Genomic DNA, 69,962 nt, shown 5'->3' on the forward strand with positions numbered 1-69,962 from the left:
TGTGTTTCACATATATAAGCTCATTTAATCTTTATTTTATAGTTGAGGAAACTGAGGCTTAGATTGCCCAAGGTCATATAGACACAAAGTGACAGAAAACAGATGCAAATCCAGGCTTCAGAGCCAGCACTTGAAAAGTTACTCAACCTTACTAGTTATCAGAGAATGCATATTAAAACAGGGAGGCAACTTTACCTTCTTATTACATGGGCAAAAGTTAGTATCTGATAAAATGAAATTTTAGTGAGCACTTGAGGAGAGAGGAACTCTTGCACATTGCTAGTGGAAACAATGTTTTTTGTACCCTCTTTTGGATAGCAATTTCGCCATACCTCATACATTTGAAGAATGTACGTACCTCATGCCCAGACATTCCAAATTCTAGACTAGAGAAATTCCGTATACAGCTAAACAGGGAGAAAATATATTAATATAAACACCCATATTCATTATAACCCACATTGCAAACAAGTGGGAACAGGTGGAAACAACTTCAGTATCCCTCATAAGGAAGTTAGATAAACAAATTTGGCTTATTTATAAAAAGTGTACTCTATAAAGCAATTCAAATGAATGAAGCAGATCCACTGAAGAAACGTCAAAATGATCTTTTTTTTTTTTTTTTTTTTTTTTTTGAGACGGAGTCTTGCTCTGTCGCCCAGGCTGGAGTGCAGTGGCGCGATCTCGGCTCACTGCAAGCTCCGCCTCCCGGGTTCACGCCATTCTCCTGCCTCAGCCTCTCCGAGTAGCTGGGACTACAGGCGCCCGCCACCACGCCCGGCTAATTTTTTGTATTTTTAATAGAGACGGGGTTTCACCGTGGTCTCGATCTCCTGACCTCGTGATCCGCCCGCCTCGGCCTCCCAAAGTGCTGGGATTACAAGCGTGAGCCACCGATCTTGAGTGTAAAGTTTCATACGACAAAGTACAGTTTGACACCACCTCTTTAAATCTTAAAAGTGTACAAGGGTATGTTTTATTTGTAAATGTATACATATATTCTAAAAGTATCAGAAAAATATGTAAATAGCCTACATTGACTTTAGGGGGCAAATAAGGGGTATTTTCATCCTACCTGTAACATTGTGTTTATATTTTTAAAAAGAGATTTGAAGCAAATATGGCAAAATTTTAACAACTGTGGCATATTGATAATGACATGTAGACATGTTATTTTATGTATATTTGAACTTTTTATAATTCAAATATTTAAAAATCTAGCATACTGAATTTTTATCTGATATCTGATATGAGGCACAATTTGCTCATTACTAAAAAACAAACAAAAAAGAGGGCCAGGTGCAGTGGCTCATGCCTGTAATCCCAGCACTTTGGGACACCGAGACAGGAGGATCACTTGAGGCCAGGAGTTCTAGGCTGCAGTAAGCAATGATCGCACCACTATACTCCAGCCTGGGTGACAGAAAGAGACACTCTCAAAAAAAAAACCCAAAAAATCAAAAACAAACAAACAAAAAGACTGAAGGCTACATTGAAGTGTGGTAACTTTGAGGGGATCCAGAAACAGAAAAGGGTCATTAGTGGAATATTGGTGAAATCCAAATACAGTCCTTAGTTAAACTATTGCTGTACTGTTAATTTCTTGGTTTTGAAAAATGTACCATGGATATAATAAGATGTTGTTGATATTAGGGGAAGTGGAGTAAAGGATATACAGGAACTTTCTATGCTATCTTTGCAACCTTTCTGAAACGTAAGTTTATTTGAAAATGAGGAAGGTATAAAATCAAATTCCATTTTGTTTACTTATTTTGAGAGAGTCTCACTTTGTGACCCAGGCTGCAGTGCAGTAGTGTGATCTCAGCTCACTGCAGCCTTGATCTCCCAAGCGATCCTTCCACTTCAGCCTCCCAAGTAGCTGGGACTACAAGCATGAGCCACCACATTTGGCTAAGTTTTTTATTTTTTATAGAGTTGGGGTCTCACTACATTGCCCAGACTGGTCTCAAACTCCTGGGCTTGAGCAATCCTCCCACCTTGGCTCCCAAAGTGCTGGGATTAAAGGCATAAGCCACTACATCCAGTCCAAATTCCATATATTTTCTCTAAACATTTTTCTATTTTCTTTTAATGGGAATTCAACTTTTCAAGGACAAGTTTTAATAGCCTATATATTTGCCAAGTGCCTTTTTCATGTCCAGGGTGGCATTACCTGTAGGTACAATCACCGCACTTCCTAGTGATGGCAACTTTGATGTAAGGTAACAAAAGGGGTGTCAAAGGAGCATCTAAAGCAGGGCTAACTAGTGTGGAAGAGTAATCTTTGAGACCAATAGGCTCTCAACCGGCTACATGCAAAACATTTTTTAGCGGAAGCTACATAGCAGAATATGATGCATAGTCCTATACATTTTGAGAAGTCATTTGGAAGGTAAAACTTTGGAAAGGCAAAAGTAAAATTTGAGATCTACAAATAGCTAGTGATCCTAGGATGGTAGGTGACTTTCAGCCCAGCCAAATATCAATATGAAGGCTATGATTTCTTTTTGTTTTCAGTCAGGAAGGTCCTTCACCCTATCAAAGCTCTACTGGTTTTGCAGCTCACAAAGTCAGCGGTATCTTATTTGCATCAAGTATTTCTAATTTTTCAAAGTAATTTTACCATCATTAGACTTCACTGTATGAGGCAGGTGGGTGTTTCGTTTTCCTCAAGTGAAATGAATGAAGCTGAAGGAGGTTTTGGGATGCAAGACTATGCAACTAGTTAGTGCCAAAGCTGCAACCAGAACTCAGGGCCCTTTTCAATACTTCTTAGAGTTTTGTTTGCAAATAGATCACCTGAGGATCCTGTGAAAATGCAGATTCTGATTCAGTGGGCCTTTGGTGGGGTGTCTATCAGGCTTCCAGGTTACTGCTGGTCCCCAACCTACACTCTGAGTAGCAGATTAGATCAGGCTGAGTTTTTGTTTTTGTTTGAGTTTTGTTGTTGTTGTTGTTTTGTTTTTGACAGGTTCTGGCTCCACTGCCCAAGGTGGAGTGTAGTGGTGTGATCTGAGCTCATTGCAATCTCTGCCTCCAGGGCTCAAGCAATCCTCCCGTCTCAGCCTCCCAAGTAGCTGGGACCACAGGCACATGCTACCAAGCCCAGCTAATTTTTGTATTTTTTGTCGAGACAGGGTTTCATCATATTGCCCAGGCTGGTCTTGAACTCCTGAGCTCAAGCAACCCACCTGCCTTGGCCTCCCCAAGTGCTGGGAGTATATAGGCTTGAGCCACCGCACCTGGACAAAACCAGGCTGAGTATTAAACTCTGCTGGGTGAGCTTTCCCTGTGTGTATTTGGCAACATAGATGAATTTTAGTGGGATGTTTACAAAAAGAATCTGGCCTTGAAAAACATCTTTATACTATTCTCAAGAAAGAACAAATGACTTTCTGGATGACGTTCATTGTCTGTGGTACCTTTCTTCTCCACTTAATCCACGAGTAATTAACAGGCAGACTGTGCACCAGTAACTAGGGCTGGAGCTAGGCAGAAACATGCTTGGATACTCCCACTGTAAAATCACCTTTATGATTTAGGCTTTATCTGCAATTACAATCTATCTCAATCCCGAATGTATTTGTGCTTTACGATCTGCAGTTGTGCGTTTATTGGTGCTGCACATGTCAAACAGAAAACAAAGTTGCAGCGTCTTGGTGGTTTACCCTGGTCTCATGGCACTTCTGGGTGCCAGAAGCTAAATATGCTGAGTAGGGTGCTCTGTGTGGCTCCATGGATGACATTTTCCCAAAAGGGTGCTGGAAGTCTCCTTTGCCCAATGTGAGACTTGGTTTGGCAACCACACCACATCCTAAATGATAGTCAAAATGGTGTGGACTTACAGTGGGGAATTCCTTTGTGAGGAGAACAAGCTATCTCTACTCAGGAACTGGATTTGGTTTAGAGTATACTCACCTGGTTTGCATGGGTCTGGCACAGAGAAGGGTGCACTGGTGTGATGTCCTTGTACCGTCCTATACCCTAGGATGGGGCTGAGACAGAAGGCAGCTGACAGCCCACAAGCACCTGCTCTAACAGCAAGCATGGCTGTTTGACTCTTTCCTTATAACCGGACTGACCAGTGTGGTAAAGTGTCAGCTTTCTTTGATAAAGTGCTTTTTTGTTTTCTCAATGACACATTATGAACCATTCTCAAATATGACTGAAAGACAAATATCGCACTGTTGAAGTACTTCCAAATATCAAGCCTATCCTGGAGGAGTTTGTTTAAAGGGTAAAGAAACTGAATTCTGGTGCTGAGCCCAGTCATCAACCAGAGGTCACCAGGCTTGGAAGTAGTTGGGATGACTGTTATACCAGGGTTAGGGGATTTTACAAAAAGACCTGCTTCTTAAAGATTATTCTGATATAAGGCATTCATCGATCTTTTTCACTTCATCACTCAACTAATATGTTGAACTCCCACTGTATGTGTAAAGCTCTGTACTAGCCAAGGGAGCGATGACAGTAGATGAAGAAATAAAGAAAAGATACGGCCTTTGTACTTGAGGATTCCATGTCTGAGAAACTAAGAAACAAAAATAATAAACATGGGAACATAATAAAGCTAACTGGTCCAGAGCTGTAGGTCCCAAAGAGAGTCTTCCTGAATCCCACGGCAAGAGAAAGCTTTACAGGAGAGGTGAAATTAAAGCTGGAAAGGGTAGGTAGTATTGTAATGCAGGAAAAGTGGGCAAAACCACCTAAAGTACAAGGTATCTGAAAAATCAGGGCTAGAACAGTTCTATGGAGGGAAGCTGTGGGGGACAAGGCTGATAGGTAGGTTGTGAAGCCTCTTGAAAACCAAGGCAAAAAGAGTTATTTCTTCCCAATGGCAGTGGAAAGCCATTTGAGGTTAATAAATGTTCAGATTTTACCACCATGGCGAACTCACTGAGTTTCATTAGATTAATACGCAATCTTCAAAGGTAAAAGGAAAACATTACATTCTTAATATAAAAGTGTTTTAAATTGCTAAAAAAAAAAAAGAGGAGACATGCTTAAAGCATCATAATTCCTTGACATTCCACATACTGACTGCCAATTTCATCATTACAAAACCAGTTTTCTAATCCTTGCTCTGCCATTGCTTTATTGGTGTTAGGAAGGACAGTATCTCTAGGCCATATGTCCTCAAATGTAAAATAAAAGGGCCAATCAAGATCATTTCTAAAGCTTCTAAATCAATTATTTCAGTTCAAAATAAATTGTTCTCATTCTCCGTTTGGCAGGCTTTCTCCATAACACACTGTGTTAGAAAATAAAAATTTGTTATTAGTCCATGTAATGATACTGTAATCAGTTTTAACAAATACACAGATTTATTCTATCTGCATTGCAAAGTAGAAATTTGCACACTGGAAAATATTCATTAAACCCTTTGTTATAAAAAGTATCTCTGGGGAGCACATTGCTTCATTTTTCGTACTGGACTATTAAAAATTTTTTTTTTGGCCAGGCATGGTGCCTCTTGCCTGTCATCTCAGCACTTTGGGAGGCTGAGACAGGAGGATCACTTGAGCCCAGGAGTTTAAGAGCAGCCTGGGCAACATAGCGAGACCCCACCTCTATTTTTTTTTTTTAATTAAAAACAAAATAGTTTTACACTTTTCAACAACACAGATGAAATTTTTTTTTTTTTTGAGATGGAGTTTCTACTCTTGTTGCCCGGGCTGGACGGAGAGCAATGGTGCAATCTTGGCTCACTGCAACCACCACCTCCCAGGTTCAAGACATTCTCCTGCCTCAGCCTCCCAAGTAGCTGGGATCACAGGCATGTGCCATCACACCCGGCTAATTTTGTATTTTTAGTAGAGATTGGGTTTTGCCATGTTGGCCAGGCTGGTCTCGAACTCCTGACTTGAGGTGTTCCACCCGCCTCAGCCTCCCAAAGTGCTGGGATTACAGGTGTGAGCCACCGCACCTGGCCCAGATGAAAAATTATTAAACAAGTGTTCTAAGTGTAAGTTTTGCGATCATTCCTATTACCATAAAGTACAAGAAACTTTGGTTCGTTTCTGCTCTCCCCCAATTAACTCTGTGATGGAAAAAAATAAAAAACAACAAAAAAAAATTTATCTGGTTTTACTTGTCTTTTGAAATACTTATTACAATTGTGGTTATGCTTTCATTTTTTTTTTTTTTTTTTTTTTTTTTTTTTTGAGACGGAGTCTCGCTGTCGCCCAGGCTGGAGTGCAGTGGCGCAATCTCGGCTCACTGCAAGCTCCGCCTCCCGGGTTCACGCCATTCTCCTGCCTCAGCCTCCAAGTAGCTGGGACTACAGGCGCCCGCCACCACGCCCGGCTATTTTTTTTTTTTGTATTTTTAGTAGAGACGGGGTTTCACCGTGGTCTCGATCTCCTGACCTCGTGATCCGCCCGCCTCGGCCTCCCAAAGTGCTGGGATTACAAGCATGAGCCACCGCACCCGGCCGGTTATGCTTTCATTTTGTCTGTTCCTTCTCTACTGGTCTGAAAGATAGTTCAGTGTCAGGGCTATGTATTCACAGTTCCATACCTGGCATATAAGTTATTCATTGACTAAAATGCATGTTTTTGTTAATCTGTGAATTGAAGCAGTTGGATTAAATTTTCCATGTCCCTTCTATCTTTATGTTTCTGTGATATATATTTACTTTGAATTACCTAAGCCTAGGCAGTTAATTTTTTCCCTTAATTTCTAGCCTTTTATTGCTCATTAATCCTCTAAGGACATGTGTCCTAATTCAATTTGAGAATAAAGTAGTACAAGTAGCTACTGTGGTACTAAGTTTAGACAGGAAATGCTTCTCTGAGGGAGTGCCATAGTTTGCTGTTGAAGCCAACCAACTCCTACCTCTTGAAGTTAGGGTTTGCATCTAAAAAATAAATTTAAAAACTAAAAAGGCAAGTAAAGGCAAATCAAACTTGAGAACAATTTCTAAACGGAGAATCTGATGCTCTAAGTTTTACAAATAAAGCACAATAAAGTTTTGCTGGTGAACCTGCTACTAAGCCCAGGAACATAATCCAGCTCTACATGGTTGTCCTTTGTACCAATAGAACTCCAGTAACCTCAGTGAGAAGAGTCATGGCCCTGCAGTTGACTATCCACATTTCTTTAATGTAAGTCAAAGCCCATTACAATGCATCCTGTTACAATGGAAATCTTATTTTTGGAAGTCCACTTAATTATTCTGAGCAACACTATACACAACCCAACAGATACAATAATTGACAACTTGTTGAAATGTTAGAGCTAAACCACAAAGAGTAACTGAGTAATGTTGACAACCCCAGTATTTATTCTCATACTATGCTCAACATTAGATGATCTATAAAATTCAACTGGCAAAGGGAGAGCAAAGAATTGTGCTTTATCTTGAGCTTGAATTAGATGACAAGGAGATTAGGAAATCCTAAGTGGAAAAATATTCAAATCATTGTGCTTTCTATATATTTTTCTTACTACCTATTTCCAGTTATAAATCTCACATCTGTGCCTCTGCATACCATTTAAGTACAATACTAAACATTCTTTAAAATCATTTTCTACTAACTATAAAAGGTACACTCAGATAACTGTAAAATCATTTCCTTTTAGAAGAAAAGCATCAAATATTCAGGGAACTTTATTTTTAAAGAATAAATCAAATAAGACACAGCTTTCATTTACCTAAACATGCATAATCCAACCTGAATATAAAATGCACTTAACTGGTAAATTACACATGAAATACAAAGGGAATGCAATTTTACATATGTAAAATGATTGCTAGCTATAGCAATTTAACAGTCAAATTTATCAGAACATTACACATTAAAAAACACAAACAACAACTTAAAGCCAAATATCTATAGTAAACCAAGGAAAATTCTGATATGGAATGGTTTGACTCAAAGCAAAGAATAAGGCACCTGCTATGAATTTAGCGCAACCATAAAACAGAATTAGTTAACCAAGACACTTGTTTCAAAAAGGGAAACAAGTACAGAGATTAACTGGGTGAGAAAGGCAAGTAACAATTTAGTTAAAAACCTGCTGGCCCAAGGTCAGTTGATTCATTTCTTACGCCAGAACAGTTAAGTTCCTGAAAGTCCTTAACCACTCCGCTCCCTTACTGTTCTCCTTGTTTGAGGGTATCAGAAGCCCCCTATGAGGTTCACACTGTGTATAGACTAGGTAGCAGATTTCCCTTCTGTTCCTCTTAAAACAGCTTATTTTAAAAGAAATATCCTGAGGCAATTAACAAAGCAAACACAAGCAGCTTTCTTTCCAACGCATTAATACATAGACACTGCTCAGGTTTTTTTTTCACCAAGTTATGGCTAAGTATACAAATAGCCAATACTTGCAGTTTTCAACAGTACTAGAAAACCCAAAACCTGCCCTATGATCCTCACCCTCACCATTAGTAAAACGTAAATTTGATCAATCATAACCTACAAAGTCATATAACAAAGGGAAGACTAAAGACTGATCATCATCAGTAAATCCATTCAATTCCAGATGCCACTTTAGGCTGATGTGTCTAGTACCCTAATGATTAGGTACTACCTAATGATTGAAAAATCATTAATCTAGAAAAAGCATTTCCAAACTAAGGATAACTTTGTAGTTGATGTGCCTTTTTTTGCTATTAAAAGTGCTATTTAACATGCTAAAATGTCTTATGGCACATTGGACTCAACAGCATGTTCCGATGAGGCATCCATTTTTAGCAGTATTTTTCCCTAGAATTTTGTTTGGCATTGTAAACCCCTTTGATATATTAAAATAGTTCTGGTGGAATCAATGTAACATAAACAAACCTTCCCTGATTGACTTCACTCCACCACGGTAGCTTTTAGTGAAACCACAGTAACTGATTAAGTCAGAAAATGATCAAGTTTTTTTTATGGCATCTTGGGTTACTATACTCACTCATGCAAAATCCAAGGTAGTGTAATGGAAACAATATTGGTAAAACAGATGTTGTGGCTATAAACATCTCCCTTTATATTAGACATTTAGAAGCTTTTAAAAATTTTTAGATGCTAAAGGCTGTGGCAAAACTAGGCTGTGTAGTTGTTCCATTTATAAGCACCTTACTACAGGACAGTTACATGAACCTATAAGGGAGTGTGCTTTCAGTTCAAAAGAGTAATAAAGTGCCTAGCTATATAAAAACCACAAGATTTCAAATTGTAATTTAAGCTAACTGCATTTATACATTAGGGTTAACAAAATCTAGATCCTGTCTATGCAGAGTTAGACTAATTTTTCATACTGTTTTAATAACCACATAAAAAAACTTAATTGACTGAATAAGTAGGGTCCACTACTGTATCTTAACAATCAAATTTTATTGCTTTATTCATGTGGTGTTTTTTGCAAGGCACTGTGGTATGGACTAGAAAACTTGGAATGACTCATGAAGAAACCTTGGAATGACACATGAAGCATGATAGGAAAGTCATTCTGAGGCAGGATGCTTTACTGAATTGTTTTCAACCAGGGTATCAAACATCAGGAATGAGTTCAAGTTAAAATTCACAGGAGAATGGAAACATCTTAAGGTCAGTCACTTCACATGCCCATCCTGATACTTTGAATAATCTGGAAAATTGCTGTAAAAAGAAAGAGCAAATATTAAAATAAGCTTTGAATAAAACAGGTCTGGTGACTAACAAATATTTATTAAGGTAGCTGAAGAATCCAAAGGTACTCTTACATTTGCAAATGGTACATAACTTCAGTGTAATAAGAAGACAGGACTATCTGAATAAATAAAACAATGAAATATCCCTGAGTTATTTTTTTATCTTAGCTTCGCTGAATTTTATGTCTAAGTATCCAAGAGAACTTGCAGATAAGTAATCATTTTACAAAGAACTTAAAGCACCAAAGCAAACAGGTTTTTCCAGCATAGAATTATTTTGGTTTATAAGCATCCTTTTAAGGCCTGGCCTATAACATATGCATGTTTCCTCATTCTCACAAAGCTGAAATTCAATCATCTTCAAGTTATATAAACTGCTTGGCTCTCATCCATTTATCAGGAAAGCTTCCAATTGGTAAGTGCAGAAGGCAAAGTGAAACGTTAAACAGAAATCTCAGTAACTTTAGAATGTGGAAAACAAACATCTACTTCAATATTAACAGCTTGCATATTAAGATGATAAATGAAGAAAGATCTTTTTTTTGTAATCTATTTGCAAAGGCAAGTGTCTGTTACTCTTACAGCAGGCTGCCCCGACACTTTTTTTTTTTTAAACCATGTATCAAACGTTTCTTTTATTAACCTAAAAACATTTGACTCACACATTAAAATGCCAATCAGGTACATTTCCTCTATAGTGAATCAATTCTTTGCACAAGCTTTACTTTATAAAATATACTCAATTTTGACATTAAGACATTAGATTCTGGTATATGTTAAATCAAGTTCTAACATCTATATGTACATATTTATAAGTTTCTTTGCAAAGACTGATAATGGAGTTACAAAACATTCTAAATTCTCATTCCGTTAGGTTTTGTCCGGTCTTACATTTATTCCAACTCGAACATTACAAAGACCTGACCTCCTTTCTGATCTCCTGTGAGTACAAATTAAGCTGGGAGAAGTTTCTGGAGCACCACCCTCTGTGCATATGTGGAACAAGTAATTTGGCTCAGATGAAACAAAATTATGTGGAGTCCTCGGCAGGTGGGTTGAGAACTACGCAGGTAGGACTCACTATTGACCGATCACCACGTCATCCCAAATCCTTTCAACCCAAGAGTCTACCTGATGGGAGCCCCCAAGCCACTTACCAGAACCACAGACAACAAAAATGAAGAGAGCCAATAACCAGGGTCCTACAGACGCCTTCTCTTCTGGGGCATTTCTCTGCAAAAGCGAAAATCCACCATTTCAGATGCAGAGAAACCACTCGGACCCCAGGCTCCCACAGCCTGCACGCCGGTCGCCGACCCCCTCACCTCACAGGTCTCCCCTTCCGTTTCCGAGCCCCCACACTCTGGCGGCTCGCAGACTAGGGCCCCTGCCCCTCCACGGCACCAGCCCACGGTCGGCTGGATCCGGGAGAAAACGCGACGCGGCCCCAGGGACCAGGACTCCGCTCCGGCTGCGGAACGCAGAGGGGCGCCCGCTCTTTCCTTACCGAGGTCTTGGCGACGTTGCCGCGCTGGGTGATGTTCTTGCTGTGCTTCTCGTTGGCCATGCGAATCCTCTGCTTGGCGACCATCTTCGCGGCGCCACCACCTGCCCCAGCCACCCCTCGGACTCGCTCACTCTCCTGCCTCCTCTGGAACCGCTGCGAGGCTCGGCTCGTGGTGCCCGCGCCGCCGGAGCGCCGAGGTTCTCAGGCCAGACGCTAGCTACGGCCGCTGGGCCTGGGCGCGGCAAGCGCGGGGGCTGAGCACAAGCCGGGCGCCGGCCGCCGGCCGCCGACTGACTGACCGAGCGGGGCGGGTGCGCAGGAGGAAGAGAATTGGCCGCCGGGTCGTTCTCGCGCCGCCGTCACCGTCGCCGCCGCCGCCGCCGGGAGCGCGGAGTGAAAGAGGAAGGAAACGCAACGCAACAACGGGAATGCGCAGCCCGCCGCCTCGATCTACTTTGGGTTCGGCTGCCAACGTCAGCACTAGGCGGGCTCCGCCCCGCGGAAGTGCGCGCCCCTCCCGCTGGAGAAGGAGGGCGAAAGCAAGCGCACCCTCCCAAGCTCTGTCAAGCGTCGCCCTAGATCTGCGCGTGCGCGTTCGGGCGCCTTTTCGCGACACTCCGTAACCGGAAGTGAATTGGCCCCGAGGCTGATGGCTCCGGAAACACCAATTCGCTGTCTCCACGCATGAGGAGGCGTGTAGGGGCCGGGTTCGGCCCTCGTGAACTCTCACCCGAGCGGTTTCTTTTTCCGGGACAACATGGCGCCGTCCACGCCGCTCTTGACAGGTGAGTTCTGAAGAAGCGAGGGACTCAGACTAGTTTCTTATTTTTGTCTTTGCCTTTGAGAACTACCCGAGGAGCCGGGGAGTCTGATCTGCCTTTTCTTGTGGCTTGCGGAAAGGCCAGACTGTTGGCTTTCTTGATATAGCGTGGCAATCGGAAGTGAAGTCTCCGCCTCTGGGCTTTCGTATTCCCCCTCCCTTTCACCCATCCATCATTCTTGCCTGCGGATTCATCTTCTACAGAAATAGAAGAAGGGGGAGAAAAACAGAATGTGCTAGTTGAATTTGTGACACATGGGTCTGCAATACTAGTGTTACACGGGCCCTTGTGAAGTCATTTAGGTCTACAATAAGGACAAAGACAAACATATGAGTTAGTCCTCTAGAATGATCACGCACGTTAAATACACCTGGACTTAAGTAATTCCAGATTCTGGGTTTCCGGCCTTAATGAGGTTTGTAGGACTGAATAGGGAGAGTGGAGCTGTAATGCAGGTTTCAAATGATGAAGGTATGGTTGGGAGAGGGTGTAGCAGTGAGCATGACAGAGATATTCTAGCAACATTTGATTTTGAAATGGTTATGAGCATATTAGAAGTAGAACATTAGAGGACTCTTGAAATTTTGAAGCTAAAGACAGAGTGTGTAGTGTTGGAGAAGATAATAAACTTAGATTGGAAAATGCTGGGGAAGTTGCTTTACTAGGGTGTGGCTAAGAGTCTTTGCATATGAGTATTACGTAAGGAAAAGAGAGTCGGGAAGGAAAAGAAGGCTTTGCTTAAGTTCTGATAACTACACAGAAGGAAAAAGTCATTAAGAGAAAGGTTGTCTGCATTTAAGGAGGGAGGCTATTCCCTCCCTTTCTCCCCACCCCTTGAAAGGAACCTTAAAACATTTTTGCTCTTTTTGCCAGTCTACATTTCTATTTTTACATTTTAAAATCTTTGTTATTAAGCACCATGCCCACCGATACTCAGTCTGTCTTCTGCAGTTTAGTCATCATTTATCAAACGCCGACTATAATCTGCTAGATAATATGCTAGGCAAAGACTGTTTAAAAGGCAAAGTTACATAATAAATTTTTTTTTAGGTTCGTAAAGGTAGCTTGTTATTCACAATTTTTAATACTAAATGCTTATTTGAACTCTAATAAAAATACCACGTTTTAAAATCTGATATAACTCCTCCTTCAAAAATACCTACAGTAGTTAGTTCCTCTCTGCTTACAGGGTAGATTCCATCCTATGTAGCATAGTTATGTAACCATTTATAATCCTTGAATTGCTCTTGAGACTCATTTATTTCCTTGCCATCCCATCTTATTTTGTGCTCCATCAATACTGGACTGCTTCTGAGTCCCTTTGAACAACCTGTTTCTTCAGTCTAGTACTATCCTATGCCTCTTGTTGATTTGGCAAACTCTTTTTCATCTGTTGAAATTAAAATTCATTTTAGATATCATTGCTCTGTGAAGCCTTTCGTCACTCTACCCAACAGAGTCAGTCACTTCCTGGGCTATTTTTGTACCTTAAGTATATTTGAAATTTTATTTCACTTACTAAGTAGGATAATTAGCCATTCACTTACCTTTCTCCCCTGCTAGATTGTGATTCCTTCAATGTCAGCGACAAGGTCTTATTCATATCTGTCTTCTCAGTACTAGTGCAGTGCCTGGTAGACAATAGATACTCTAAATCAGGGGTCCCCAACCCCCGGGCCGGACTGGTACGGGGCAAGTATTACCACTTGAGCTTCCCCTCCTGTCAGATCAGTGGGGGCATTAGAGCCTCATAAGAGCGCAAACCCTATTTTGAACTGTGCATACAAGAGATCTAGATTAGATTTATCTGTTTGGACTATCCTTTTAAATTAATGAAGGATAGCCACTTTATAGTAAATTAACCAAGGATGACAGTTGTCTTACAGTGCTTAAAATCAGGGACTTTGTAAGAGCTTAAATGTTGTCTGTTCAGTCTACTCTTCATATTCTTTTTTTTTTTTTTTTTTTTTTTTTGATACGGAGTCTCGCTCTGTCGCCCAGGCTGGAGTGCAGTGGCGCAATCTCGGCTCACTGCAAGCTCCGCCTCCCGGGTTCACACCATTCTCCTGCCTCAGCCTCTCCGAGTAGCTGGGACTACAGGCGCCCGCCACCACGCCCGGCTAATTTTTTTGTATTTTTAGTAGAGACGGGGTTTCACCGTGGTCTCGATCTCCTGACCTCGTGATCCGCCCGCCTCGGCCTCCCAAAGTGCATATTCTTATATTCTTAGAGGCCCAGAGAGATTAAGTGGTCAGATTCACACTGCAAATTGGCAGGATTAGGATTATACTTATGCAGATTGTTCAACTCCATGGTCCATTTTTCTTTCACTAGAACAAACTGTTTAATCTTTTAAACATTCTCAATGTACATATTTCATTCAACAATAGATTATTTTACTTCCAAAATCTTTTGTTAAATTTAGACTCATGGGATTTTAGAGCTGTGAATAATTTGCAGATTAGCCAGTAAATTTTATTAACCCCAAATATTAATTGGGAATGACAAGCCAAAGCAGGTGAAAAAGGGATTTTTTTTTTAAACTCATATAACCTAAAAGCCTCAGTACTGCTAGATCCAGATACTCACATGGCTTCAGAAATCTGCTTTTCTTTCTTTTTTTTCTTTTTTTTTTTTTTTTTGAGACAGTTTCGCTCTTGTTGCCCAGGCTGGAGTGCAATGGCACGATCTTGGCTCACTGCAACCTCCACCTCCCAAGTTCAAGCAATTCTTCTGCCTCAGCCTCCTGAGTAGCTGGGATTACAGGCGTGCACCACCATGCCCAGCTAATTTTGTATTTTTAGTAGAGATGGGGTTTCACCATGTTGGTCAGGTTGGTCTTGAACTCCTGTCCTTGGGTGATCCACACGCCTCTGCCTCCCAAAGTGCTGGGATTACAGGTTTGAGCCACCATGCCTGGCCAGAAATCTGTTTTTCTTCATCTGTAGGCTCTTGCTTTCCTCCAGATTAAATTCATCTTTAAATTGACATTCAGCCAAATGCCCAGCTCCAAAGGAAAGAACACATTTTTGCCAGTAGTCTCAGCAAAAATCTCAAGGCTGGCTGCCTTTGACTTTGCTTGGCTCACCTTTGTATCAGTCAACTTTTAATCATGTAGTCAGGACTAAATTATATTCCCACTCCTGGATACTCCTCAGAAGAAAATGAGCGCCTCCTAAAGAAGAGGAGCTGGGTGCTAGGCACATAAAACAGCAATGTCCATTATGTGAAATTCACGTTGTCTAATCTGCTTGACCAGTTGAAGTCACAGAGATAATTTATTGAAAATTGAGTCATTTTCCTAAACTAATATGTAGTTCAGTGAATGTAAGAGTTGGGAAAAGTATCATATTTTAAAGATGACTACACCCCTGCCATGGGATCCTTGTTTATTGAAGCCCTGTGTTTTTCTCTCTCTAACTCAGGCCTAGAGCAATAAATAGTATGAGTGTCTAAAAAGGCTAGTAAGCTTAGAAAAGATTATGTAGATGTTTAATGTATTTCACGCAGCTACTGTGTGAAACTGGCGTTTATTTGTTGTTTTAATGAAAAGAACTGCTTGCATTCTAGATTTTTCTTTCTGCTAGAACATATTGCCGATCCCCTTTGATTGAAGAGGGAAATCACTAAAAACAGGGAATCACACAAACTCAGAATACGCTATATTAAGCTAACTACACATTGTATTTAGTTTCACAGATGCTTGTAACTAAAAAGGATTCCTTGTTAGAAAGTTACATGTAGAAAAAAATTGTTTCTGTATTGAGAAGTTTTTTAGTCCATATTTATTTTTGCTTTTATTAGTTTTAAAACAGTTTATGTTCTGTTATGGACCTGATTTTGTGTTTTTTCTAATAAACTTTGTATCACAGCTTATCAGGAGTAAAACTGTATATGCTTTTATTAAATTTATTTAATAAAAAAACTGATTAAATCTAGCAAGGCATCTTAGAAGTACAAAATGTCAGTTTGGGCCAGGTGGCCTACAGCTGTAATCCCAGCACTTTGGGAGGCTGAGGAAAGCAGATTGGATTGCTTGAGCTCAGGAGTTTTAAGACGAGCCTAGGAAATATAGTGAGACCTTGTCTCTACAAGAAGTACAAAACTTAACATGGCTTGGTGGTGGGTGACATGATCATGGTTCACTGTGGCCTTGACTTCCCAAGTCCAAGTGATCCTCCTGCCTCAGCCGCTTGAGTAGCTGGGACTACAGGCATGTGCCACCATGCCCAGCTAGTTTTTGTAGAGACAGCATCTCCCTATGTTGCCCAGGCTGGTCTCGAATTCCTGGGCTCAAGCCATCTGCCTGCCTCGGCCTCCCAAAGTACTGGGACTACAGGTGTGAGCCACCACGCCTGGCCTGAGCCCTATTTTGTTTTCCAGCTTCATCATCCTCTAGCCACACAGGCCTTCTTTCCATCCGCTGGGGTTGGGTTTTTGCACTTGTTACTGTTCTCCTTGCTTGTTAACTGCCACTGATCCTTTACATCTCAGTATACAAAACACTTACGGATGCTTTCCCTAACCTTCCATTTTTAGGTCAAAACTCTCTTTTATACCCTCAGTGGTACCATATACCTTTCCTTTGAAGCACTAAACACAGGTATACAATTCTGTATATTTGGCTAATTATTTGATTACTGTTTGCAAAGTTCAATGAGGTCAGAGACAAGGCTGATTTTCTTTCCTATTATTTCGCCAGTGTTCGACACAGGGCCTAGGAGGTGGTTTGTTCGTTTTTTTCCCACTAAGCATTTGTTGACTAAATGAATCTATTTATTTGGTTCAGCTTTAGAAGCATTTAATTCAACCATTTAAAAAAGTATAGTTTAGGCTAGGCACGGTGGCTCACACCTGTAATCTCAGCACTTTGGGAGGCTGAGGAGGGAGGATTGCCTTAGTTCAATGAGACTCTGTCTCTACAAAAAAAAAAAAAAAAAAAAAAAGCCAGGCAGGGTGGCACATGCCTGTAGTCCCAGCTACTTGGGAGACTGAGCCAGGAGCATCACTTAAGTCCAGGAGTTTGAAGTTGCAGTGAGCCTTGATTGTGCCACTGTACTCCAGCCTGGGTGACAGCAAGACCCTGTCTCAAAAAGATAAAATAAATAAATTTAAACATGGAAATAAGTATAGTCTAGTTCTGTAGATGATTTTTTAATCTTGAACTTTGTTTCTACTTAATTTTTTAGGCTATTACTGTCATTGGGGCCTTAAATGAATATGTCTCATTCCACTTGTTCTCTTAGTTTGAGAAATTGTGAATATATTAATATTGCCATATATTTCTGAAAACTTTAAACATGTACTATATTTTTTATTACTTTATATAAAGCATACAGCTATCCTGTGTTCTAATATTTCCATTTTACAGATTGGGTCACAGATTCAGAGGTGGTAACGTATCCAAGTTTCCACAGGCAGTTATAAACTTAGGTCAGGCTCTGAATTCATGTCCTCTTTACCACAAGACAGCTGCCTTTCTTTCAGTGGTGACAAAGTTTCGAGTTTTTGTTTAAAAAGTTACATATTTCTCAGCAATTGTATGATTTTATGTAACAGAGTAAGAAAATATGCCCTTTTGTTGCTAGTATTCTATAGTTCAATGAAATATTTAATGAATTCATTAATATTTTCACGAAAGCTGTTTTTTTAAAAAAGATATTTGTGTTAACTGAGTCTTTATTAATAAAGTAATTGTGGTTCTTTTTATTTTACTTCTTTAGTCCGAGGATCAGAAGGATTGTACATGGTGAATGGACCACCACATTTTACAGAAAGCACAGTGTTCCCAAGGTATGATTTATTTTGTTAAGTAATGTTACAGGGAACATACAGTACAGTCTAAAATGGTTTTGTTGGTGGTGTATTTTGAACAAGAAAGGAAAAGAACAAAAGAAACGAGAACAAAAGAAAGGAAAAGAACAAAGGGAAAAAAATGAACTCGTTTTTATTGTATAATATTATATTGTATAATATTAACCGAAGATGAAAAGAATACATATTCTCTATCAAGGAAAATGATCTTCAGATCTGAAAATAGTAACTTAAGCCTATTTATAAGGTAGGGGGAACAATACTAAGAAAAAGTGTAGACACTAGTGTAATTGAATACAAGCCTTTAGTTTACAAGAGTTTTATCTTAAGGAATGAGAAAAACTTGCAAATTTGATAGCCAAATCACAGCCAGTAATATTAGTGAAATCATAATGAAAAAGATATTAAAAAGGGAGGACATATATATGCACATAGTATATAGCTAGCTAGATTAATTTTTTTTCCCCAAAGAAACAATGGACAAGTAAACCAAAAACTAGTTAAAAATGCTTATCTATAGGGGGAGAGAGTTACAGGATGCAGGGGACACATCTGTGAAAGAGCTTTGGTATAGTTTTGACTTCGGACCATATAATTGTTTTAAATTTAAAAATTAAATTAAAGGCTGGGTGCGGTGGCTCACGCCTGTAATCCCAGCACTTTGGGAAGCCAAGGCAGGCCAGATCACCTGAGGTCAGGAGTTCAAGACCAGCCTGGCCAACATGGCAAAACCCCGTCTCTGGTAAAAATACAAAAATTAGCCGGGTGTGGTGGCAGGCGCCTGTAATCCCAGCTACTCTACTCGGGAGACTGATGCAGAAGAATTGCTTGAAACCGGGAGGTGAGGTTGCAGTGAGCCAAAATCATGCCACTGCACTCCAGCCTGGGCAAAAAGATGAGACTCTGTCTCAAAAAAAAAAAAAAAAAAAAAATTAAAATGGGAAACTAAAATAAGCGATTCTAGCATTATATCAGGTTGGTGGCATAACCATATGAAGACCTGCAAAATTCTTTGTTTTTTGAGACTGAGTTTTGCCCCTGTTGCCCAGGCTAGAGTGCAGTGGTGCAATCTCGGCTTAATGCAACCTCTGCCTCCCAGGTTCAAGCGATTCTCCTGCCTCCGCCTCCCAAGTACGTAGGATTACAGGTGCCTGCCACCATGCCTGGCTAATTTTTTTGTATTTGTAGTGGTGACAGAGTTTCACCGTGTTGGCCAGGCTAGTCTCGAACTCCTGACCTCAGGTGATCCACCTGCCTCATCCTCCCAAAGTGCTGGGATTACAGGCGTGAGCCACCACGCCTGGCCTAATAGTTTTCTTTTTAACTGAAAGTTGATATTGTCATTTGAATCTACTATAGGATAGAGTAAATTAATTGTATTAATGTCGTTAGGCACCGAGATTTTTCAGCATTAGAGTGAAAAGATAGACTTGCCTGTATCAGTATGAACTCATGATTTCTTTTCATAAAACATTTGCATTTCCTAGTTCTGGCCAATGAAAAGGCCTGGAAGCAGCAATAACACAGTAGCAGTGAATACCCCATCCTCACAGATTGTGATCTCTAAATACAATTCTTCACTAAAAGGAACCACTTCCTTGGAGAGGTAGTCAACTCTAGGTCTGGGACAGAAAATGTTCAAGTTGATATAGCAATTTTTGTGCCAGAAAGCAAAGCTGTAAAAGACTAATGAGATTTTGTGAAAGGGTCTTAGGAAGCAACTTGAAGAGATTCACACCAACCTAAGATGGGAACATTAAGAATTATGAATAGAAAGATAAAGCATATCAAGTATATAAATGCTCCCCCGAAAAATCCTTCCTCCATTTAAACCTTACTGGTCAGCATTGGTGGTTGATAGAGTCCTCACTCATTACTTTGAAAATTGATAAATAAAGGGAAGGAATCAAGCATTTATCTCGCCTTTTTTATTATTATTATTATATTTTAAGTTTTAGGGTACATGTGCACAATGTGCAGGTTTGTTACATATGTATCCATGTGCCATGTTGGTGTGCTGCACCCATTAACTCGTCATTTAGCATTAGGTATATCTCCTAATGCTGTCCCTCCCCCCTGCCCCCACCCCACAACAGTCTCCGGAGTGTGATGTTCCCCTTCCTGCGTCCATGTGTTCTCATTGTTCAATTCCCACCTATGAGTGAGAACATGCAGTGTTTGGATTTTTGTCTTATACAAACTGTTTCTCAGAGTAACCAAGTGGTTGATGAGAAAAAGAATTTTATAGACGAATTCCAGTTAATAAATGGAGAATGGATGCTGGATCAGACAGTTACCATTTTGTAATCCTCAAGAAATTGATCTAGGCCACTGGTTCTCAAACTTTACCAAGCATCAGAATCATCTGAAAAGCTCGTTAAAATCCAGATTGCAGCTCTCTTTCCAAATGTTCAGATTCATTAGATCAGCGGTAGGGCCCAATAATTTGCGTTTTTAACAAATTCGCCAGTGATACTGATGCTGCAAATCTGGGGACCCCCCGCTTTAAGAACCACTGATCTAGACAGACGATCATCAAAAGATGCTGAAACCTTTAGCTGAACTGTTTGATGACTGTTAATGGGGAACTTTATAATCAGGCTGTTGTCATCTGACTCTAGTGACCAATTTTTATTAGGCCCAGTTCTCTAGAACCTTGCTATAGGAAGCATGGGCCCAACCATGCTGTACTTCTGAGCCAGTACAGAAATGCATCTCAGGCCCTACCCAACTGACTGAATCAGAATCTGTATTTTAGCTATATCTTCAGATGATTTATATGCACTTTTTTTTTTTTCCAGAGTCTTGCTCTGCCTCCCAGCCTAGAATGGAGTGATGTAATCATGGCTCACTGCAGCCTCAACCTACCAGGCTCAAACAATACTCCTGCCTCAGTATCCCAAGTAGCTGGGACTATAGGCGCATGCCACCATGACTGGCTAATTTTTGTATGTTTTGTAGAGATGGGGGTCTCACTATGTTGCCCAGGCTGCTCTCCAACTCCTGGGCTCAAGAGATCCACCCGCCTTGGCCTCCCAAAGTGCTGGGATTACAGGCCTCAGCCACCATGCCTGGCCTGTGTGCACATTATTTATTATTTTGCACATTATTTATTTACTTAATGTATTTATTTATTTTGAGATGGAGTTTCACTCTTGTTGCACAGGCTGGAGTGCAATGGTATGATCTCGGCTCACTGCAACCTCTGCTTCCTGGGTTCAAGCGATTCTCCTGCCTCAGTCTCCCAAGTAGCTGGGATTATAGGCGCCTGCTACCACACCTGGCTAATTTTTTTATTTTTAGTAGAGATGTGGTTTCACCATGTTGGCCAGGCTGGTCTCGAACTTCTGACCTCAGGTGATCCACCCTCCTTGGCCTCCCAAAGTGCTGGGATTACAGGCGTGAGCCACCACACCTGGCCCTGTATGCACATTAATGTTTGAGAAGCACTACTCTAGAAAACCCAGTCTGGCTGGGCGCGGTGGCTCATGCCTGTAATCCCAGCACTTTGGGAGGCCAAGGTGGGTGGATCACTTGAGTCCAGGAGTTCAAGATCAGCCTGGGCAGTATGGCAAAACCCAATATCTATTTAAAAAACAAAAAACAAAAAAAAACTGTGGCAAAGTTATGTGCTACACTTCATTAGGGTACGCAGTCCCAAGGCTGCAGGAGTAGGGGAGAAAGGGAAATGAGACAGGGAAGGAGTTAAAGCAAATGTGATGGGGTATAATACTGAGCTGACCACAAATCCACAAAATATAGCCAACTTGCTTGGTCATGTGTGCAGAATGTCTCCAGAAAGGCTGTATGGAACATTTGTACTTCAGAACAGTCTGTTGTGTGGAGACGGGGTAAGAAGTTTACTGCAGCCTCTTAGCCTGTTTGGGTTGAATCTGAGTGCCAGAGCTCCTCTGTGTGCTGCTGCAGTGCATGGTGGAAGCCATGTGGAAGTATGGCCTTTAACTCTGCAGACTCGAAGACAACCAGTGGCGTTAGGAGATGAGGTCTCTTCATTGAATAGTTGAGGTGTGGCAGCAGGAAAAGTTAGGTGGATACAAGGAGGCACATGACTGAATCCAGTACAATCTCAGTATCACTAAGAGTAGAACAGAGACATATTTATGTGTCTCCTGGTGAGTTATTATACAGTAGGAACTGTACTGTGCATATCTTCTACGAAAGTTAAAAAAACTTCAAACTCAGAATTTCGTCAGTCTTTTACATGAGTAGTTCTCAAATGTGGCTGCACAACAGAATGACCTGGGGAGCTGTTAAAAAACCCAGATATCCAATCCAAGTATTAGGTATTAAATGATATTAAGAAGTTAATTTTGTGAGATGAAGTGGCATGGTGGTGATTATGTTTTTTTAAAAAATATACTCACTGGTTAGAGATCCATAGTCAAGTATAGAATAATATGATAATGACGACTAGTTTTTGCATTGGAATGTTGTGGTATGAAAGATAAAACTGGGGAATAGATAAAACAAAATTGGCTCTGAGTTAATAGTTACTTAAGCTTGATGATGAGTGCATAGGTGGATTATTATACTTTTTCTCTACTTTTTGTGTATATTTGAAATTTTTCATTCAAAAAATTATACCAGAAGGAAAGAGACAAAATTTCCCAATTGCCAAGACCAAGAAAATAATTGAGTTCTGGATTCTGTAGTTTAGTAAGCTTGTCTTCAGTCTGAAACATGGCTCTAGAATGAGCTACTAAAAGGACAGTGTATAATCATTGAGATAAGGGAGTGTTTATTAAGTCAAAATGAGCTTCCTAAGAACAAATTGTTTCAAGCTTATCTTGTTTCCTTTCTGGGTAGAATTTCCAGACAGAATAATAGAATACACATCAGAATAATAGAACTGTAAACATAATTTTGGCAAAATATCTGAGAAAAGAGAAAGTCTTTGGGTTGCATGATGATGACAGAATTGTCATTGGTTAAGGTCAGTAAAGTCAGCTGATTAATGAGTTAGTTTTAATTCGAGGGAAGGACTGTTGGTGAGCCACAGGATCTTGTTCAGAGCTCACTGAACAGTCTTATAAATAATTTAGATGATAGCCTAGTAACAGTTTTATAATTTATACATTACATACTTCTGTATGTAATGTAAGGACTGACTAATGTTTTAAAAGAGAAAATCAAGATTTAAGTAGGCGTCAGTAGGCTGGAATGATAGGCCAAAACCTGGGTGGAATTTAATAAAGATAATTGTAAAATTCTGCCGTAAGGTTCAGAAATGAGTTGCATAAGTGTAGGGTAGTGTAGGATGGGGAACATCTTGATCATAGCTGTTTTTGTGGGAAAGAGTTTTTTTATTTTTATTTTTTCGTGTGGTGGAGTCTCACTCTTTCACCCAGGCTGGACAGTGGCGCAAGGGCTCACTGCAACCTCTGCCTCCCGGATTGAAGTGATTCTCCTGCCTCAGCGTCCTGAGTAGCTGGGACTACAGGCGCCCACCACCACACCTGGCTAATTTTTGTATTTTTATTAAGAGACAGGGTTTCGCCATGTTGCCCAGCTGGTCTTGAACTCCTGACCTCAGGTGATCCGCCTGCCTCGGCCTCCCAAACTGCTGGGATTACAGGTGTGAGCCATTGCACCATGAGAAAGAGATTTTAAAAATGTTTTATTATCTATAAACTGAATGTAAGCTGTCATTATTGTGTGATTGCAGAAGCACAAATGTCGTCTTCATTTGTGCAGATGAATTAATGCAAAGATAGTGTAAGGGATGTATCAGTCAGTTCTCAATGCTTTTGTTGTTATTTAGCAATTCAAAATTATTTTTTTAGCCAGGAAGTTCTCATCTCATGTTGTGACTACACTAATGTACATCTACATGTGCACAGATACAAGTTTCTATTTGGGTATTCATTATCACTGGGTGATGTATTCATAGTAAACATCTTCAGTTCGGAGATACAGTACTTAAGAGTTTTGATTACTTGATAGAATATTCCCAAGTAGTTAAGTGAGGAGCCTCTTATTGTTGTTATACTTTCTATCTCTACACATGAAAAATTGATGGAAGGCCTACCACACAAACTTATTCACCCGAAAGGGCTCTATTTTTTTCTTAAAATCCATCTGTTAGTATGAAATCATTTTCCAGCTTACTTTACAGTGATTGTTAGCGTTGCATTTTAAAGTATTTTGGCAGATGAAAGCATTTTGGAATTTTCTGAAATTTGTACAAGTTCTTAGTTATTAAGTTGATAGTGAAATGGTTGACTTTATAATCAGATTTTTTTGAAAAGTATTAATGTTTATTCATTTAAACTTTTTTTTTGTCATTTTCAGGGAATCTGGGAAGAATTGCAAAGTCTATACCTTTAGTAAGGATGGGACCTTGTTTGCCTGGGGCAATGGAGAAAAGTTAGGTTCATTTACATAACATATTTTGTGTGTCATGAATATAAACACAACTGGCATTATTTGAATAACAGATATTTGAGTGTCATTAATAAAATCCATCTTTTAATGTCATGATGTCGTGAGATATTACCTCTCGTTACACAGAATACCTTCAAAATTTTTCGTTTCTATATATATGTCATGACTTGTTTGAGTTATCTAGTTACTTAGAATTAAAAATTAATGTATGAAAAATATAATTTAATGCTAAAGAAGTTGAGTTGTTTTAAATAGTGCTCTAAGTTATTGGTTGGAGTTTCTTAAATCTGCACTAACACTGAGAAAATAATTCTCTTTACTCATTTAATCCTAGATGTAGATACTTTTTTATCTTTGCTGTTAAATTACTAACAACTGCCTGCAGTTATTATTATTAGTCTTATGTATATAAAAGTGTATGTTATTCAAAAGAACGTTTAGTATAATATATGTTACATAAAATACCAGTTTACAAAAAATTATGTTGATTAAATGCTTATATTTTATTAAGAAAACCAGTCCTTTTTAATTTTTCAAGAGTTACAACAACATTTTATTTCATAGACCATGCAAATGCCCAAATATTTGTTGCTTGGCTTAAAGATATTTACATTGTTTTAAACCACATATAATACTGTTAGGTTTTTCAAAAGGGAGAAAATGCATGCATTAGTTTGAAAAGTAAATTTTAAACGTTGTTCTTTACAATGTTAATGTATTCAGAAGTCTTTCACCTACCCGGTGAGATTGGATTAATACTTGCTTTTTAAAAATTGACTACTAAAGAGAACATGTTGAATTAGTTGATTCACCTTTTATGACTATAAGTAGCTGGCAGAATTAGCGTTTATAATTTTAAAACATTGGCCTTTTATTCTTTTTCTTTTTTTTTTTTTCAATTTTAATAGAGACAGGGTCTTGTTAGGTTGACCAGGTTAGACTCAAACTCCTGGCCCCAAGCAGTCCTCCTGCCTCGGCCTCCCGAAGTGGTGTGATTATAGGTGTTAGCCACTATGCCCAGCCCTTTTTTTTTTTTTTTTTTTTTTTTTTTGAGACAAGCTGTCACCCAGGCTGGAGTGGTGCAGTGGCGTGATCTCAGCTCACAGCAACCTCCACCTCCCAGGTTCAAGCGATTCTCCTGCCTCAGCCTCCCCAGTAGCTGAGACTACAGGCGGACAACACCATGTCTGGCTAATTTTTGTATTTTTAGTAGAGATGGTGTTTCACCATGTTGGTCAGGCTGGTCTCTAACTCCTGACCTCAAGTGATCCACCCGCTTCATTCAACCTCCCAAAGTGCTAGGATTACAGGCATGAGCCACCTCACCCAGCCTGAATCTACTACTCTCAAATCATTAATAATATAATTATAATGAGTTATCTACAATGTTAACAGTTTTAATCTCAGCCTCAAAAAATAGGATGTGATCTCAAAATTTCTTGTTCTTTTTTTGTGTAACCTATTGTGGGTACTTAAATTTTATTTTTTAATCCATATTTTAGTTTGTATTATTTGAGTAATGAGTCAATAGAAATTTACTACCTAATAGGCTATACTATACTTCTTTTCATTGTCTTTTTTTGTTTGTTTGTTTTTGAAGTATTCATTGTTCTTCTAGCTTAGAGTTTGTTGAATAAGTCTGTTTTTACCTTGGCAGTTATTGTTAATAGTTCACTCACATCCACACTTAACCTTCCATGGGATTCAACTCTGAATCCTTTAAGTATGTCCCCATATGTCATGTCCATGATTTTAATAGATATCTTCTATATTAAGTTCTAGCATTTATTTCATTAAAGTTCTGTGACCACAATGGTACTTATTGTTCTGGGGCAAGAGAACTACATTTCATGTATTGATTGTGGTCTTTGTTCAGTTTCTGGTTAACTAAGTCAGAAACCGTTACTGATTCTTCCTTAAATATGTTTTTTCTTAATTAAAATAAACATCCTTCATTAAACTAAGAATAACTCTTAAAGACCATCAATTCTGAGTAGGCTCTGGTTGCAAAGCAAAGAAAAAAAATAAAGGTTAACAACAGCAACAACAAGAAAACAAGAAAGCGTCTTGTAATTCTAAAATAGGTTATTTGCAGCAAGTTGTAAAGATTTCCATGTAGGTGTGTGTGTTTAAATAATATGTGGTAATTTTTCATTCTTTTCAGTGACTGCTTATCTTAACCTCAGTTATCTTCCTCAAACCTGAGTAGAACAAAGTTACTTATAGCAACTTCTGGAATAAGATGGAGTGTCTTTTTTTTTTTTTTTTTTTTTTTAAAACACCCCAGAGTGTTTAGTACATAAAAGTGAGTCAGGCCAAACTGATTTCAAAGCTTGGCTGTGGCATTTATCAATAGTATGATCTTGAGCAAATTGTCAATCATTTTATTTTTCTAAGCCTAAATTGAAGCACTTGTAAAACAGAAATGATGACATTTATAAGATTGTTGTAAGGATTAAATGAGAAAATGTACATAAAGTGGTTAGGTACATAGAAAACATCCCAAAATGGAACTGCTTTTATCATACAATTACTGTCATTTTTGTCATTGTACCATAATAATTCTTAGAATCATATCCTTTAGAGATTGCTCTTGAGATTGTAGTAGACATCAAATGTCTCCTTACTGATTTCCCTAGCTGCTACAGCTGTATTTATTTTTTAAAAAATTTTTTTTTAATTGAGTTGGGATCTTGCTATGTTGCCTGGGCTGGTTTTGAACTCCTGGGCTCAAGCAGTCCTCCCACCTCAGCCTCCCAGCGTGCTGGGATTTTTTTTTTTTTTTTTTTGAGGCGGAGTCTCGCTCTGTCGCCCAGGCTGGAGTGCAGTGGCGCAATCTTGGCTCACTGCAAGCTCCGCCTCCCGGGTTCACGCCATTCTCCTGCCTCAGCCTCTCCAAGTAGCTGGGACTACAGGCGCCCGCCACCACGCCCGGCTAATTTTTTTGTATTTTTAGTAGAGACGGGGTTTCACCGTGGTCTCGATCTCCTGACCTCGTGATCCGCCCGCCTCGGCCTCCCAAAGTGCTGGGATTACAAGCGTGAGCCACCGCGCCCGGCCGCGTGCTGGGATTACAGGTGTGAGCCACCACACCCAGCCCATTTATTCAAATTTAAAAGTATACTTTTGCAGGCTGGACACGCTGGCTCATACCTGTAATCCCAGCACTTTGGAAGGCCAAGGTGGGTGGATCACCTGAGGTCAGGAGTTCAAGACCAGCCTGGCCAACATGGTGAAACCCCGTCTCTACCAAAAATACAAAAATACAAAAATAAGCCAGGCATGGTGGCATGTGCCTGTAGTCCGAGCTACTCGGGAGGCTTAGGCAGGAGAATCACTTAAACCCAGGAGGCGGAGGTTGCTGTGAGCCAAGACTGTGCCACTACACTCCAGCCTGGGTGACAGAGTGAGACTCCATCTCAAATAAAAAATAAAACAAAAGTATACTTTTGCCATTTTCTCTAGCACCTCTGCCTTTCCTTTGGTTTGATAGACCTCAGCTTCTCTATAGATTAGTTTTGTGTTCACTTAAAGGCGTTTTTTTCCTTTTCAGCTGAAGGTGGAATCATCCATGTGTCTTCTATTTTATATCATTTCCCAACATTAGCCTTACATAGGAGACTTTTGGCAAAATACACATTTTTTTTTTTTTTTTTTGAGACTGAGTCTCACTCTGTCACCCAGGCTGGAGTGCAGTGGCACGATCTCAGCCCGCTGCAGCCTCTGCCTCCTGAGTAGCTGGGATTACAGGTGCCCACTGCTGCGCCCGGCTAATTTTTGTAGTGTTAGTAGAGACAGAGGTTCTCCATGTTGGCCAGGCTGGTCTTGAACTCCTGACCTCAGGTGATCCACCCCCCTCAACCTCCCAAAGTGCTGGGATTACAGGTGTGAGCTACTGCACCTGACCTTTTTTTTTTTTTTGAAGTTAAGGTATTTCCTGCATATTTTCTAGAACCAACTTAAAGTTGATTTTTATGAAAAATGAACATTTTGGGCTGGGCATGGTGGCTCACGCCTGTAATCCCAGCACTTTGGGAAGCCGAGGCGGGTGGATCACGAGGTCAGGAGATCAAGACAATCCTCGCTAACACGGTGAAACCCCATCTCTACTAAAAAAAAAAAAATTAGCTGGGTGTGATGGCGGGCTCCTGTAGTCCCAGCTACTCGGGAGGCTGAGGCAGGAGAATGGTGTGAACCAGGGAGGTGGAGCTTGCAGTGAGCCGAGATCGTGCCACTGCACTCCAGCCTGGGAGACAGCAAGACTCCGTCCTAAAAAAAAAAAAAAAAAAAAAAGTGAACATTTTGGAGTAATCTGTATTTGAAAAGAGGTATGAATGTTTTGGTTAGTGTTGACTACTATAAAACAGTATTTCATTGCTGAAATAATTTCTTTTGAAACCAGAGTAAATATTACCAGTGTCACTAACAAGGGACTACTGCACTCCTTCGACCTCCCAAAGGCAGTTTGCCTTGAATTCTCGCCCAAAAATACTGTCCTGGTAACGTGGCAGCCTTATACTAGTAAGTATTTTCTCAGTGTAAAAATACTCTGACAGGATCAATTACGTTTAGTGGGGGGAAAAAGTTATAAAGTTTATAACCTCATAAGAAAGTAATTAGTCTTTATGATAGTAAATACTGTTTGTGAATATTATGATCAACAGTGAATCTTGTACTCTTCAAATAAACAATGTATTGAAAGTAATTTCAAGGTATATGGTAAGTTAGTGTAAAGAGCCATTATGAGCTAAAGGAAAAGAAAAAGCTCAAGGGAAAATTCAGGAAGTAAATAACTGCTGGATAGAGATTTCTGAAGATTAAGAATAATAATGACTTTTAAAATCAAGACTTTAAAATAATTATTATGTGAAAGGAAGTACAGTAGACAAAACATCTAAGGGATGTGTATGGTATAACAGAGTAGAAAATGTTGTGCCATTTTCCAATATATTTAAAGAGATACCTAATGATAATACATTATATGAACATTTTATGTAGCTGTGTTTCATGTAATAAAATAGTTATAGGGGCTTATTTTAAGAAACATTTTCTAATAATGTTGATATTGTTGAATAAGTAAATGATAATAGGTCATTATTGGCTTACAAACCTTCTGAGTTTTTGTTCTTTCAAGAGGTATGAACTCTAATTAATCTTATTTTTCCAAGTAAACGAAAGAGATACTGAGAATCATGAGTGGGTTATGTAACCTTTTATTTATTTATTTATTTATTTAGGTAACAGAGGCAAGCTTTCATGATTTAACCCATTTGATAGTAATCCATGTCAAACTTAATAAGTAAGAAAAATAATCCTTTTACAAATGTTGCAAGGCAATTACTGAAAAAAAGAATTTTTATTGCAGCTTCTAAAGATGGCACAGCTGGGATACCCAACCTACAACTTTATGATGTGAAAACTGGGACGCGTTTGAAATCTTTCATCCAGAAAAAATTGCAAAATTGGTAAATAAATGGTTTAAGATGCTAATTTTTTACATAGTATTAATGTCATCACTGCATAATATTTGTTTTCCTGATATTGATTTAAAAAATAACTTATCAGACAAAAATCTGTATTTTTAAGGATTTTGTATGTAGGAATGTAATAGAACAAAAACTTGATCTTTCTTTCCTTTAGTATTAAGTGGAAAGGAACAGTGTTTCTTTTGTTTGTTTGTTTGTTTGAGACGGAGTCTCACTCTGTCGCCCAGGCTGGAGTGCAGTGGCGTGATCTTGGCTCACGGCAACCTCTGCCTCCTAGGTTCAAGCGATTTCACCTGCCTCAGCCTCCCAAGTAGCTGGGACTACAGGCATGTGCCACCATGCCTGGCTAGTTTTTGTATTTTTAGTAGAGATGGGGTTTCACCATGTTGTCCAGGCTGGTCTTGAACTCCTGACCTCAGGTGATCCACCTGTCTCGGCCTCCCAAAGTGCTGGGATTACAGGTGTAAGCCACCGCACCTGGCCTTTTCTATTAACATATATTGACTAAAACTATTAGTAACTGACTTAATATCATATTTATAAGTGTTTATAAGTGTTTTTCCTTAAATAGTAACTAATATCATAAATTACTTTAACATGTTAACATGATGTTACATTCTGTCTGAATATTTCTTATACTTTTTTTTTATTGACATAGGTGTCCATCCTGGTCAGAAGATGAAACTCTTTGTGCCCGCAATGTTAACAATGAAGTTCACTTCTTTGAAAACAACAATTTTAGTATGGAAAGATTTATGACATAATTTTATTACTTACTGTAATCGTATACAGTTTTCATTAACTTTTATGACATCATAGGGTTTTCCTAAATACTGTTAATTTATTAATCAATAATTACTGTTACATTCATTTGCATAATTCTTTAGAAGTCTGAATTCAGTGAAAATCTGTAACACAAAGGTTTTCTTTTACAATAACTTTTTGTTATCTGGTAATTGCTATTAAGACATTTGAATATCTTTTCCTGAATTTAATTGCTATTGAAATTCTGTGACACAAATTTTTTAGATATTTTATCGTGTAGAATTTTCAACTTCAGACACCTAGTTCTAGTAACCATCAGCTTGTGGCCAATCTTATCTCATCCATACATCTCTCCAGCTACCATCTCTCTTACTAAGTGAAAGCAAATCCCAGATATGGTATACTTTTATATACTTGTTAAATATGTAATTGTAAATATTTCAGGGTAGATTTCTGAAGATTGGGGCCTTTCATTTTTTAAACTTAGCCACAAAACCATTATCACAAATTATTAAATATGTGTTCAAATTTCTACTAATTGCAAATGTTACAATTTTTTTTAAAACTCAGGATCCAAATAAAGTACTGCACATTGTGGTTGATTGATACATCTTTTATGTTTCTTTTGGTCCTATAAGTTCCCACTCTACCTGTTTTTTACTCTTCATAATTTATTGTTTAAGAAACAAGGTTATTTGTCTTTCATGTTTTCCCATAGTTTGAATTTTGCTTTTGTATCCCATGGTATAATTTAACATGTTCATCTGTCCCCTATAAATTGCAAGTTGGCTTTAGAGTTGGTCAGCTTCGGGTTCTTTTTTAGGTGAGTAAGGGTAAGACTACATCATAAGGTGGTGTTCACTTCTTTTATCAAGAAGCACATAATGTCTGGTTGGCTTTAAGGCTTAGCTGACATTAATGTTTCATGCCTGGATGCATTATTTCATCAGTGGTTGCAAATTGTTGATACTTTGGTTTTTTCTCCCTCACTTATTTTTCAGCTGTACTGCTTCTATAAAGAAAAATTTCCCCTTCTACTATTTGGTTACCTAGTGCTGCATTTATATAGAAAAGGCGGGATAAATATTCTTGCTTTTATCAGTTTTAATATAATGTATTCTATCTCTAGCAACTTTCATTGTAACCAATTAGCTTTTTCCCCATTCTTGTTTTTTGAGAGTGGGCCTCATTCTTTTGTCCAAGCTGAGTGCAATCATGGCTCGCTGCAACCTCGACTTCCTGGGCTCAAGCAATTCTCCTGCCTCAGCCTCCCAAGTACCTGGGACTACAGGCTTGCACCACCATGCCCGGCTAATTTTTGATTATTTGTACAGACAGGATCTCATTATGTTGCCCAGGCTGTTTTTTAGTTCCATTCTTTTTTTTTTTCGAGATGGAGTTTCGCTGTTGTTGCCCAGGCTAGAGTGCAATGGTGTGATCTCGGCTCACCACAACCTCCGCCTCCCAGGTTCAAGCGATTCTCCTGCCTCAGCCTCCTGAGTAGCTGAGATTACAGGCATGTGCTACCATGCCCGGCCAATTTTGTATTTTTAGTAGAGATGGGGTTTCACCATGTTGGTCAGGCTGGTCTCCAGCTCCCAACCTCAGGTGATCCACCTGCCTCAGCCTCCCAAAGTGCTGGCATTACAGGCGTGAGCCACCGCACCTGGCCTTTTTAGTCCCATTCTTAATGAGCTGTGGATTTAAAAGGTATGTGTTTCAGTCCATTGTAGTTATTTTTCTTATTGATGCTCAAATTGTCTCATCTTTGACCAATTAGTCTTTAGTGACTTCTTTGCTATATGGTAAGACAAGTCATTCTAGTATTAATTTGTACATTTCTAACCATTACACCTACAACTGGCTAATTTTTCAGGAAACCCTGTCTCCTTTTTGGTGTGCTACTTTTGAATAGCTATTGATCTCTGAAATTGAACAAAGAAAAAGTATTAGCTCTTGATCTCATTGAAGGAAACATTAAAAGGAAATAGGGTTTCTTGAAAAATTGGCTGAGTCTAGCAAAAAAAAATGGTATTTAGGTTCCAGGGATTCTTATTTGCTGTTGCATTGATCATTGTTTCTAGGCCTTTTTTTTTCTATTTAAAAGATGTAACAATCATAATTTTATTTAAATTAAAGTTTTATACATATAGTTTTATTTATTTAAATTAAAGACTACAAGGTTTTTATTTAACAACTTCTATCTTATTTGTATTGCCTTCTGTCACCACCAAGAATCCTGTTACTCTGGAATACCAGGGATGATAATTTGAGAATATCACATTCATATAAGTATTCATTTGGTTTGTTCCACATTATCCACGGGGTATTCTTAGAATCTTAATACCAAAAAGTAACACTATTACTGAAAATAATTTTTTAAAAAGGGTTTGCAGTTATTTTTGTCTTGAGAGCATCCCATTACTGATTGTACAGTTTTGAGTATATCATAGTTAGAATAGGAATTGGTAACTTTGTTCACATGTACCAAAGATGGCGTGTAGGCTGATTTTGAGCAGCATCCAATCAGTATAGTTATGCATTTTATTTTCCTGTGTTTGAGGCGCACTGTCACCTCACTGTTTCTGGGTTAGCTTGCTTTCTTGTCTTATTCTCCTCTTTGTGAGCATGCCAAATGAAGAGGGATCACCACTTTTGACAGTTTGGTATGCTGCTTTTGAAAAGCCATTGATCTCTGAAATTGAACAAAGAAAGTATATTAGCTCTTGATCTAATTAACTAGGGTAGCAGTTTTATTAATAATAGCATGGTTCAGACTGCCTGGAATAGAGTAAGCTCTTAATATCAGCCATCGTTACTGTGGTTGTGATCATCATTATCATGCATCTGTTTATCACATTAAGTTACAGAATTTCCATATCCACATTCTGCAGTAGTAGGCCGAGGTTGATCTTTTCCTTCTAATAGGCTCTAAGACCACTTTATTTCAGCGATTGAAGAGAGGATAACTGACGTTTATCAAATACCTACCATATGCCTGGCACTGTTCTCTTAAAACCAATTACTGAGAGTTAGGTGGTATAATCCCATTACTTGCCTAAGCTTACACTGCAAGTAAATGACTGAGTAGAAATTGAAGCCTACATTTGTCTTGCTCCTACCCCATGCTTTTTCCACTGTGTTACTGTGTCTCACCAGGAGGAAACTACAGTGAGTAGTATTAGTGTGTAGTTATAGTGATCTTTTATAATGTATTCAGAGTTTAACATGTTCCTTTTAGGTTCTCTCATCAATCTGATTTAATTTACTCTTTTTTTTTAGACACAATTGTAAGTAAATTGCATTTGCAAAAAATTAATGATTTTGTATTATCACCTGGACCCCAACCATACAAGGTAATTGCTGTTTTTGTTTATGTGTAATATTATGTGTTTAAACCTTTTCTTAGTTTTTTGTGATTGTAAAAACATGCCCATCTCAGTTTTTATTCTTCAAAAAATTAAGTAATGATTTATGTCTATGTATCTTAGGTGGCTGTCTATGTTCCAGGAAGTAAAGGTGCACCTTCATTTGTTAGATTATATCAGTACCCCAACTTTGCTGGACCTCATGCAGCTTTAGCTAATAAAAGTTTCTTTAAGGCAGATAAAGTTACAATGCTGTGGAATAAAAAAGGTATGCTAAGTATATTTTATCCCTCCTTTTGTTTATCAGTTGTTAATTTAGGCTGTATTCCTATGTGTATAACAGAAGAATCAATGCCCATTTAATTTGTGTTTTAAATCTAATTAAAGTTTTTACTGTTATAGCTACTGCTGTGTTGGTAATAGCTAGCACAGATGTTGACAAGACAGGAGCTTCCTACTATGGAGAACAAACTCTACACTACATTGCAACAAATGGAGAAAGTGCTGTAGTGCAATTACGTGAGTATTCCAGCAGTCTTCCTTTGATTAGAAATAATGATAATAAAAAATACTATGCCATAAAGATGATATAATCTAAATTCTTGATCAAAAGATAGAATTCATATACCTTAATAACCTTTAAGATAAAATTCTTCTTAATTAAGAAACTTAAAAATCATCCTCAAACATACCTTATTTTGGCAGAATACAATTATTTGAGTTATGCCAACATTTTAGAAGTGAACTTCCTGAGTGAGGTAATTCCATTGTAGTAGCTCTTTTGGAACTTACTTAGCTAATTATAACAGCAAATTGTTTAATACTGTCTTTAGAATTGTTAGTAATATCCAAGAGGCCAGGCATGGTGGCTCATGCCTGTAATTCCAGCACAATTTGGGAGGCTGAGATGGGAGGATCATTTGAGCCCAGGAGTTCAAGACCAGCCTGATCTACATAGTGAGACCCTACCTCTACAAAAAATAGAAAAAGTTAGCCAGGCATGGTGGCGTATGCCTGTAGTCCCAGCTCCTCAGGAGACTGAGGCAGGAGGATCACTTGAGCCTGAAGTTCAAGGCTGCAGTGAGCTATGATCATGTCACTGTACTTCAGCCTGGGTGAAAGAGCGAGACCCTGTCTCAAAATAATAATATCCAAGAATGTTACCACTTCATCTGTTGTTTTAATGAACTAAAACTTTAAAATAATAGTTTTAAAATACTGATAGTGTCCTAATTTTCTCATTTTGAATTGAACATGTGTAAGTAGGGTAATCTATGTTTTAAAAAAACTATTTCCATTGAAGTCAGAGAAAAAACAAGGATGGCTCCCTTTTTCACTTTATTTTAATAGCATTCTGAAATACCTAGTCACTATAACTAATCAGCAGAAGTAAAATATATATACAGTTTTGAAAGAAAACAAAATCATCTCTGCTCACGTAGATGAAGTCACACTATAACCAACAGCTACTTTAAAAAAATGAAAGATTCCATATATAGCAAAAAATAAGAAGAAGAACAAATATATAGGGCCAATGAGAAGAAGACTCTAAAACTCTTCAGAGAGACAAACTATGACCTTTACTAAGAAGAATTATTTTTATAGAGATGTCATTTCTCTCCTGTCAGTCTAAAATCAAATTTAAATGCTAACTAATTTTTTTTTTTAACTATATAAACTGGCTGTAAGGTTGGTGTTGAAAAATGAACACACAAGAATATTTTGGAAAACTTGTGTAAAAGAAGAGCAGGGCAGGGGAAGTTATCTGGAGTTCTGACACTACCAGATATTAAAATGTACTCAGCACTTTGGGAAGTTGAGGCGGGCGGATCATGAGGTCAGGAGATCAAGACCATCCTGGCTAACATGGTGAAACCCTGTCTTTACTAAAAATACAAAAATTAGTTGGGTTTGGTGGCACGTGCCTGTAATCCTAGCTACTCGGGAGGCTGAGGCATGAGAATTGCTTGAACCCAGGAGTGGGAGGTTGCAATGAGCCAAGATCGCGCCACGGCACCCCAGCCTGCTGACAGAGCGAGACTCTGTCACAAAAAAGTAAGCCAATTGTAATTAAGACAGTTTGGTTGTGGTATATGGATATACTGGTAAAAGTGATAAATCAGTGGAAGAGAACTGAGTCCAGAAATAGATCCATACTTTTGTAGACATTAATATATAATAAAGTCAGCATTTGAATCAATGGAGGAGAAAATATTGATCATTTAATATATGGTTTGGGATAACTGGCTAGCTATTTGAAACAAAAGGTTATCTTCTTCACAAAATAAATTCTGGTTGGGTCAAAAACTTATACATAAGACTGCAGAGAAATTAGACTATATGGGAGAATTTTTTTTCTAATCTTAAGAGTAGAAAAAGACTATTTAAACAAGACAGGAGTGCTAAGGGGAAAAAATAATGAATTTGACCATAGAAGAATAATGGATTATTACAATGAGAGAAGAAAAGAGTCCATAAATTAAGCAAAATGAACAAAAAGTTGGGGAAAATATATTTTTTAAATAGTCAAGTGACGAGTATGAGGAAGGGCAAATTTTCTGAATATATCAAGTAAGCCAAATAAAAGACCAATAATTGGAGAAAAATAAAATAGGCATAGGATAGTAAAAATTAGTCCTCAGAGCTGGTGCAGTGGCTCATGCATATAATCCCAACTATCTAGGAGGCTGAGGTGGGAGGATTGTATGAGCCGAGAAATTTGAGGCTGCAGCGAGCTAAGATCCCACGGCTGTACTCCAGCCTTGGTGACAGAATGAGACCATCTCTTAAAAAAAAAAAAAAAGAAAAGAAAAAATCAGCCCATAGAAAAAGAAATAAAATTACTTATATTAAAAGATGCTTATAATTTAAAAAATAGAAATAAAAACAAGACAGACATTTTCACTTAGTAGGCTAATGAAGATAAAAATATGAAACTACACAGTATGGTTGAAGTATAGTGAGGGGGAAGCCTGCATCATCAAAAACTGTTAATAGAGGCTGGGCATGGTGGCTCATGCCTGTAATCAATCCCAGCACTTTGGGAGGCTGAGGCAGGTGGATCACCTGAGGTTAGGAGTTCAAAACCAGCCTGACCTACATGGCAAAAGCCCATCTCTACTAAAAATACAAAATTAGCCCGGCGTGGTGGCTCATGCCTGTAATCCCAGCTACTCAGGAGGCTGAGGCAGAATTGTTTGAACCCGGGGGGCAGAGGTTGCATTGAGCCGAGACCGTGCCACTGCACACCAGACTGGGCAATGAGAGTGAAACTCCATCTCAAAAACAAAAATTCTGAAAGGATATCCAAGAAATATAACAGAGGGTTGCCTTTGTGTAAAGTGACCTGTGTTTTTGGCTTTTTTTTTTTTTTTGAGATGGAGTCTCGCTCTGTCACCGAGGCTGGAGTGCAGTGGCACGATCTTGGCTCACTGCAACCTCTGCCTCCCAGGTTCAAGCGCTTCTTCTGCCTCAGCCTCCCGAGTAGCTGGGATTACAGGTGCATGCCACCGTGCCCAACTAATTTTTCTATTTTTAGTAGAGATGGGGTTTCACCATGTTGGCCAGGCTGGTCTCAAACTCCTGACCTCAGGTGATCTGCCCACCTTGGCCTCCCAAAGTCCTGGGATTATAGGCGTGAGCCACCGCACCTGGTCTTTTGTGGCATTTAAAAAAATATAGGGCACAGTGGCTCATGCCTATAATCCTAGCACTTTGGAATGCCAAGGCAGGAGGATCCCTTGATCCCAGGAAGTTGAGGCAGCAGAAAGCTGTGATTTTGCCACTGCACTCCAGCCTGGGCCACAAAGTAAGATCCCATTTCTATAAATAAATAAATAAATAAATAAATAAATAGATAGATAGATAGATAGATAGTATTTTGATTACCATCTGCACGTATTACCCCTTCCAAAAAAAAATTTGTTTATTAATAGTAACAAACTATTACTATAAGGCCATATTACCAAAATGTTTAAAAGAAATTAAGATTCAGTAGGGGTTCTTAAATAAATTTATGATTATACATTAATCCCCCTAGTATATAATGTAAGAGTATTTTAATGTTAACATTCCTTGAAATTTTTTTATCTGTTTGACGTGTTTGTGAGTACTATATGATGGTAACTTTTGCTAACAAATATTTATATAGTTCTTTATTGCTAATTTGGGCTTTATATTCTTTTTCTAGCAAAAAATGGCCCCATTTATGATGTAGTTTGGAATTCTAGTTCTACTGAGTTTTGTGCTGTATATGGTTTTATGCCTGCCAAAGCGACAATTTTCAACTTGAAATGTGATCCTGTATTTGACTTTGGAACTGGTCCTCGTAATGCAGCCTACTATAGCCCTCATGGACATATATTAGTATTAGCTGGATTTGGAAATCTGAGGGGACAAATGGAAGTGTGGGATGTGAAAAACTACAAACTTATTTCTAAACCGGTGGCTTCTGATTCTACATATTTTGCTTGGTGCCCGGATGGTGAGCATATTTTAACAGCTACATGTGCTCCCAGGTTACGGGTTAATAATGGATACAAAATTTGGCATTATACTGGCTCTGTCTTGCACAAGTATGATGTGCCATCAAATGCAGAATTATGGCAGGTTTCTTGGCAGCCATTTTTGGATGGAATATTTCCAGCAAAAACAATAACTTACCAAGCAGTTCCAAGTGAAGTACCCAATGAGGAACCTAAAGTTGCAACAGCTTATAGACCCCCAGCTTTAAGAAATAAACCAATCACCAATTCCAAATTGGTAAGTAAAGTTTTACTACTTTTATAGAAAAAGTTTATTTTGGGCCAGGAGTGGTGGTTCACATCTGTAACCCCGGCACTTTGGGAGGCCGAGGCAGGAGGATCACTTGAGGTCAGGAGTTTGAGACCAGACTGGCCAACATGTTGAAACCCCATCTCTACTAAAAATAACAAAAATTAGCTGGGCATGGTGGCGCATGCCCGTAGTCCCAGCTACTCAGGAAGCTGAGGCAGGAGAATTGCTTGAACCTGGGAGGTGGAGGTTGCAGTGAGCCGAGATTGCACCACTGCACTCCAGCCTGAGCAACAGAGCAAGACTCCATCTCAAAAAAAAAAAAAAAAAATTGTATCACTGGTCTGAAACTTCTTAATTTCCATCGAAATGTTCTATTTAAACAGTATTGTTTTATGTAAAATTATATAAAGACATAACACATGATATTTATTTGTATTTATCATATTTATTTAGATTTAAAAAGAAAGTATATAGTAGACTTCGGATTTTTCCTATTTCTGTATTGGAATTTTCCTTACCTCAGATAAAAACAAAAGTAACTCCAACCCATCCTGCTTTCTGAATCTGTGCATGATGGCATAATTCTTTGATCCATAAAAGTAGTAGGTTTATTTTGGTGAGGGGGAGAAATTGATATAGAAAATAATACTTTGAAAATGGTGATGAAATTAGGCAAGAACTTAAAATCAGGGTGTTTTTTTTTTTGAGACAGAGTCTCACTCTGTCACTGAGGCTGGAGAGCAGTGGGGCGCGATCTCTGCTCACTGCAACCTCCGCCTCCCGGGTTCAAGCAATTCTCCTGCCTCAGCCTTTTGAGTAGCTGGGATTACGGTGCCTGCCACCACATCCAGCTACTTTTTTGTAGTAGAGACGGGGTTTTGCCCTGTTGGCCAGGCTGTTCTGGAACTCCCAACCTTAGGTGATCCACCCGCCTTGGCCTCCCAAAGTGCTGGAATTACAGGCGTGAGCCACCGTACGGGGCCAGGATTTTTTTGTTAACATTTAAGATTTCTACTAAATTGTTGCTTTTTTATGTGGCGTGAGGATTGTGTGGTCCTGTCAAATCATTTTAGTTGAAGTAGTTGTATGCCCAGTAATTAGAAATGTTTACATGTATCTAATTCCAGAAACGAGCCAAATTACAAAGAAAATACTGTCAAGAAATTACTAGAAACAAAGACAGTGTAGTAGATAACTTCACAAAGGAGGAGGGTTACACAGCAGTAGGGGAAAAAAGGTGTTGGGGTTCGTCCCCCACAGAAAAAGTTTTTTATAGGTAAAAATTTATATATAAATTATACTTAAAGAGTATTTATTAGCTTTCCAAAAAACCTTCATCTTTTAAAATGTGTTCGTTGGTCCGGCGTGGGGGTTTCCATCTGTAATCTCAGCACTTTGGGAGACCGAGGGGGGTGGATCGCCTGAGCCCAGGAGTTTGAGACCAGCCAGGGCAACATGGTGAGGCACCGTCACTACTAAAAATACAAAAAAAATAGTTGGGCATGGTGGTGTCTGCCTGTGATCCCAGCAACTCGGGGGTGTTGAGGTGGGAAATTCACTTGAGCCCAGGAGGAGGAGGTTGCAGTGAGCTGAGAAATTAAAATGTGTTCATCAAAAACGTCCCATAATAATTGATAAAACTGAATAAACAAAGTATATTAATAGAATGAAATTATGGGCCGGCCGAGGCGGGCGGATCACGAGGTCAGGAGATCGAGACCATCCTGGCTAACATGGTGAAACCTCGTCTCTACTAAAAATACAAAAAATTAGCCGGGCGAGGTGGCAGGCGCCTGTAGTCCCAGCTACGCGGGAGGCTGAGGCAGGAGAACGGCGTGAACCCCGGGGGGCGGAGCCTGCAGTAAGCCGAGATCGCGCCACTGCACTCCAGCCTGGGTGAAAGAGCGAGACTCCGTCTCAAAAAAAAAAAAAAGAATGAAATTATGCATAATGAGCACATAGTACCAAAACCAGAAAAAACTCATGATTTATAGTAGTTGTGTGGATTTTTTTCGTCTCAAGTGAAAGGCTCTCAGTGGCTACATGATGCTCATAAGTGTGGAAGAGACTTGTAACTTATCTTTTCTTCTTGCCTCATTTTTCATCAAAGTTCTCCTGAGCAGAAACTTTTCAGCCAAAGCAAACTACTACAGAAGAGCCCACTATTGAAAGAATTTTCATATTATGTATGAAACAAATGTTCAGCAAATATTGTATAACTTAAGTAGCATTTTATGCAACATGGATAAAAATGAAATGAAAGAGCCTTACACTCCAAATTTGTCTGCTGTTCTACAAATGTGGGTTCTCATAATATTCAGTTTGTTTCAAGTAGAATATGAACATACCCAGAACTTTGATGACCTGAAATAGTTAATGCATTTGCTAAGATAAGGTCACTTTATGGTTTCTTATTTATTACTCTGCATCTTAAGTGTTTGAGCTCTGCTCATTTCCATATAGGACTTATAAGTAAAATGCAGATCTGAGACCTAGTACTCAAGAAACTTCATGGAGAGCTGGTACTTTTGATGTGCTGAGTTATGATAGAGTCTAAGAGACAGTTAACATTAAAATAATAGCAATATAGATAGAAATCAGTAAGTACATAAATCTGATAGAGAGTTGTAGTGCCATCACTTATACTGTATGTTGTCTAAAACTGTTCTGGAGATACATTGAACCTATAATTCACCATTTTTTCTGTTGTGGAATATAGTTGTTACATGGTTACATAAATATCTGATGTTGGAAATGAGTGTCTTCATTGTGTAATCTGACAAGCCATGTAATTTTTTTTTGGTCTCTTCATATGTCAATCCCAGATTTGTAATTATCTAGTTAATTACTCCTTTCTATTTCATTTATTTTCTTATAATCTATTCTTGTTTTTTCATTTGCTTTTATTTCTAATCTTCTAATCTCTGATTTTACAAGTAAAGATCTAGCAAGTAATTCTTTGTGTGAAGAAAACAAGCGAGGCAACTGGGTTTCTGTTGACAATAGTTAGAACCAAAAAGGCCTCAGAAGAAGCTGTTGTTGGTATCTAGTTTTCATAAGAATCATGTGTCTGTAGTAGTGCTAAGAAAAATTCTGTTTGAACAAAACTAAAGTGAATTTTGCCAGCTCTGATATGATTGAAAGATATAGCAACTGATAGGAAGACCCTAATTAAATCCATCCTGACAGTTGGAGTGTGCCACTACCAGTGAGTTTCGAAATAATCTTTGCTAATGATCTTAAATTTGATAAAATAAGTTTATCCTATATTAGCAGAAGTGTATAATTTGTTGTAGGTGTTTACAACATGGACTCCATTTCAAAATTATTTTACATTTTCCATAGCATGAAGAGGAACCACCTCAGAATATGAAACCACAATCAGGAAACGATAAGCCATTATCAAAAACAGCTCTTAAAAATCAAAAGAAGCATGAAGCTAAGAAAGCTGCAAAGCAGGTATTTGGGGCATTAATCTCATAACAAAACAAATAGTCAGTTATGGCCGGGCGCAGTGGCTCACGCCTGTAATCCCAGCACTTTGGGAGGCTGAGGCAGGTGGATCACTTGAGGTTAGGAGTTCAAGACCAGACTGGCCAACATGGTGAAACCCTGTCTCTACTAAAAATTCAAAAATTAGTTGGCCGTGGCTTATAATCTCAGCTACTCAGGAGGCTGAGGCAGGAGAATTACTTGAACCTGGGAGGTGGAGGTTGCAGTGAGCCATGATTGCGTCACTGCACTCTAGCCTTCCAGCCTGTGCGAGAGAGAGAGACTCCATCTCCAAAAAAAAAAGGCAGTTAAGTTAGCTTTAAGCCTTAAAGTTTAAAGAATTGTGGTCCTAAATACTTGACTGTGACCAGGTGTGGTGGCTCATGCCTGTAACCCAGCACTTTGGGAGGCCAACGTGGGAGAATTGCTTGAGCCCAGGAGTTCGAGACCAGCCTGGGCAACATAGTGAGACCCCTATCTCTACGAAAAATTTTTTGCTGGGCATGATGGCATGTACCCCGTAGTCCCAGCTACTTGGGAAGCTGAGATGGTAGGATCACTTGAGCTTGGGAGGTTGAGGCTGCAGTGAGCTGTGATTGTACCACTCCAGCCTGAGTGACAGAGCAAGACCATGACTTGGAAAAAAAAGAAAAAAAGCACAAAAAACCTTGGCTCTTACCTTATAAAATGTAGTTGGAGTTAGACTTAAATAGGCAGAGTATCTTTCTTTTGTTTGCCTGTGAATTTCTAAGTAATCTTGTCTATATGATGGGTGACAAAAGAAACTGGACTTGACATCGTAACCTGAGACACTAATGGTATTATGTAAGCACGTTACTTGCTGTAGACCCTTTTGGTGGCACTTGTGTGAAGTGGTGTAGTTTGCTTTCCTTGAAGCATGTATTTACTAAGAGAAGCTGGAAATTACATGACTAGAAAGCCATTTGGGCACTCAGTATTATAGTACTATATGAAATTATTTAACTGGGAATTGAAATACCAGAAGTACCCAAATAATGGGATATTTCCAGAATAGTTTCTTATTTGATTATGTAGTTGAAAAGCCACACCAGTGTAAATAATTGACAAATTGTGATATTGTGTAGCTCATGGTGATAATGTGATTGGCTGGGCTGGGGATGTCTGGTTAGTGAAGTTATGGTGATCACATCTTTGCAATTCAGGTAGAGTACATGTCTCAATCCATTCAGGCTGCTACCTTATACTAGATAATTTATAAACAAATTTATTGCTCACAGTTCTAGAAGCTGGGGTGCTGGCAGATTTGGTATCTGGTGAGAACCCGTTCATCATAGATGGCACCTTCTTTCTGTGTGTCCTCCCATGGTGGAAGGGGCAGTGGAGCTCTCTTTGGTCTCTTTTATAAAGCTACTAATCTCATTCTTGAGGGTGGAATCCTCATGACTTAATCATTTTCCAAATGCCCCACCTTTTAATACTATTACATTGAGTATTACGTCCCAAACTATGAATTTGAGGGAAATACCAATATGTCAGACCGTAGCAGTGGGGTAGGATTTTTGGATTTTTTGTTTTCGTTTTTTTTGAGACACTCTCTGTCTCACTCTGTTATCTAGGCTGGAGTGCAGGGGCATGATCACGGCTCACTGCAACCCCAAACCCTGAGCTCAAGTAGTCCTGCCTCAGCTTCCCAAGTAACTAGGACTGTACATGTACACCACCATTCCCAACTAATTTTTTTATTTTTGTAAAGATAGGTTATCACTATGTTTTTCAGGCTGGAAATGGGCGTAGGTTTTTTTGGTTTTGTTTTGGTTTTGTTTTTTTTTTTGAGACCGAGTTTTGCCATGTTGCCCAGGCTAGTCTCAAACTCCTGAGCTCAAGCAGTCCTTCCACCTCAGGCTCCCAAAGTGCTTGGATTACAGGCGTGAGCTACTGTGCCCATTCTAGAAAGGGCAGATTTTTAACAGCTGGTTGCTATATCACCAGTACAGTCCTGCTGATAATTCTTGAATTTTGACAGGTCTAGGCTGGTTATGTGTTTTGGGAGGCAGTTACTATTTTAAGATGTAGAATTGTATTATGCAACCATATTCTGCTAAAATCTGGACTTTTAGAAAAACCATTTTGCTCATTTGTAGTTAATATGTTTCATCCCCAGAAGTATCTTTTAATTGGTCAGCTTTAGGTTATTCCAAGTAAAAATGATCTATTCCATGCATTTGATATTAGCTTTATATAAAAGCAAGTCTTGTCCCTTCATCAGTACAAGTAGGGACCTCTACTGGCCCTGGATATTACAACTCAGTAGTATCCTTACAACTTGATAACTAAGATGCCCTTTGAGTTTTAGGACCTCTCTGAAACCCACTCAACTTAGAATTCTATTTTTATAAGCAAAGTTTCTTCCACTTTATCAAAAGATATTTTTAATATGACCATTGGTGATACTGGATTAAGATTCCTTATACTTATTATATAAATAATTACTTACATAATTACATGATTATAATTATTAATAATTATAACCATTAATTAATATACTAAATTATAATTGTATTATTATAAAAATACAAATTCTATTAGTTTATACATTTTATAATACAAATTATTTGATAATTATTTCACAATTAATATAATGAAATTATTATTGTAAATAATGGTTATTTATAACTCTCAGTTATAAATGTGTAACTCTTTATAGCTCATGGTAATTGTGTGATCAGCTGGACTGATCAGTTATAAATTTACACCTCTCAGTTATATGTTTATACCCATCACTTTTTTTTTTAAAAGAGCCAATACAGTCATCAAGCACCTACACACGTTTTTTACTAAAGATGATACCAAAGGTGATACCAGTAATCTCTCATTGTGGAGTTGCTTTTTGAGTTGTTTTTCCAGTAACAGCAAAGGTTTTCAACTTGCAAGATAAACTATTCAGTATGTATTTTGGGGATGACTGGCTGAAGTTGGTAAAAGTTATGGCTGTGTGATGGAACAAAGCTAAATGGCCCTTGACAGAATCTCACTTTATCCAGGCCTTCTTAGTCCTGACTCTGAAGTAAATAGTCAAAGACAGAGCAGTCAGATGTATATAATCTAACTAGTATTTTTATAAACTGGTGATAATTTTATAAGTTTGTTGACTTTACCAAAAAAGAGTTGAAACATAAGAATTTAATCTTACCATATATACGTCCTTTCTAGAGAATGGCTAGAATTTAAGTATAATAATGCAGACATTTCAACTTGTTCTTGGTTAGTTTGTGGGGAAAAATAAATTTTATATAGCACTTAATGGTTTTTCACATGTATAACATTAACCTTTCTTCCTAGAGAGTTATATTCTTAGCTCATTACAAACAACTAAAATTTTATATTTTTAAAATCTGATATCAAAAGTGAATTTTGATAGGCAGAATATCCCCTCTTCTTTTATTTACTCTTCTAATTTAATTTTATATTGTGAAAAATATAAACTGCCTATTACCAGAACTTATAGGCTCCTTAAGAGGAGAAACAATATTTTCTTTTGAATTCTCAAAGTGCCTGGTAATTTGTTTTCATGTAGAAGGTAAGGAATTGTTTACTAAAGAGTACCAAAAAGTGAAACCAACATGACTTTAAAAAGAAAAATTGGCTGGGCGCAGTGGCTCACGCCTGTAATCCCAGCATTTTGGAAGGCTGAGGTGGGCGGATCACCTGAGGTCTGGAGTTCGATATCAGCCTGGCTAACATGGTGAAACCCCATCTCTACTAAAAATACAAAATCAGTTGGGTGTGGTGGCAGGTGCCTGTAATCCCATCTACTTGGGAGGCTGAGGCAGGAAAATCGCTTGAACCCGGGAGGCGGAGGTTGCAATGAGCTGGAATCATGCCACTGCACTCCAGCCTAGACTCTGTCTCCAAAAAAAAAAAAAGAGAGAAAAATTGACTTCAATTCTGTATTTTCTAAAAACTCTTAAGCAGACTTTTAGAGTTGAAGATCTAGAAGTGATACCCTATTCTGTGTTCCCTGAGGATGCTTTAAAAGTTCAGAGTATCCTACCCAGAACTCTGAGTAAAAGGTTATGGAGACCTGGAGCATTATATATATATATTCCACTGGAAATTCTATAAGAAGTAGAAACCCTACCTTGGAGCCAATAAATACTTATATAACTTTTTTCCCCTCTTACCAAAATAGATATCTTGTCATAATTATAAAGGAAGAGTCATTCCTTTACTTTTTAATTTATTTAGCCCGTGCAACGAAGCAAGTATTATGCTGGGGGCTCAGTTCTAATGGGGAATGGTAGAATATGGTGTTAACCATAGGGAAAAATACTGGGCATTATGAGAGCCTGGGAAAGGTGCGACTATCCAGTCTTAAGGTGGGGAGATTTTCCAGAAGACTTAAAGGATAAGTAGGGTTCAGCCAGGTGACTTGTGGGGGAAGGTGTTCTAGGCACAAGGAACAATATATAGTAGTCTCCCTTTATCCTGGAGGGGCAGAGCTGTGCCTGAAACCACAGATAGTACTGAACCCTATAGAGACTGTGATACACAGTAAGAGATTAACAGTAACTCATAAGAAAATAGAGCAATTATAATAATATACTGTAATAAAAGATATGTGAATATGGTCTCTCAAAATATCTAATTGTGTTGTATTCACCCTTTTTGCGACAATGTGAGATGGTACAATGCCTGTGTGGTAAGATGAATGACCATGGCTGTAACTTGCAGTTCGAGGTGCAACTGCAAAACTAGCACTAATCTCTTTTTTCTTCTTCCCAAGTTCATGGATAGGTTTATTCTTACTGTAAATCATAGCAAATCAGCATACAATATTTTTTATTCCTTATTAAGAACTTTCACCTTTTCACTTAAAGGGAGCACTTTACAGCTTCTCTTTGGCATATCCGAACTGCCAGCATCACTACTCTGCACTTTGGGACCATTATTAAATAAAATAAGGGTTACTTAAACACAAGTACTGTTGATACCGTGACAGTCGATCTGATAACCAAGACAGCTACTAGTGAAAAATAGGTGGGGAGCGAATACACTGTGGATACACTGGATAAAAGAATGATTCTTGTTCTAGGCAGGATGCTGAGAGATTTCATCACACAGCTTAAAACTTATGAATTGTTTATTTCTGGGATTTTCCATGTAATATTTTTGGGCTGCAGTTGACCCTTGGTTACTGAAACCATGGTTAAGGGAGACTGCTGTACACAAAGGCCAGGGGCAAGAGTATACAGCACCTTAGCAGAAATAAAAGTGATTCAGAATCAGTGAGGAGGGACAAGAAAAGTTATCAGAGGTCTGATCATATTGGAAGCATTATAGCATCCCTTTAAGGGGAAAAAAGTTTTGTGGTACTTTGTTGCAAAGCCGAATTGATCTGATTATAAGTTGATATCTGTAGGATTCTTATTCTTGTAGCATAATCCATTACAGGTACTTGATCATACATATTCTTTATAGTTTTGGAGAGAGCCTTGTAAGAGTGAAACTTCAAACACCTTAAATAGAAAAGCCCTCTCATATGTTGAAACCGTCTATCTACTGTCACATCTCAGAATATGCAAAAGTTTGGAATGCTTGCTGGCTGGTACAGAAACCTCCTAGTTTACTCTGATAAGGTCATTTTATTTCTAATATGGGAGTATGTAGCATACTTCATGAGACCTTTAATTCAGATTCTTTATATAAAATGTAGATAAAATCACATATTTAGTTTCTGTATTCCATATGCCAAAGCTATGTTGATTTAAATACTGTAATGTTTTTGGTTTTTAAAATTGAATTTAAAAAAATATTTCCTGCAGGAAGCAAGAAGTGACAAGAGTCCAGATTTGGCACCTACTCCTGCCCCACAGAGCACACCACGAAACACTGTCTCTCAGTCAATTTCTGGGGACCCTGAGATAGACAAAAAAATCAAGAACCTAAAGAAGGTGAGAGACTTAAATGAAAAACAGACGTGCATATTGAAAGGTGTACATGAAAATTATATAAGTAAGGGAGTACTTAGATGCCTAAAGACAGGTATCTAAGAAGTGGGTATCAGCAGTTCTCATTGTTGTTTTCTTACTATGAAGCACTGTTCACTTAGGAATGGTATTGATTTTAGTTATATTCACAAATGTCTGAAGACTCTTAGTACTTTGATTTTTGGAGTAATAAAATTTAGCATGCATCAGCATAGAAATATACTGAACACTTTTTTTTTTTTTTTTGAGACAGAGTCTCGCCCTGTCACCCAGGCCGGAGTGCAGTGGCACAACCTCCGCTCACTGCAACCTCTGCCTCCCAGGTTCAAGCGATTCTCCTGCCTCAGCCTCCCGAGTAGCTGGGACTACAGGTGTGCACCACCACACCTGGCTAATTTTTATATTTTTAATAGAGACGGAGTTTCATCATGTTGGCCAGACTGGTCTCAAACTCCTGACCTCAGTTAATCCACCCGCCTCGACCTCCCAAAGTGCTGGGATTCGTGAGCTTCCTCGCCTGGCCACTGAACACTTTTTTATTTTATTTTATGTTATGTTATGTTATGTTATGTTATGTTATGTTATGTTATGTTATGTTATGTTATGTTATGTTATGTTATGTTATTTTGAGACAGAGTCTTGCTCTGTCGCCCAGGTTGGAGTGCAGTGGCGCGATCTCGGCTCACTGCAAGCTCCACCTCCCCGGTTCACACCATTCTCCTGCCTCAGCCTCCCGAGTAGCTGGGGCTACAGGCGCCCGCCACCACACCTCGGTAATTTTTTATATTTTTTGTAGAGACGGGGTTTCACCGTGTTAGCCAGGATGGTTTCGATCTGACCTCATGATCTGCCTGCCTCGGCCTCCCAAAGTGCTGGGATTACAGGCATGAGCCACTGCGCCCGGCCACTCAACATTTTTATACTCAGTATTTCATTAGATACCTTGTGATAAGTAGGGGCAGATATTTATCCTAGTTTTGAAGATGAAGAGACAGAGACAAAAAAGAAGTGTATTGACTTGTGATATTGCAGCCAGTGTGCTGGGGTGGCCCTGGAGATAAAAAAAAAGGTCTCTAGAGCCCTTCACAGCTGCATTATGAGGTTTCTCTTTCATTCACTTTTTATCAGGCAGGACTTTGGACCAACAGTCTTTCAGAATGCTCTCATTGAGATTTCTCTCAAAGCCAGAAACATCACCCAGGTCCAATGGGGCATTGAAATGTGCCATTACTGATACATTTATATATACACATACATACATGATAACATTAATTAAAAGTCTGAGAAAAGGCCAGGCGCGGTGGCTCACGCTTGTAATCCCAGCACTTTGGGAGGCCGAGGCGGGCGGATCACGAGGTCAGGAGATCGAGACCACGGTGAAACCCCGTCTCTACTAAAAATACAAAAAAAATTAGCCGGGCGTGGTGGCGGGCGCCTGTAGTCCCAGTTACTCGGAGAGGCTGAGGCAGGAGAATGGCGTGAACCCGGGAGGCGGAGCTTGCAGTGAGCCGAGATTGCGCCACTGCACCCCAGCCTGGGTGACAGAGCGAGACTCCGTCTCAAAAAAAAAAAAAAAAAAAAAAGTCTGAGAAAAATATCTTGCCAAATCTCATGTTTTTAACATTTACAATTTTGCATTTAACTTTAAAAAACAGTTTATCCCAGCATTTTAACAGACCATTATTGATACAAGTGTAAGATAATTAATCTCCTTACTTGAGTTTCACATTCTTAATAAGGAAGTGACTTTGAAGTGCATTTGAAGTGACTTTTCTTCCTTGCTCTTGACTCATATTTGATGTTTGCAGAAACTGAAAGCAATCGAACAACTGAAAGAACAAGCAGCAACTGGAAAACAGCTAGAAAAAAATCAGGTACTTTCTGCATTTTTCATTTAGGCTTGTGGTGACCACCAGCCTTCCCCCTTTTATTATAAACAAGTATTTAGTCAGGTAAAATAGCACATGGAGTTTAAAAACTTATTTTGAAAACCATATGCCATATTCTTTTTAATGTTTTTACTTTTAAATAGCTTTACTCTTAAATAGAAGAGATATGGTATTGATCATGTGAATGAAAAAGTCAATATTCCTAAGAGGCATACTATGCTATTACTGCTGAAAATAATAGCAATTTGTTATATTAGACAAATATAAGATTCTCTCAAGGCCAAGGTGGGTGGATCACCTGAGGTCAGGAGTTCGAGACCAGCCTGACCAACATGGTGAAACCCCATCTCTACTAAAAATATAAAAGTATCCGGGTGTGGTGGCACGTACCTGTAATCCCAGCTACTTGGGAGGCTTAGGTAGGAGAATTGTTTGAACCTGGCAGGCAGAGGTTGCAGTGAGCCGAGATCGTGCCATTGCACTCCAGCCTGGGCAACAAGAACGAAACCGTCTCACCAAAAAAAATATATATTTTGGAGCTCCTTTATATGAGTCTCTCTCTCTCTCTCTCTATCTATCTCTCTATCTCTCAGGGCATGTGTGTGTGTTAGTTTCTCTGGAAAACCCTGACTAATACAGATTAGGTAATACATAATGCCTAATACATAACTAATATATGGGCAGGAAGTTAATAGACTGTGCCACCTTAAAACTCCTAAATATTCCTAAGAGGCATACTATGCTATTACTGCTGAAAATAATAGCAATTTGTTATATTAGACAAATTTAAGATTCTCCCAAGTACCTATTTGCCTTTTCCCTCCTCCTTTCAACATTTTTAAGCCCAAATATAGAACTGAAAATTTTGGGGGCCCAAAGGGATGCAATAAGACAGTGTCTGTTCTTTTCACCCTCAATTCATACCAGATAACAAATTAGAATTTGTTTCTAACCTGTATTTTAAAATCTGTTTACTAGTGAACATAATAAATTGTCAGAAATATCATTTTTTTCTGTATTTTGGTTACATATCCAGTAATTATTTCATAATAACTTCATTGTTTCAAACTTTTCTAGTTGGAGAAAATTCAGAAAGAAACAGCCCTTCTCCAGGAGCTGGAAGATTTGGAATTGGGTATTTAAAGATTCACGGAAAGCAAGTTGATGACCAGAAATCAGTGCAAACACATCTTCTGTTAAACCCATTGGTATACACAGAATATTCCTGTGCCCACACTTAATGTCAATCTATAATTTTAACCATTTATCCAAGATTCTACATAAGTGTAAAATTATTTAATAATGTCTATTAAATTGATATTTATATCTTGCCTTCTAGATCATGTCAATATGTGGTACAGAAAAGAGATACGTGAATTTTTTAGCTAAGCTTGACAGATTGAAAGACAAGTGTCTTTTTTTTATAGAGGGAGATATATACCATATAATTGAATAAAGACACTTTAAATTTAATCACTTTGTTTTTATTGTAAGTTCCTTAGTTCAGATATCCTTTATTAATTTGTAAAACTACTTAATTCTCACAAGACTCTATGAAGTAATTGTTATAATCTCTATTTTATAAATGAAAAAAATAAGGCCATAAAATTAAGAAATTTGTCAGTGTCTCAAAGCTAGGAAATGGCCATCTAATCCCAGAGCCTATGCTTTAGGTCACTATGATATACTACTCCTGTATCCTCAGGTAATGTATCATTTAGTAACACTAAGCACCCTGCTTAGTTTTCATGGATACTGCCAAATTGCCCTATCTCAAGCTTTATACTTGCACCATTTAAAGTTTTCCACACTGTTGTCAATATCAGAAGTGATAAGGCTTTGAAATGTTCGCCACTTTGATAAAGAGGAAATGATAGTTCGTTACTGTTATCTACATGTATTTTTATTAGAAATGGGTTATGTACTTTTCCACGTTTGATAGTCGGTTGTATTTCTTTAGTGAATTGATTTTTCTTTTCCTTTGCCCATTTCTCTGTTTGTATGTTTGACTTTCTTCTTAATTTGTAAGAGTATCCTATGTAGTAACAAAATCCTTTTTTAAAAAATTTTAAAGAAAAAATATACACAGGACTTTTTTTTGATTCAAAAAATACAAAGGCATGCAATGAAAATTAAGTCTGTTCCACTACCACATTTTCCAGTTTTTTGTGTGTCCTTCTAATGATAGATAGCATATGAGTATTCAAGTATACATATACATACACTTAAAAAAAAAAAGATGGCATATACTCACTGTTCTGTTTGGGGTTTTTTGGTGGTGGTGTGTGTTTGTTTTTAGAGACAGGGTCTCACTCTGCCTCCCAGGTTGGAGTGCACCTTGAACTCCTAGTCTCAAGTGATCCTTCACCTCAGCCTCCCAAGTATCTGACACTACAGGCTTGCATCACTATGCCCAGCTTATATTCACCATAGTGGTTCTGTACTCCCTTAAAATATTTTGGAGGCCAGGCATGCTGGCTCACACCTGTAATCCCAGCACCTTGGGAGGCCAAGGTGGGTGGATCACCTGAGGTCAGGAGTTTGAGACCAGCCTGACCAACACGGTGAAACCCCCATCTCTACTAAAAATACAAAAGTATCCAGGTGTGGTGGCACATACCTGTAATCCCAGCTACTTGGGAGGCTGAGGTAGGAGAATTGTTTGAACCTGGCAGGCAGAGGTTGCAGTGAGCCGAGATCGCGCCATTGCACTCCAGCCTGGGCAACAAGAGCGAAACCGTCTCACCAAAAAAAAAAAAAAAAATTTTGGAGCACCTTCTGTATGTGTGTCTCTCTCTCTCTCTCTCTCTCTCTCTCTCTCTCTATCTCTATCTCTATCTCTCGGGGAATGTGTGTGTGTTTGTTTCTCTGGAAAACCCTGACTAATACAGATTAGGTAATACATAATGCCTAATACATAACTAATATATGGACAGGAAGTTAATAGACTGTGCCACCTTAAAACTCATATGTTGAAGCCCTAACCTCCAAGGTGATGGTATTGGGAGATGGGCCTTTTGGAAGGTAAGTGTGTTTAAATGAGGTGAAGAGGTTGGGGCCTTCATGATGGGATTAGTGTCCTTACAAGAAAAGACACCAGAGAGCTTGTTCTGTCTCTTTGGGCCATGTGAAGATATGGTGAGAAAGCAGCTGGCTGTAAGCCAGAGAGTCCTCACCAGAACCTAACCATGCTGGTGATATCCTCATCTCAGACTTCTAACCTCCAGAACTGTGAGAAAATTAACTTCCTTTGTTTAAACCACCTAATCTGGTATTTTGTTATGGCAGCCTGAGCAGACCAATATAGATTGTATAAATTTCAGTTTGTTTAACAGTAAAGGACAACTAATGAATCAAGGAAGACTTTATGGGAAAAACTAAGATTTAACATGCTCTAAATAGAAAAATGGTTTGCTTTTTTTTTAAGGCTTAACGTGTTCATCATGGTTGGCAGCTAAGTAGAGGAAGAGCCAAGTCCAGAATCTAACATTTGGACTTCCCCTCATGTTGCCCAGACTGGTCTCAAACTCCTCAGCTCAATCTGCCCACCTCGGCCTCCCAAAATGCTGGGATTACAGTCATGAGCCACTGCAGCCGGCCTACATTTTAAAATGGTTGGAAAATCAAAAGATTATTTGATGACATGTGAAAATGGTATAAAACTATGTGAAATCTATTGTCCATAAGTAAAGTTTTCGTTGAACACAGCCATGCTCACTCATTAACTTATTTTCCGTGGCTGCTTTCATGCTGCAACTGCAGAGTTGAATATTTCCAACAGGTCATGTTTTTGCAATGCCTGAAACATTTACTCTATGGCATTTTACAGAAAAATATTGCTAATTCCTTTGTATTCTGTAGAAGAATACAAAATAACATGGAAATAACCATATAATTATGTTGCTTCTTGTATTCTCCACTATATAAACTCCTAGAAGTGGAATTCTTGAGTCATGTCACATTAGAAAATTTAGGCCAGGCACTAATTTAGGCTCATGCCTGTAATCCCAGCACTTTATAAGACTCAGGCTGGAGGATCACTTGAGCCCAGAAGATTGAGGCTGCAGTGAGCCATGATCATGCCACTGCACTCCAGCCTGGGTGACAGAGAAAGACCCTGCCTCCAAAACAACAACAAAATGTAAATACTTTTTGTTGTTACTATTATCATCATCATCTTTATTTTACTTGCTGATTTTCTCCTTCACTATGTTTGGGGTTTTTTTACTCAATTTATTTTCACATTTGGTACTGTTATTACTCTGAGACTGTTGTTTTTATTTAGTGGAAGCATAATCAAGTTACTTAAGTGAATCAGATGTGACTCCGCAATTGGCATTTTAACATCTAATTTTGAGACAAAGTCTTGCTCTGTTACCCAGGCTGGAGTGCAGTGTCTCGATCTCAGCTCACTGCAACCTCTGCCTCCTGGGCTCAAGCAATTCTTGCGCCTAAGCCTCTGAGTAGCTGAGATTACGGGCGTGCACCACCACGCCTGGCTAATTTTTGTATTTTTAGTAGTAGAGATGGGATTTCGCCATGTTGGCCAGGCTGGTCTCCAACTTCTGGCCTCAAGTGATCCGCCTATCTCGGCCTCCCAAGCTTTGGGATTACAGGCATGAGCCACTGCTCCTGGCCTTAAACTTTGTTTAAAAAAAAGAAATAAAGCAATGGGCCAGATTGGTTTTGACACAGATTGAACAATTTAAACATTTATTGCTCAAAAGATTAATGAAGATCATGGGCCAGGAATCTGCTTCAGACAAACTGTTAAACTAGTTTTTAAAAACTAAATTGAACATTTTCTAAATTTATACCCCTTGCCAAGTAAAAAATAAAACACATACATTCCAAAATAAATTTAATATCAGAAATTCTGTGATGTTTGTGTTGCAATCCAAAAAGGTGAAAAGGTAAGATGTTGAGTTTTCCAAAAGTAAATTATAAGGTGAGCATTTTATCCTTGGCTTTTCAGCTCTCTATGGAAAGACACAATCCATTAATAGTCATAGACCTGCTGACTGTCTGTAACCCCTGCATCAGATCAGTGGTAATGTAGAGTCGATGAGGTTAAGTGGCAGGCATGGACACGGCGGCAGTTGTAAAGAGCTGCTTACACCAAAGGCTTGCCCTGAATGCAGGGCTGATTGCCTGCTCACAGTTCGTCTTGTGACTGGCAAGTGTCCTGTTAGTGTGGTTGTAGGATGACAGGGGCCTCACAATTTCCAAAAAAATTATTTTGTAGGGGAGGAGCATTCTTCTACTCTTCAGGACTCTGAGGAGGTCTACATCATCTGAACCTCAGTACTGTCTTTGGAAAGCAGTTTGCAGGACTGCGACCAGAGGAAATGCTTCAACTATTTGTTCTCTGCACCTGGGGGATGAAAGTCTTTGCCCTGAAGTGTGGTAGCCAGTGATCTAATCAGCTACAGTTATGTGCCACATAGAGACGTTTTTGTCACTGACAAACTGCAAATATGATAGTGGTCCCATAAGCTTATAATGGAGCCGAAAAATTCCTATCTCCCAGTGGCATGATAGCCTTCTAATGCCCTAGCACAACATATTACTCACTTGTTTGTAGTGATGCTGTTTGTAAACAAACCTGTGCTGCCAGTCCTATAAAGGTCTAGCACATACAATTATGTACAGTACATAATACTAGATAATTATAAATGACTGTTACTGGTTTATGTATTTACTATACTAGTTATTTTAGAGTGTACCCCTACTTTAGAAAGTTAACTGTAAAACAGCCTCAGGCATGCCCTTCAGGAGGAGTTCCAGAAGGCACTGTTACTGTAGGATATGACAGCTCCATGTGTGTTATTGCCCCTGAACACCTTCCAGTGAGACAAGATGTGGAAGTGAAGACAGTGACATTGATGATCCTGATCAATAGCCCCTACATGGCTGGGGCTAATGTATGGGTTTGTGTCTTTAAAAGTTAAAAAGAAAAAAAAAAAATAGAGGAAAGCTTTTAGAGCAAGGATATAAAGAAAGAAATATTTTTGTACAGCTGTACAATGTGTGTGAATGTGTTTTTTGGTTTTTGTTTTGAAACGGTCTCATTCTGTCACCCAGACTGGAGTGCAGTGGCACAATCTTGGCTCACTGCAACCTCTGCCTCCCAAGCTCAAGTGATCCTCCCAGCTCAGGCTCCCAAGTACCTGGGACTACAGGCATGCACCACTGCACTCAGCTAATTTTTTTACTTTTGGTAGAGAGGAGATCTCACTATGTTGCTCAGGCTGGTCTTGAACTCCTGGGCTCAAGGGATCATCCCACCTCAGCCTCCCAAAATGTTGGGATTATAGGCTTGTTCTGGCCAATGTGTGTTTTAACCTAAGTGTTACTGTGAGTCAAAAAGTTATATAAAATTAAAAGTTTGTAAATTTAAAAAGTTACAGTAAGCTAAGGTTAATTGATTATTTAAAAAAATTATTTTTAGCATAGCCTAAGTGTACAGTGTTTATAAAGTCCATAGTAGTGTACACTAATGTCCCTGGCCTTCATGTTCACTCACCACTCACTCATTGACTTGCCCAGGACAACTTCTAGTCCCACAAATTCCATTCAAGTTAAGTACCCTATATGGGTGTACCATTTTTTATCTTTTATGTCATATTTTTACTGTACCTTTTCTACATTTACATATGTTTAGATAGACAAATACCATTGCTCAGAGCATCAATACAGTAACATATTGTACAGGTTTGTGGCTTAGGAGCAATAGGCTATACCATCTAAGTTTATGTAAGTACACTGTATGTTCACACAGTGAGGAAATCGCCTAGTGACACATTTCTCAGAACCCATCCCTGTTAAGTGACACATGGCTGTTCTTGAGCTACTGCTTCATAGGCCACTCCCTCCCTCTATAATGCTCCGCTTTGTTCTTGGAATCTCTCGAGTACTTCGCATCTCCAAACTTCATTTCACCGCTGGTATGTTGTGGAAATTATAGGTAAACCAATTAGTATGAATCCATCTACTTTCTGTTTTCTAGAGTTTTTAATACAGTTTCTGAACCACTGGTCCTTCTTTCCTGGAGGTATTGCAGTTTCTGGACCACTGGTCCTTCTTTCTTTTCAGTGTTGCCACAAAATTATTGCTTGTACCACTTTCCTGTCATGTCACTCAGATCCTAAGAAGAGGTAGGCAGATGCATGTGCTTAGTCTGTTGTCTTAAATTGGAAGTCAGACAAGCACACTTCTAAAGGTTTTTTGTATTTTATAATATATGTATACATTTTGAGACAGGGTCTTGCCTTGTTGCCTAGGCTGGAGTGCAGTGACATGATCACAGCTCACTGCTCAAGTGATCCCCCAGCTCACTGCCTCCCCAGTAGCTGGGAACTACAGGCATGCACCACCATGCCCAGCTAATTTTTGTATTTTTTGTTGAGACAGGATTTCGCCATGTTGCCCAAACTGGTGTCAAACTCCTGGGCTCAAGCAATCCACCGATCTCAGCCTATATATATATATATATATATATATATATATATATACACACACATATATATGTGTATATATATGTATATATGTATGTGTATATATGTATATGTATATATGTATGTGTATATATGTATATATATATATTAAAAACATGAATGTAAAAATTAAAAGCATTTTACTTGGTTCACCTAAACCAATTCCTCATATTGACACTAGAGGGTTCTAAGGATCTGGAGTATGGGGAAATTAATGAGGAATTCAAAATTTTAGAACATAACTGGAAAATATGTTCACTCACTTAAAACTTGCCATTTTAGTAGCCTGGATTACTGCTATTTATTTATTTATTTAGAGACAGGGTCTTACTCTGTTGTCTAGTCTGTCTTTTCTCATTGTCAAACTTAACCCTCTTTAGCCTTTTGCCATCAGACTTATTCCCACCCTCCTGCTAAACTTATTCTGTAATAGTGGTCTCTTATTGGTGCAAATGAATCATGTTCCAACAGTTTGTTTAGAAGTCAACTATTTGCAGAGAGGACTGTGTTTTCCTATTGAAAGAATATTATAAATTGTCATTGGTGTTGAGGTGAGCCTCTGAAAACCTTAAATGCAAAAACTGGGTATAGGATCATTAAAAAAAAAAAAAGTTTAAAATCACTTAAATTTTCAAGAGAATGAGAAGCCACAGAAAATATTTGAAAAAGATGTATCTGATAAAGAGGTATTATCCAAAATATACAAAGAAATCTCAAAACTCCACAGTAAGCAAACAACTTTGTATATTAAAGTTGAAAATTCATTTAAAAATATATAAAAGTTGTTTAATATATAAAGTTAAGTTTGATTTAAAAATGGGCCAAAGACCTTAACAGACATCTCATCAAAGATGATATACAGATGGAAAATAACCACATGAAAAGATGCTCTGCATCATACATCATCAGGGAAATGCAAATTAAAACGTTAGTCAAATACCTCTTTACACCTATTAGAATGGCCAAAACCAAACACACTGACAACATCAAATGCTAATGAGGATGGGGAGCAACAGGAACTCTCATTTATTGCTGGTGGGAATGCAAAATGGTACAGCCACTTTGGAAGACAGTTTGGCAGTTTCTTACTAAACTAAGTATAGTTTATTACTATACTTTTAACATACAATCCAGCATGCCACTCCTTGGAATTTACCTAATGGAGTGGAAAACTTAGGTCTACACAAAAACCTGCATACATCGATAGCAAACTTATTTATAATTGCCAAAACTTGGAAGCAACCAAGATGTCCTTCAATGAGTGAATAAACTGATACATCCAGACAATGGAATATATCTAGGACTAAAAAGAAATGCACTAACAAGCCATGAAAAGACAGAAGAAACTTAAATACATATTACTAACTGAAAGAAGCCAATCTGAAAAGGCTTCATACTGTATGATTTCAACTACATAATATTCTCAAAAAGACAAAACTATGGAGACAATGAAAAGGTCAGTAGCTGCCAGGTATTAGTGGGGAGGGTAAATATTTAGGACAGGGAAAATATTCTGTATGATGCTGTAACGATGGATACATGTCATTAAACATGTTTCCAAATCCACAGACTATACAACACCAAGAGTGAACCCTAATGTAACCTATGGACTTTGATTATGATGTGTCAAGGCCAGGTCATCCTTTACAACAAATGACACATTCTGGTGGGGGATGTTGATAGTAAGGGAGGCTATGCATGCAGGGGGTATGTGTGAAATGTGTACTTTCTGCTCAATTTTGCTGTGAACCTACAACTCCCAAAAAATTGTCTTTAAAAAATTATTTAATATTTAAAAATTAATGCCACAATAAGAAATAAGAAAATAGGGGCCAGGCACAGTGGCTCACGCCTGTAATCCCAGCACTTTGGGAGGCCGAGGTGGGCAGATCACAAGGCCAGGAGTTCGAGACCAGCCTGGCCAACATGGAGAAACCCCATCTCTACTAAAAATACAAAAACTAGCTGGGCATAGTGGCAGGAGCCTGTGATCCCAGCTACTTGGGAGGCTGAGGCAGGAGAATCACTTGAACCTGGGAGGCAGAGGTTGCAGTGAGCCGAGATCACACCATTGCACTCCGGCCTGGGCTACAAGAGCAAAACTCCGTCTCACAAAAAAAAAAAAAAAAAAAAAAAAAAAAGAAATAAGAAAATAGAATGAAAATTCTTGTTGAAAGTTTGAATACTTTTTTATTTTAGAAAAACCAGATTAAAATGAAGGAAAAGGTATGGGAAAATAATGTTTAGGAGATTCCCAAGGATGCTTTTTGTGCTTTAGATACTGATTCTTTAGGACAAACACATAAGCTTATCTTCTCTTTTCCCTGGTATAAATTTCACCATTCTCAAGCTTAACCATGATTGAGGTAATCCAGCGTTTACAAACAAAATGATGGAAGGGAAAGAAAGAAAATAGATTTTTCTAAGATCATTAAAAAAATTGGAAATGAGGAGAGAAAGAGAGAAAGGCATTATGGAGAAAGAGATATACATAAGAGGGACAGAGAAAGAGAGAAGGAAAGGGGACAGTGAGGGAGAGATATTGCAATTAAGTGGGAGCCATCACCCAGGTCACCACCTCAGTTTCTTGTTTGAGGATTTAATGGGAGAGCTGGGAATGAGTACTCTTGGAAGTGAGAGGAACGGGTAACCAGGAATGGGTAACCCAGGGATTTACCCCAGAAGTAGTTGCAAATCAGGCACTATACGATTGGAAATACATCCACAAACCTTTTAGGACTTAAATTCCTTTTTAAAGTAAAGTCAGCTGTATGTTTTTAGAGTCTCAGGCCTGGCAAAGCAGAGGTTTTTGCCTTTACACTATTGGGCAAAATTACTTCCAGGCACAGTTTTGTTTGACTATGTTCATTGAAGCTAAAGAGCAAATCCTAGAATTGTGATTTCACTGGAGAGAATCTTTGTGCCCACTCTGTTTTGTTTTTGCATCTTCTTCCCTCTTCCCAGCAGGGACATCTGGTCCCCATTTAGGGAAACTGAAGTCCCTAGCTTGTGGTGCTTCTCCCACTCCCCTAGTTATATCTGAGACAATACATTCATACTTTTTTTTTTGAAACAGGGTCTTAGTTTGTCATCCAGGCTAGAGTACAGTGACATGATCATGGCGCACTACAGCCTCAACCTCCTGAGTTCAAGCGATTCTCCCACCTCAGCCTCCTGAGTAGCTGGAACTACAAGTACGTGCCACCATGCCTGGCTAAATTAAAAAAAAAAAAAAAAATTGTACGCCAGGTGTGGTGGCTCATGCCTGTAATCCCAGCATTTTGTGAGGCCGGGGGAGGTGGATCACTTGAGGCCAGCAGCTGGAGACCAGCTTGGCCAACGTGGCGAAACTCCCTCTCTCCTACAAAACACAAAAAAATTAGCTGAGCATGGTGGTGCAGATCTGTAATCCCAGCTATTTGGGAGGCTGAGGTAGGAAAATCACTTCAACCTAGGAAACGGAGGTTGCAGTGAGCCGAGATCATGCCACTGCACTCCACCCTGGGCAACGAGCAAGACTGTCTCAAAAAATAACTTTGTTTTTTGTTGTTGTTGTTGTTTTTTGTAGACACAGGGTCTCATCATGTTGCCCAGGCTGCTCTTAAACTCCTTGGCTCAAGTGATCCTCCTTTCTCTGGCTCCCAAAGTGCTGGTATTACAGATGTGAGCCACCATGCCTGGCTTATAGTTTATTGATTGAAATAATACATTTAGATCACAAAGTTCAAGCAGACATTTGGATTTTAAACACTGGCAGTGAAAAACTTTTTCAAGGAATTTCAAATGGACAGTTTGGTAATATTAACGGTGGTAGAGAAGCGATCAGCCTTGGGCATAGAAGTAGGACCGGCTTCATAATTTGCAGCGCCCAGTGCAAAATGAAAATGTGAAGTTCTTTATTCAAAATTATTAAGAATTTCAAAGCTGTGACAACAGAGCATTAAACCAACTACAGGGTCCTGTGTGACTGCCTAGGTCACATACCCATAAAGCCAACCCTGCATAGAAGCTACTGAAACTCCACCTCCCTCTGACCTATAAGAAGTTCTTTAGTTTGTTTTCTGGACATCCCCCTGTTCCCTAGAAGAGGAAGAGGTAGTGGCCAGTCACACCAAGACTGCTGGCTCTGGATTGGGAGCCGCTAAGAACTGAGGAGATTTTTGTTTTCTACTTCTCTATTTCTTCTTTGTAAATTTTTATTTATTATTTTTAAAAATTTGTGGGTTTTGTTGTTGTTGTTGTTGTTGTTGTTTTTGAGACAGGGTCTTGTGCTGTCACCCAGGCTGGAGTGTAGTGGTGTGATCATGGCTCACTGCAGTTTCGAACTCCCTGACTCAAACGATCCTCCTGCCTCAACCTCCTCAGTAGCTGGGATTACAGGTGTGCACCACCATGCCTGACAAGTTTTTGTATTTTTTGTAGAGACAGGGTTTCATCATGTTGCCCAGGCTGGTCTTGAACTCCTGGACTCAAGTGATCCTCCCCTCCTCAGTATCCCAAAGTGCTGGGATTACAGGCATGAGCTACTGCGCCTGGCCTATTTGGTATTTTTTTTAAAGATGGGGTCTTGCTCTGTCACCCAGGCTTGAGTGCAGTGGTACAATCATGGCTCACTGTGGCCTCAACCACCTGGGCTCAAGCAATCCTCCCACCTCAGCCTCCCGAGTAGCTGGGACCACAGGTGCGTGCCACCATGCTCAGCTATCTTTTTTTTCTTATTACCAAAATAACATATGTTTAACAGGAAATATATCCAAGCAAAACATTTTGATCCATATCTTCCTTTTTATGTACTTTAAAAAATACATAAATAATAATGTGATAACACTTTACTGTTTCATAATCCAATTTTTTTAACATTCTATGTTGAGCACTTTATTTTTCATTGAATTCTAAAACATTTATTTACTTTTTGAATAAGTATTACATGACAACAGCACAAAATTTTAAAATACAAAAGTTACTTATGCAATAAGAATAACTTCTCTCCCATCTTTGTTCCCTAGCCACTCTGTTCCCTGTTCTCCTCTCAGGAATCAACCACTTTTTGGTTCCTTGTATATTATTCTTTGTTTCTGAAACAGAGTCTCACTCTGTCGTCCAGGCTGGAGTGCAGTGGTGCAATCTCAGCTCACTGCAACCTCTGCCTCCCGGGTTCAAGGGATTCTCCTGCCTCAGCCTCCCAAGTAGCTGGGACTACAGGTGCCTGCCACCACGCCCAGCTAATTTTTGTATTTTCAGTAGAGACAGGGTTTCACCGTACTGGCCAGGCTGGTATTCTGCATGTAACTTATACACATATAAAAATTTATAAGTCATTTTTAATGGTTGTTAAAATGCCACTAAGTTAATATACCATGATTTATTTAATGCAATGTTGGACACTGAAATTGTTTCTGATTTATAAATTTATAAAATAACATTGTGATGAATATTTTTGTAATTAAAATCTTTAGCTATACATTATTATTTCTCTAGGTTAGATTTAGAAGTGGAATTGCTGGGTCAAGATTCATGTACATTTTAAGGCTTTGGGTTTATGTTGACAGATTGTAGTTCCAAAAAACTGGACTTACTTATTTTCCCAAGTTAGTATAACAGAGTGCCCATTTTCCCACAAAATCACGAAAACTGAGTATAGTTTTTTTTCCTGTCCCACAATTATTACAACTTGATAAGTGAATATATTTTGTTTTCCTGGTCATCTTCTTCCAAGTCCCTAGGCTCACCAGGTCCTCCCACCCTGAACTCCTCCCACGCCCTCTGTTTCAGCGGTCCCATGACCCAAGTTCAGTGATTAGGTAGAAAGACTCATAAGATGGAATAGCAAGTAATATTCATGGTAAGGCTTATTATAGCAAAGGTTACAGAGCAAAAGCAGTGGGAAAAAGATATGCATCAAGGGAGTTCAGAGAGGCCAGGCACAGGCTTCCTAAGCATTTCCCATTGGGGACTACATAGGAGTTCCTTCGCTCTCTCGCTTTCTCTCTCTGGCAGTGAATTTGGGATATGTCTCTGCCCAGGGAAGCCCCTTTGAGTTTCAGGATCTGAGACCTTTATGGAGGGGCTGGTGACTTAGGCATATCCCACTATCCCTCCAGCACAGTAACCAAAACTTAAAACCCCAAAAATAAAACCAGGTATATACATCATTAGTCTTTTTTATTTTGATTTTTAGTAAGTCGAAAACAGTATCATACATCATTCGTTTTTATGCTTGTGCAAAGCAACCTGATGATAGTTATGATTCTGTTTGTTCTTACATTTGAGCCCTGTGTTTTTTAGATAACTAGACTTCAAAAGTCCTTGTTTCAGAATTTTATCATAGGCCTCTTACTCTATCCCCTTCTTCGTATAGAGGTCTGGCCCTTGCTTTTTAAGCTTGCTGGCCTAAACAACTTGCTGGCTATGGTTCTTACCTCCATGTAATGGCCTCCCAGACACGGACAGTCTACTATCTGAACTTGCAAGTATTGCCTTGTCTATAATTCTGTTTAGGAGTTGGAGGTGGGAATGGCAGCAGTTACAAAACCTAAGCAAGGCTGGGCACAGTGGCTCACACCTATAATTTCAGCACTTTGGGAGGCTGAGGTGGGTGGATCACTTGAGATCAGGAGTTCAAGACCACCCTGGGCAACATGGTGAAACCCAGTCTCTATTAAAAATATAAAAATTAGCTGGTCATGGTGGCACGTGCCTGTGGTCCCAGGTACTCGGGAGGCTGAGGCAGGAGAATTGCTTGAGCCCAGGAGGCAGAAGTTGCAGTGAGCTGAGCTCATGCCACTGTACTCCAGCCTGGGCAACAGAGCGACACTCTGTCTCCAAAAACAAAAAAACAAAACCCTAAGCAAGACTCAAAGAAGGAAAGATAAAGATAATACGGGGCTCTAAGTTAGGGTTCTTGGTTTGCAAACAAAATATGTGGTAACTCATAGAGTCAAAGGAAAAGATGAAGAATGAGGCCCTGGAGAAGACAATACCCAGAGTAGTTTGGGGTCTAGAAGTTTCCTTAGGGTTCTTCTATTAGAATTAATCAGCTTCAATACCTTTTGGCTTTGGACACAGGCACACCTCTGGTGGGAATGTTTTGACTACCTCAAGTAGTAGTCCCAAGATTGTGTGCAATGGGGTCTTTCTGGTCCCCTGAAGAGAAATTGAGGTACCATTACCAGAAGAAGGAATAGATGCTGAGAAAAACATGTACCCACTTTTTTATTATTATTATTTTAATTATGAGGAAGCCACCACAAGATAATTGAGCTTGCTAATCAATTTCTGTAAGGGGTATTTTATTTCTTACTTTTGATATTGAAATGGACACACTCGGCCTCCCAAAGTGCTGGGTTTACAGGAATGAGTCACCGCTCCCAGCCACTTTCACTATTTTCTGACTTGTTGAATTCCTTCCTGAGATGGTATTAAGAGCCTGGACACCAACCAGGGTCAGGGTCCCACCAGCGTTTGGAGATCTTCCCTAGCTCACCAGTATCAATACTACCATGCCATCTTAGTGCCAGAGTTTTGCTTTTTGTTTATAATCATGTTGGTACCAATTTACCATCTGTTAATTGCAAGGGTTATGTTAAATGGCAATAATCTTTCTGTGTCTGTTCTTTTACTCATGTCTAATTTTTAAAATAAATTATGAAGATAAAACACCTTTTTTATAGTCTTGCCGGAAGAATTAAACTTAAAAGGGTCCAGTCCTCTAGCTGTAACTACTAATTTACAGAGAACACACAGGACAGAGATATATATTAAAGTACACCCTGGCAGGGCACAGTGGCTCATGCCTGTATTCCTAGAACTTTGGGAGGCCAAGGTGGGAGGATCACTTGAGACCAAGAATTTGGGAACAGCCTAAGCAACATAGTGAGACTCCATCTCTACTTAAAAAAAAAAAAAAAAAAAAAGGCAGGCCATGGTGGTCCCAGCTACTTGGGTGGCTAAGGTGGGAGAATCGCTTGAGCCCAGGTGGTACAGGTTGCAGTGAGCCAAGATGGTGCCACTGCACTCTAGCCTGGGCAACAGAGCAAGACCCTGTCTCAAAAAAAAAAAAAAAAAGAAAAAAGGACGGTATATGAGTTTGTAATCAGCAGCAAAACCCACAAACACATGGTTTCTTGGGCAAATAAGTTGCAAGGGAAAAAGAGACAAAGAGGTAGGACAGGTTGGGAGATATATAAATAAAATAAATTGCAAAAGAAAAAAAGATATTTAATTTTGTTTAAGCACAGACCAAAAAAAGGTCAGAGCTACCCACAAAACACCAAACATTCCTTTTCTTGGCCACGAAGAGGGACTGCTGCTGCTTTAAAAATTAGACCTGAGGAAAGGAAAATAGCTGAGTAGCCTGAGCTATTTCAGGTATGCAAATTTTTTTGTTTGTTTGTTTTAGAGACGGAGTCTCACTCTGTCGCCCAGGCTGGAGTGCAGTGGCACAACCTCGGCTCACTGCAAGCTCCGCCTCCCGGGTTCATGCCATTCTCCTGCCTCAGCCTCCCAATTAGCTGGGACTATAGGCGCCCACCACCACACCCAGCTAATTTTTTGTATTTTTAGTAGAGTTGGGGTTTCACCGTGTTAGCCTGGATGTTCTTGATCTCCTGGCCTCGTGATCGGCGCACCTCAGCCTCCCAAGTACTGGGATTACAGGTGTGAGCCACTGTACCTGGCAAAGTATGCAAAATTTATCAGGTCCAGGGAAACAGGAGTATGGAACTTCAGTCACACCACCCCTCATGCCTGGGGGCAATTGTTTAAAGACATTTTATGGCTAGCTGTATCACCCATTATCTTATTTTTTTTGAGACGAGGTCTCACTCTGTCACTCAGGCTGGAGCGCAGTGGCGCCATCAGGGCTCACTGCAGCCTTGACCTTCCTGGCTCAGGTGATCCTCCCACCTCAGTCTCCTGAGTAACTGGGACTACGGGTGTGTGCCACCATGCCCAGCTAATTTTAAAATTTTTTGTAGAGGCAGGATTTCATCATGTTGCCCAGGCTGGTCTCCTAGGCAGACAGAGTGAGACTATGTCTCAAAAAGAAAAAAAAAATCTAATTTTACTGGAAAGCGGTTCTGATACAGACTCCAAGAGACAATTTTTGGATCTCACTCAAGAAAGGACTGGGGGAAAGTCCATGGAGTAAAGTGAAAGCAAGTTTATTAAGAAAGTAAAGGAATAAAAGAATGGCTACTGCATATACAGAGCAGCCCTGAGGGCTGCTGGTTGGCTATTTTTATGGTTATTTCTTGATTATATGCCAAACATGGGGTGAATTATTCATGAGTTTTCTGGGGAAAAGGGCAAGAATTCCCCAGAATAAAGAGTTCCTCTTTCTTTTCAACCATATAGGGTAGTTTCTAGATGTTGCCATGGCATTTGTAAACTTTCACTGCGCTGGTGGGGGTGTCCTTTAGCATGCTAGTGTGTTAAATTAGCATACAATAAGCAGTAAAGGCGATAGCATGTGAATATATTGTAATTAGCAAGAGGTCACTTTTGTCGCTATCTTGGTTTTGGGTTCTTTACTGTATCCTGTTTTATCAGCTGGGTCTTTGTGACCTGAATCTTGTGCTGACCTCCTATCTCATCCTATGACTAAGAATGCCTAACCTCCTGGGAATGCAGCCCAGCAGGTCTCCAACTCATTTTACTCAGTCCCTGCTCAAGTTGAAGTCACTCTGGTTTGAACATCTCTGATAATAGAACCCCTCAGCACCCCAGCTCCATTTTCCAAATCATCCAATCAAGCCCCAGATCCTAACACCTCCTAATTGAGTCTTCTCATGGTTTCCTGTGGTGTGCGTTCGCCCGTCTTAGTCCATCTTGGGCTGCTATAACAGAATAACTGAGATTGGGTAATTAATAAAGACAGAGATTTATTTCTTATAGTTCTGGAGGCTGAAAATTCCAAGATCAAGGGCTCCACATCTTATGGGGGCTTTGTGTTCTGTCATCCAATGGAGGAAGGTAAATGTGCAGGAGAGTGCAAGAGTGAAAGAGCAACAGATAGAAATCGAAGCCTTAAGCCCTTTCATAATTGGCATCAATCCATTCAAGCCCTTTCATAATTGGCATTAATCCATTCAAGCCCTTTCATAATTGGCATTAATCCATTCATGAGGGTGGAGCCCTCCCATTAGGCCCTGTCTCCCAACACTGTTATATTGGGCATTAAGTTTCCAACACATGCTTTTTAGGAGACATATTCAAACGATAGCATCCCTCTTGCTGCAATTAATAATAAACAAAATTGTTCAATTACTGGTGTGTTCCTGGTCTTAAAAGTCTTTGACTTGTCCTGAAAGACACATCAACCAATGACAATGTATAAATTTCATTTTGATTCTGATTTTAACAAATGAACAGTAGGAAAATAAGTAGTTATTGAGACCACAGGATATTTGAACACTGACTAATATTACACAATTACTATTTTTTTTTTTTTTTTGAGACGGAGTCTTGCTCTGTCGCCCAGGCTGGAGTGCAGTGGCGCGATCTCGGCTCACTGCAACCTCCGCCTCCCGGGCTCACGCCATTCTCCTGCCTCAGCCTCTCCGAGTAGCTGGGACTACAGGCGCCCGCCACCACGCCCGGCTAATTTTTTGTATTTTTGGTAGAGACGGGGTTTCACCGTGGTCTCGATCTCCTGACCTCTGATCCGCCCGCCTTGGCCTCCCAAAGTGCTGGGATTACAAGCGTGAGCCACCGCGCCCGGCCACAATTACTATTTTTTAAAGGTGAGATAATGATACTGTGTGTCAGGCCTCTGAGCAAGGCCGCTTTACTTCCAAAGGAAGTAGAGTCTCACTGCAACAGCCATCACAAGGCATCAGATCTCATCGCTCAGGGCAACTCTTATTCTGATAAGGTAGCTAAAAAGCAGCTAGCTTCCAACTTCTATCCCTCACGGCAGTTTTTCCCCTTCTCATCTGGTCACTCCCACCTACTCCCCCACTGAAACTCAATCTCTTCCCACACAAGGCAAATGGTTCTTGGACCAAGGAGAATACCTCCTTCCAGCCTCATAGGCCCATTCTACTCTGTCGTCATTTCATAACCACTAACATGTAGGTTACAAGCCGCTAGCATGTCTCTTAGAACCTCTCATTTCCTTTCCATCATGGAAATCTATCCTCAAGGAAATCACTTCTCAGTGTTCCATCTGCTATTCTACTACGCCTCAGGGATTGTTCAGGCCCCTCCCTTCCCTACACATCAAGCTCGGGGATTTGTCCCCGCTGAGGACTGGCAAATTGACTTTACTCACATGCCTCAAGTCAGGAAACTAAAATACCTCTTGGTTTGGGTAGACACCTTCACTGGGTGGGTAGAGGCCTTTCCCACAGGGTCTAAGAAGGCCACCGCAGTCATTTCTTCCCTTCTGTCAGACGTAATTCCTCAGTTTGGCCTTCCCACCTCTTCTCTTTCCTCGAAAATCACTGAGGCCTCGACTTACTCACTGCTGAAAAATGAGGACTTTATATATTTTTAAATGAAGAGTGTTGTTTTTACCTAAATCAATCTGGCCTGGTATATAACAACAAAAAAAAAAACTCAAGGATAGAGATAGAGCCCAAAAACTCTCCAACCAAGCAAACAACAACGTTGAACCCCCTTGGACACTCTCCAATTGGACGTCCTGGGTCCTCCCAATTCTTAGTCCTTTAATACCTATTTTTCTCCTTCTTTTATTCGGACCTTGTGTCTTTCATTTAGTTTCTCAATTCATACAAAACTGCATCCAGGCCATCACCAATAATTCTATATGACAAATGCTCCTTCTAACAACCCCACAATATCACCCCTTACCCCCAAATCTTTCTTCAGTTGAATCTCTCCCACTGTGGGTTCCCACGCCGCCCCTAATCCCGCTAGAAGCAGCCCTGAGAAACATCGCCCATTATCTCTCCATACCACCCCCCAAAATTTTCGCCACCCCAACACTTTACCACTATTTTGTTTTATTTTTCTTATTAATATAAGACAGGAATGTCAGGCCTCTGAGCCTAAGCTAAGCCATCATATCCCCAGTGACCTGCACATATACATCCAGATGGCCTGAAGCAACTGACAATCCACAGAAGTGAAAATAGCCTTAACTGATGACATTCCACCATTGTGATTTGTTTCTGCCCCACCCTAACTGATCAATGTACTTTGTAATCTCCCCCACCCTTAAGAAGTTTCTTTGTAATTCTCCCCATCCTTGAGAAGGTACTTTGTGACATCCATCCCCTGCCCCCAAAACGTTGCTCTTAACTCCTCCGCCTATCCCAAAACCTATAAGAACCAATGATAATCCCACCACCCTTTGCTGACTCTCTTTTCGGACTCAGCCCGCCTGCACCCAGGTGAAATAAACAGCCATGTTGCTCACACAAAGCCTGTTTGGTAGTCTCTTCACACGGACATGTGAAACACTGTGGTCAATTTTTTTTTTTAATAATAGTTCTTTTTTAGAAATATGTGCTTTAACAATTGTAAGCCAGGCATAGTTGCCTGTGCCTGTATTCCTAACCACTTGGGAAGCTGAGGCAGGACTGCTTG

The 69,962-nt window shown here is 39.3% G+C and overlaps 2 protein-coding genes across 4 annotated transcripts; one reads left to right on the forward strand and one right to left on the reverse strand.

The window, feature by feature from the left end:
* Nucleotides 1-9,305: 9,305 nt before the first annotated feature.
* SERP1 (stress associated endoplasmic reticulum protein 1) lies at nt 9,306-11,660 on the reverse strand. Its single transcript, XM_032173839.2, has 3 exons — nt 11,130-11,660; nt 10,780-10,855; nt 9,306-9,590 (listed from the first exon to the last, which is right to left on the reverse strand). The coding sequence occupies exons 1-3, from the start codon at nt 11,211-11,213 to the stop codon at nt 9,550-9,552; spliced, it is 201 nt and encodes a 66-aa protein (XP_032029730.1). The 5' UTR covers nt 11,214-11,660; the 3' UTR covers nt 9,306-9,549.
* Nucleotides 11,661-11,767: 107 nt separating this feature from the next.
* Nucleotides 11,768-52,672, forward strand: EIF2A (eukaryotic translation initiation factor 2A). 3 transcript variants are annotated; one of them, XM_032173837.2, is made up of 14 exons: nt 11,768-11,914; nt 17,674-17,743; nt 24,077-24,151; nt 28,572-28,690; nt 29,535-29,634; nt 30,314-30,396; nt 33,703-33,776; nt 33,912-34,056; nt 34,191-34,307; nt 37,978-38,549; nt 41,910-42,023; nt 47,861-47,989; nt 49,834-49,899; nt 50,992-52,672. In XM_032173837.2, exons 1-14 carry the CDS (start codon nt 11,887-11,889, stop codon nt 51,055-51,057), a joined length of 1,758 nt encoding a protein of 585 aa, XP_032029728.1. In that variant the 5' UTR covers nt 11,768-11,886; the 3' UTR covers nt 51,058-52,672. The 3 variants fall into 3 exon arrangements, with proteins under 3 accessions (XP_032029728.1, XP_058282421.1, XP_032029729.1); XM_058426438.1 differs by lacking the exon at nt 28,572-28,690 and having other exon boundaries at nt 11,773-11,914; XM_032173838.2 differs by lacking the exons at nt 24,077-24,151; nt 28,572-28,690 and having other exon boundaries at nt 11,773-11,914.
* The last annotated feature ends 17,290 nt before the right edge of the window (nt 52,673-69,962 follow it).

The sequence above is a fragment of the Hylobates moloch genome, unplaced genomic scaffold (assembly GCF_009828535.3).
Source record: "Hylobates moloch isolate HMO894 unplaced genomic scaffold, HMol_V3 SCAFFOLD_13, whole genome shotgun sequence".
Taxonomy (NCBI): Eukaryota; Metazoa; Chordata; class Mammalia; order Primates; family Hylobatidae; genus Hylobates; species Hylobates moloch.

Bases quoted from the DNA above. Each gene is read 5' to 3' on its own strand.
- SERP1 (XM_032173839.2), bottom strand. From the start codon at position 11,213: ATGGTCGCCAAGCAGAGGATTCGCATGGCCAACGAGAAGCACAGCAAG. The intron at 10,856-11,129 runs GTAAGGAAAGAG...TCGCTTTTGCAG, and splicing joins GCAACGTCGCCAAGACCTCG to AGAAATGCCCCAGAAGAGAA. The intron at 9,591-10,779 runs GTAAGTGGCTTG...TTCTTTTTACAG, and splicing joins TTTTGTTGTCTGTGGTTCTG to CAATTTTCCAGATTATTCAA.
- EIF2A (XM_032173837.2), top strand. From the start codon at position 11,887: ATGGCGCCGTCCACGCCGCTCTTGACAG. The intron at 11,915-17,673 runs GTGAGTTCTGAA...TTACTTCTTTAG, and splicing joins GTCCACGCCGCTCTTGACAG to TCCGAGGATCAGAAGGATTG. The intron at 29,635-30,313 runs GTAAATAAATGG...TTATTGACATAG, and splicing joins CAGAAAAAATTGCAAAATTG to GTGTCCATCCTGGTCAGAAG.